General features: G+C 38.4%; 1 non-coding gene across 1 annotated transcript; it reads left to right on the top strand.

Annotated features, from left to right (window-relative positions):
- Positions 1-42,475: 42,475 nt before the first annotated feature.
- Positions 42,476-42,582, top strand: LOC130456624 (U6 spliceosomal RNA). The gene has a single exon (XR_008915693.1). It is a non-coding gene; the product is annotated as a U6 spliceosomal RNA (small nuclear RNA).
- Positions 42,583-72,089: the final 29,507 nt, after the last annotated feature.

The following is a 72,089-nucleotide window of genomic DNA, read 5'->3' as shown; positions in this document are numbered from 1 at the left end:
AAATGGGCCATATGGACAATACAAAGGAAAGAGTTTCCAAAGAGCCATTCCCTCTGGATCAAGGTTATCATTCTTTTTGTTTCCTAGGATACGTTCAAAAGTCTGACACTGAAGAGAATTTAGTAAGATAAATAACTATTTGCTTGATTTCTCACTCCCAAACGTCAGTCATAATTTGGCCTGGACCTTGGAAGTTTGGTAGCTATAGACCCTATGGGGATCCCAAGCTATTCTTGGGCAGTATATCATATTGAATATAGTTTTACTTCATATACTTATCAGCTGTGTGACCTTGGCCAAGTCTTGTCAACTCTATGAGCCTCATTTTTCTCCCATTTTTCTGATCTCCTAGTACTAGTGCCTTCTCTGCCACTCACATTACTATATCTACCTATCTATCTATCTCTCTCTCTCTCTCTCTCTCTATATATATATATATATATATATCTTGAATGTACTTATAAATGCCCTTGTCTTCCCTGATAGGGATAGCTAAGTGCCAGGTTTAAAGTCAAGAAAACTCATATTCCTGAGTTCAAACCTGGCCTCAAACATTTACTAATTGTAGGATCCTGAGCAGGTCACTTAACCCATTTTTGCTTCTGTTTCCTCATTTGTTAAATGAGCTGGAGAAGGCAATGGTAAGTCACTCCAGTATCCTTGCTAAGAAAATCTCAAATGGGGACATGAAGGGTTGGACATGACTGAAAAATGACTGAACAACAACTTCCCTGATAGAATGTACTTGACTTTGTTATTGAATCTGTAGTACCAAGCATATATGGAAGAGGGCTTTTATGAATGCGTGTTATTTGATTAATTGGAATAATAATAATAATAGCAATTTCCTCATTAGATTGTAGGATCATAGTAAGGTAATGGCTTTGAGGAATCTCAAATGTCATCTAGTCCAATCTTATTTTACAAATGAAGAAATTAAGGCACAGGGAAGTTAAATTACTTGCCAAAGGTTATATATGTAATAACTATTAAAGACAGGATTTGAACCTAGTTCCTTTGAATCCAGAGTCATTGTTCTCTCCACTGATGTGAAAATCAAATGAGATCATGTCTGTAGAACACCTTTCAAACTTTAAAGTACTATTCCAAGGGGTTTGTTACACTCTTCTTCCGTGAATCCTGTACTATATGCTTGGCAGTGTGATACAGCTTAGCTATCTTTTGCAAAGTGCTGACTAGGTTCAGAGTTCTCAGCTTCCCCATCATCCCTAATTAGATTGCTAACAGGTAGAAGGCAGATGTATTATGAAAGATTCTGGATATTAATGAGTTTTAATTCTTTTTCATTTTAATATTTTATTCAGCATCAGAAGCCTCACCAGTACAGATATAGAAAAGATTAACAAATTGATAGCCCTTTCCTGTTTGTGTCAGTGGTTCTTAATTGGTAGACTGATTTCTCTGACTAATTCCTATTTGCAAACTAATTTCTCTATCCAAACTCCCTATCCAGGTCAAAGGACCTCCATATGTTCCTTTCATCTCATTCTAAATTCTTGCCACTTATCACATTTCATGGTCCAAATCAAGGGAAAGAAGGAACACCATTTTTGTCTCCAGCCTGAACTCTTTCCTATTTCATTTTGCATTACTTAAATCTGGGTTCCATTCTTTTTCACAGTGGAAAAGGGAGAAAAAGTTACCTTTGGGGGAAGATGGAAAGTACAGAGGCAGAAGCATAGAATAGTGGAGACCACAGTGACTCAGGACATAGGAGACCCAATTCCTATTTGACCTTGGATAAGTAATTTTTCTGTGGGTCTCAATTTTCTCATTTATGAAATGAGGAGTTTGGACCAGATGACTTCCAATGCCCTTTCCAACTCTCAATCCAAGATCCTTCTGGTTCTAAAATTCTATGAAAGCTTTCCATAAGGGGAAGGGTGACTGTTAGCAGAAGAGGTCAAGGTATGAGGAAAAAGACATTCTACAAATTCCTAACCTGGAGGACTGCTGCTGCAGAATCCTTCACTCTGATATTTTGGCTGTTCTTGCTAAAGAATGCCAAAAATGTCAAATATTTTTGAATAAAAGCCAAACCACAGGTGCTGTCACAAAAGCAACTCGCAAAAAACAATACTTGGAAAGCTAATTAACAGTGGAAATATCTACCAAGTCTTTATAAAAGCTTTGCCTTGGCTACAGCATGTGGGTGTGAACAACAGCACCCTGCTCTTTTCCAAATATTCATCTTTTAGAAGTAAGGTGTAAGTCTGCATACAGGACTTTCTAACCATTCATCTCCACATGCAATGACCTACTCAGTCATTATGGAGCACGGGGAATCTCTTGGGATTGCTCCATAATTACATAAGTTACAATGCAGTGAGATGAGTACTAAGATGTGAAATTATGACCCTTTCAGAAACTGATGGGCTCAGTTCCTATGGTGCTGAGTCACTTCATGCCTCTTATGGTTGTGTCTGTATCTGTTACCCAGTGTGTGTTAGAGTGAGTAATCTTTGGAGGTAGGAGGAGGTACTCAAGAAATGATCACTGGCCAAATGAATTGCACTTCTTATTGCAGTTGCTCATTCTTTGGAATTTTCTAATTTATTTTAAAGCTGTGGGATATAATCTCTAGCTTTAAGACAAACTATATTTGGGTAAGAGGTCTTCAATATCTTATTCTCTGCCCCACATACAACCCAGGTCTTATCAAGCTTCCAAAGAGAGTTTGCTATAATTTTTAAAATTCTTACAGGGTGGCCCCAGTCCATTGGTGAAATTACCATCATTCTTCACTTTCCAGCCATAGTAGAATAATGAAAGGGAAGAAGGAAGTACGAGAGAATAGAAGACCCTCCCCTTAGGCATCACCTCATAAAGTTTCAGATATTCCTTATCTCTAAAATGAGTGACTTGGTCAAACTGTTATCTGAGGTTCATTTTAAATTTGAATCTCTGTGAAACAAAGGAGGGACTTCTGTTCAAGATGGTGGCTTAGATAAAGCTAAAGTTCAGATCTCCGGAAACCCTTCCCTACTGATCTCAAACTATATGCTCCTAGAGCACCGAAATTCAAAACGATCAACAACATAGACCCTGGGAATCCTCCTCCTGGACCTGGACCTGGATCAAAAGGTACGGCCCCCCTCAAAAGCCAGAACCCGAGATCACTCGGACCTAAGGGGTAGGCAGAAGGAAGGTCCTAGGACCCATCCCCCCCCCCCAACCCGGAGCGCCAAGTCCAAGGCTACAGAGGGAAACTTAGAGCTGAGATTGTAACCCCCTGGCCGGATCCTTCCATCCGAGTGCCAGTGAAAGTCACTGCCCTCGGAGCTCCGGGAAGCCGCGGCCCCTCCCCCCTCAGAGAGCAGGGTCCTCTGAAACAATAGTAACCCTCAGGGCCGGCAAGACAGCCTCACGGCCAGCTATTCTGAAGGCAACTACCGGAAAGCAACCCGACCCAGTCGAGGGGGCACCCAGACAGCAGGGAAACAGAGAGAGACGGGGGAGAGTGTAACCACCTGGCTGGATTCTTCCATTCCAGTTCCAGTGAAAGTCACTGCCTTAAGGCATACTCAGTTCAACCCAGGGAAAGCTCATAGAACGGACAATCTGACCAGGACTAAAACCTCTGAACACCAGACAGAGATAAGAAAAGCTAATCCTCCCCATTCAGAGATGGCAAACTCCACAGAAGCACAGAAGCCCCAAAATCCCAAGAAAAATAAGAAGAAAGGAGCGACTTTGGACACATTCTATGGAGCCAAAATACAAAATACAGAGGAGATAGAAGACGAAATACAAGAAAATGCTCTGAAACCTTCCAAAGGAAATGGAAACTCTCCACAAACCCATGAAGAATTTGAATCAGAAATGACCAAAAAGATGGAAGCCTTCTGGGAGGAAAAGTGGGAAATAATGCAAAAGAAATTCACGCATCTCCAAAACTGGTGTGACCAAACTGAAAAGGAAAACCAGGCTTTAAAGGTCAGAAACAGGCAACTGGAAGACAACAATCTTGTAAAAGAACAAGAATTAATAAAGCAAAGCCAAAATACCAAGAAATTAGAAGAGAACATAAAATATCTCACCGACAAGGTGACAGATCTGGAAAATAGAGGGAGAAGAGATAATTTAAGAATAATTGGACTTCCAGAAAAGCCAGAAATAAACACCAAACTCGACATCGTAATACAAGATATAATCAAAGAAAATTGCCCAGAGATTCTAGAACAAGGGGGTAATACAGCCACTGACAGAGCTCACAGAACACCCTCTACACTAAACCCCCAAAAAACAACTCCCAGGAATGTAATTGCCAAATTCCAAAGCTCTCAAACAAAAGAAAAAATCCTACAGGAAGCCAGAAAAAGACAATTTAGATATAAAGGAATGCCAATCAGGGTCACACAAGACCTTGCAAGTTCTACTCTAAATGATCGTAAGGCATGGAACACGATCTTCAGAAAGGCAAGAGAGCTGGGTCTTCAACCAAGAATCAGCTACCCAGCAAAACTGACTATATACTTCCAAGGGAAAGTATGGGCATTCAACAAAATAGAAGATTTCCAACTTTTTGCAAAGAAAAGACCAGAGCTCTGTGGAAAGTTTGATACCATAAAACAAAGAGCAAGGAATACCTGAAAAGGTAAATATTAAGGAAAGGGGAAAGGAGAAAAATGTTATCTTCTTCTTTTATTCAAACTCTCTTCTATAAGGACTACATTTATATCAATCTATGTATACTAACATGTGGGGGAAATGTAATGTATAAATATGGGGTAAAGAAAGACCAAATAGAAAAATCTTTCTCACACAAAGATTCACATGGGAAGGGGAGGGGAAGAAAACTCCTATAAGAAGGAGAGGAAGAGAGGGTTTTTTACTTAAACCTTAATCTCAGGGAAATCAACTCTGAGAGGGAAAAACATCCAGATCCATTGGGATCTTGAATTCTATCTACCCTACAAGGGTAGGGAGAAGGGAAAACCAAGGGGGTGATGGGGAGAGGGAAAACAAAAAGGGAGGGAAAGAGAGGGGGGAGGGGGAGGGAACAAAAAGGGAGGGACTAAAAAGGGAAACATCAAGGGAGGGGACAAGGGGGACTGATTCAAAGTAAATCACTGGACTAAAAGGTAGAGCCTAAGAAGAAAAGGTTAGAATTAGGGAAGGATATCAAAATGCCAGGGAGTCCACAAATGACAATCATAACTTTGAACGTGAATGGGATTAACTCACCCATAAAACGTAGACAAATAGCAGAATGGATTAGAATCCAAAACCCTACCATATGTTGTCTTCAAGAAACACACATGAGGCGGGTTGACACCCACAAGGTCAGAATTAAAGGATGGAGTAAGACCTTCTGGGCCTCGAATGACAGAAAGAAGGTGGGAGTGGTAATCATGATATCTGATAAAGCCAAAGCAAAAATAGACCTGATCAAAAGGGATAGGGAAGGTTATTATATTTTGTTAAAAGAGACTTTAGATAATGAGGAAATATCACTAATCAACATGTATGCACCAAATAATATAGCACCCAAATTTCTAATGGAGAAACTAGGAGAATTGAAGGAAGAAATAGACAATAAAACCATACTAATGGGAGACTTAAACCAACCATTATCAAATTTAGATAAATCAAATCAAAAAATAAATAAGAAAGAGGTAAAAGAAGTGAACGAAATCTTAGAAAAATTAGAATTAATAGACATATGGAGAAAAATAAATAGGGATTAAAAAGGAATACACTTTCTTCTCAGCACCACATGGCACATTCACAAAGACTGACCATACATTTGGTCACAGAAACATGGCACACAAATGCAGAAAAGCAGAAATAATAAATGCAGCCTTTTCAGATCACAAGGCAATAAAAATAATGATCAGTAATGGTACATGGAAAACCAAATCAAAAACTAATTGGAAATTAAACAATATGATACTCCAAAATCGTTTAGTTAGAGAAGAAATCATAGAAACAATTAATAATTTCATTGAGGAAAATGACAATGGCGAGACATCCTTTCAAACCTTTTGGGATGCAGCCAAAGCGGTAATCAGAGGTAAATTCATATCCCTGAGTGCATATATTAACAAACTAGGGAGAGCAGAGATCAATTAATTGGAAATGCAAATAAAAAAACTTGAAAGTGATCAAATTAAAAAAACCCAGCAGAAAACCAAACTAGAAATCCTAAAAATTAAGGGAGAAATTAATAAAATCAAAAGTGATAGAACTATTGATTTAATAAATAAGACAAGAAGCTGGTACTTTGAAAAAACAAACAGAATAGACAAAGTCCTGGTCAATCTAATTAAAAAAAGGAAGGAAGAAAAGCAAATTAACAGCATTAAAGATGAAAAGGGGGACATCACCTCCAATGAAGAGGAAATTAAGGCAATCATTAAAAACTACTTTGCCCAATTATATGGCAATAAATACAGCAATTTAGGTGATATGGATGAATATATACAGAAATACAAACTGCCTAGACTAACAGAAGAAGAAATAGAATTCTTAAATAATCCCATATCAGAAAATGAAATCCAACAAGCCATCAAAGAACTTCCTAAGAAAAAATCCCCAGGGCCTGATGGATTCACCAGTGAATTCTATCAAACATTCAGAGAACAGTTAATCCCAATACTATACAAACTATTTGACATAATAAGCATAGAAGGAGTTCTACCAAACTCCTTTTATGACACAAACATGGTACTGATTCCAAAACAAGGCAGGTCAAAAACAGAGAAAGAAAACTATAGACCAATCTTCCTAATGAATATAGATGCAAAAATCTTAAATAGGATACTAGCAAAAAGACTCCAGCAAGTGATCAGAAGGGTCATCCACCATGATCAAGTAGGATTTATACCAGGGATGCAGGGCTGGTTCAATATTAGGAAAACCATTCACATAATTGACCACATCAACAAGCAAACCAATAAGAACCACATGATTATCTCAAAAGATGCAGAAAAAGCCTTTGATAAAATACAACACCCATTCCTATTAAAAACACTAGAAAGCATAGGAATAGAAGGGTCTTTCCTAAAAATATTAAACAGTATATATCTAAAACCATCAGCTAATATCATCTGCAATGGGGACAAACTAGATGCATTCCCAATAAGATCAGGAGTGAAACAAGGATGCCCATTATCACCTCTATTTGACATTGTACTAGAAACACTAGCATTAGCAATTAGAGAAGAAAAAGAAATTGAAGGCATCAAAATAGGCAAGGAGGAGACCAAGTTATCACTCTTTGCAGATGACATGATGGTCTACTTAAAGAATCCTAGAGATTCAACCAAAAAGCTAATCGAAATAATCAACAACTTTAGCAAAGTTGCAGGATACAAAATAAACCCACATAAGTCATCAGCATTTCTATATATCTCCAACACAGCTCAGCAGCAAAAACTAGAAAGAGAAATCCCATTCAAAATCACCTTAGACAAAATAAAATACCTAGGAATCTACCTCCCAAGACAAACACAGGAACTATATGAACACAACTACAAAACACCCGCCACACAACTAAAACTAGACTTGAGCAATTGGAAAAACATTAACTGCTCATGGATAGGACGAGCCAATATAATAAAAATGACCATCCTACCCAAACTTATTTATCTATTTAGTGCCATACCCATTGAACTACCAAAATACTTCTTCACTAATTTAGAAAAAAACATAACAAAATTCATTTGGAACAACAAAAGATCAAGGATATCCAGGGAAATAATGAAAAAAAAAAACACATATGATGGGGGCCTTGCAGTCCCTGACCTTAAACTATATTATAAAGTAGCAGTCATCAAAACAATTTGGTACTGGCTAAGAGACAGAAAGGAAGATCAGTGGGATAGACTGGGGGAAAGCGACCTCAGCAAGACAGTATACGATAAACCCAAAGATCCCAGCTTTTGGGACAAAAATCCACTATTCGATAAAAACTGCTGGGAAAACTGGAAGACAGTGTGGGAGAGATTAGGAATAGATAAACACCTCACACCCTACACCAAGATAAATTCAAAATGGGTGAGTGACTTAAACATAAAGAAGGAAACCATAAGTAAATTGGGTAAACACAGAATAGTATACATGTCAGACCTTTGGGAGGGGAAGGACTTTAAAACCAAGCAAAACATAGAAAGAATCACAAAATGTAAAATAAATAATTTTGAATACATCAAATTAAAAAGCATTTGTACAAACAAAACCAATGTAACTAAAATCAGAAGGGAAACAACAAATTGGGGAAAAATCTTCATAGAAACCTCTGACAAAGGTTTAATTACTCAAATTTATAAAGAGCTAAATCAATTGTACAAAAAATCAAGCCATTCTCCAATTGATAAATGGGCAAGGGACATGGATAGGCAGTTCTCAGATAAAGAAATCAAAACTATTAATAAGCACATGAAGAAGTGTTCTAAATCTCTTATAATCAGAGAGATGCAAATCAAAACAACTCTGAGGTAGCACCTCACACCAAGCAGACTGGCTAACATGATAGCAAAGGAAAGTAATGAATGCTGGAGGGGATGTGGCAAAGTAGGGACATTAATTCATTGCTGGTGGAGTTGTGAACTGACCCAACCATTCTGGAGAGCATTGGAACTATGCCCAAAGGGCGACAAAAGAATGTCTACCCTTTGATCCAGCCCTAGCACTGCTGGGTCTGTACCCCAAAGAGATAATGGAGAAAAAGACTTGTACAAGAATATTCATAGCTGCGCTCTTTGTGGTGGCCAAAAATTGGAAAATGAGGGGATGCTCATCAATTGGGGAATGGCTGAACAAATTGTGGTATATGTTGGTGATGGAATACTATTGTGCTAAAAGGAATAACAAAGTGGAGGAATTCCATGGAGACTGGAACAACCTCTAGGAAGTGATGCAGAGTGAGAGGAGCAGAACCAGGAGAACATTGTACACAGAGACTAATACACTGTGGTATAATCGAACGCAATGGACTTCTCCATTAGTGGCGGTGTAATGTCCCTGAACAATCTGCAGGGATCTAGGAGAAAAAACACCATTCATAAGCAGAGGATAAACTGTGGGAGTAGAAACACTGAGGAAAAGCAACTGCCTGACTACAGCGGTTGAGGGGACATGACAGAGGAGAGACTCTAAATGAACACTCTAATGCAAATATTAACAACATGGCAATGGGTTCGAGTCAAGAACACATGTGATACCCAGTGGAATCATGCATCGGCTATGGGGGGGGGGTTTATGGGGAGGAAAAGAAAATGATCTTTGTCTTTAATGAATAATGCTTGGAAATGATCAAATAAAATATTATAAAATTAAAAAAATTACAGAGCTTTCTCATATGTTATCTTGCTTAGATATAATGTTATGTCCCTTTCTTAAGTGGACACTTACTGTATAAGACAAAAAAAATGTAGATATCCTTGTAAGATACACAGAGAAAAGCAGCTTGAGGAGAGACATAGTTATGAGGAGATTTGACTGAAAACATCTTGCCACCCTGCAGGCAAAATTACTTACTGAGGGTAAAGAATGGTTGCAAAGCATCATTTTCTAATACCTAATTTGCACATTAATTTTTAGGATCTGGAAGTTTATTGCTGGGGAACTATAAATCAGAGAATCATTTAGGGACTGTGAGACAATTTTATGTTCACTGTGTCATACACTTGGAAAGTGGATTTGGGATTCCTTACACCAAGACAGAAATGAGTCATTCAGTACAAATGAGGAGACCCTGCTTTGAGGCAGGAGAAACATGAGAAGCCAGGAAATTAAAAGGTAGAAACAGACAAGAGAAGATTTTCACAGGCATCAGAATCCAAAGGATGGCACACAAAACAAAGAAGTCAATGGAGCTAAGAACCTGACAGCAGCATAGACTAGCCAGATCAGCTAACTAGAGAGAGTCTCTGCCCTTAATGTGGGGAGTTCATCTGATTGGAAGAAAAAGTTCTATTGCCAATTATTTATGGAGAAAGCAAAATCCTTTACTGTTTGACAAACTAGCTAAGGAAAGGTTGTCTTGCTCTTTAGAGTCGTCTACAACTTAAAGTGAGGGGAAGCCCTCTGCCTACATCATTTCCCTCTTTGGCTCAAGATGAGGAAAGTCCTGAAATCCCATAGAACCAAGTTAATCATGCATTAGAATTATCTATCCAAGACATATCTGTTCCTACTCAATATGAGGGATAGAGGAAGTCTCCTGCAGACCTCTCCCCCTTTAATATTTTACCAGACAAGATTGTTGTTGCTGCCTTTCCTTTTTTGAAGAGGACCAATATCACAGGGGGATGTCTTGATTTGTGGTTGAATTGGATTTAAGTAAAGTAGAGCTGCACAAAGTCATCAACTTTACTATCCTAGAGTCAGCAAAGTCAAGGGGCAAGATGAAAGTCAAGATGACTGGTGATGGGATGTAGTGGATTGACCTCAGCATCTCTGATGTTTAACCAAGCTCCAAACACTCCACAATATCTTCTTCGACTGTCCCCATGACTATCTTCCCATTCCATCAGGAAAGGTCTCTACATGTTTGAGGTAGACATCCCCCTAACCTGCCGACTAAGATAAATAAGTCAGTCAATCAATAAGCATTTATTAATCACCTACTATGTGCCAGGCAGAAGGCAAAGATGAAACAGTCCCCACACTCAAAACATGTACATTTTATCAAGGGGAATATAGAAATAGATATGCATATGTACAAAGTGATTTCGAGTTAGTAGGATTAGAGAGAGATTAGAAAAGGCCCTAAGTAGGAGCTGGTGCTTGAGTTGAGATCTGAAGAAACCTAGGCATTCTAAGAGGCAGTGATGAGGAGAGAGTGAGCAGCATGTGATATGTATATGTATGCATCTGTGTGTGTAAAAAGTTTTATATATACATATTTACTTAAATATGTAAATATGTGTGAATAGACATATATGTAAATGTGTATCTAGGAATAGAAGTTCTTGCCATTTGATTACATTCAATGACAAAGAATGGAATTCTTTGGTTGGTTATCACCCACAATTTAAAGAGTGATTGAGCTGAAGAGAAATAGCCTTATTTCCCTTGCCAGAAGCTTTGAGTCCTTCTCCCTGGGCAGCTAGTGCCTCTCTCTCTCCAAATTACTTTCCATTTATCTTCTATATACTTATGTATATATTATCTCCCTTAATAGAATTCAAACAACTTGGGGGCGTTTCATTCTTGAGTTTTACTTTTGTTTTTTTGCCCCCAGGGTGCACGGTTGGCACTTAATGAAGGTTTGATTGATTAAGATTGCTGAGTATGAGAAATACAAAGAAATGGGGGAGGGGGGAACCCTTTAGGGAAAGATGCAAAGTGAAAAAAAAGTAGAATGGGAAGAATAAAGTACATACTATGGATAGTCATATCAGGAAAGTGAATGGACAGAGAAACCTGGCTTAAAGAGAAAAACTAAAATAGTTTTGTGATATCTTATATGTTGAAATTAATTAATTACTTTAAATGCAAATACTTACAAGCAAGTATGTTTGTCCTGATGTCCAATGTAGAATTTCTAGTAAAAAATAAAAACAGAAAAGCGATGACAAGGTTAATGATAGAATCAATGGGTACAGGCAAGATAATATTGGTGTTACTTTCAGAGAGAAACAGGAGCAACAGAAGGATTGAGAAATAAGGAGGAAGAGAAGCAATGCTTTGTTTTGCTTGATCAAAATGATTAAAGAATGAATAAGGATGAATAAGGAAGGGTTTCTATTTAGAGGTGGGATTGAGGTTAATGGGAGAAGGAAGGAAGGAAGGAAGGAAGGAAGGAAGGAAGGAAGGAAGGAAGGAAGGAAGGAAGGAAGGAAGGAAGGAAGGAAGGAAGGAAGGAAGGAAGGAAGGAAGGAAGGAAGGAAGGAAGGAAGGAAGGAAGGAAAGAAAGAAAGAAAGAAAGAAAGAAAGAAAGAAAGAAAGAAAGAAAGAAAGAAAGAACAGAGGGAAGGAAGAGGAGGGAAGGAAGGAGGAAGGAAAGGAAGAAAAGAAAAATGAAGCAGGAAACGAGTACATCAAGAAAAGGTTTGTTTTTTTTTTAAGGCACAGAAGAAAACAAAAGAAAAAGAGAGGCATACTACTTCGTAAGGTGTTTTATAGATATATTTCCTTAAAAATGGCAAATTTGTAACAAATTCAGTTTCTTATAGATCTTTCTTCCCCCTCTCCCCTTTTTAGCACATTGAAGGTATGTGATTATTGATGGAGAAATTCAAAACCATAATAAAAAATGCCAACAACAGAAAGGGGCACAGTGATGCAGGTAAAATGGAGGAATGGGGATTTTGGAGCTTGCAGGACAGAAGAGTAGTTTCCAACATATCAGCAGACCAAGACTGGCCAGACTTTTGCAGATTGAAGAGTTAAAAGAGGAAGGCAGCTGCTGCTTATGGAAAGAGAAACCATCACACAAAGAGGTTAGTCAGTCTACAGTGTGCCTCTGGCCCAGAACCAGCAGCATTTCAGGAAACAAAGTGAGGCTTCTTTAGCAGGGCACTTTCTATCAGGACACATGGGGATGGGTAGGAGCTGAGCTCTGTAAAAAGATTCAAGTCGGGAGCAGAGTAAGGCAGCAAATGGGAGGTTAATAAAGTACTGTAATGGGCTTAAGTGATTCCGCACCCCCCCCCCCTTTCCTCTCTTTTCCTTTTCTTCTTGTTCCCATCCTACTCATCTCCTTTAAAATAGTTTATTTGAAACCTTTCAGTCCACCTCCCTTGGCAGCAGCACTCAGACAAAAAGCCTCAGTTTGGTCATTGCCAGAGCTGGTGCACCTGCCTGCTGCCTTGCGGGGTTCGCTTTCCATGAAATAGCCCCCAAAGGGAAGCCAGAGGCTCAGAATGCCACTTCTTATCTGGCAAGGAGTGCTTGCAGGAGACTGGAAGCCACAGGAAGGCTTTTTCAATAAGCAAACAAGCTAGTGATTCAGAATTCATGTTTTATGCTGACTTCATCACTGTGATGGACTGACCAGAGAAAGCTTGGGGGGTGGGGTGGGGGGAGTAACCCTTGCTTCTCCCTAACAAGGTCTCCATAGCAGAGAACTAGCAGTAACACAAAGCAGAGGAGCTATGGAATGGGCTAGGGGGGAGATCTCCCACTCTTTGGATCCTAAGAGACCGTGAGATACCCTTTGATCTGCTCCCCTTACTTCCAGGCCAGAAGGCACTCAACCACTTTAAAGACGGCTCTCTGTAAAGTTTCTCTTTCCTGTTCCCAGTTATACTGACTCTTTTCTCCTAAGATCTTTCATAGAGTTATACAAGGGTAGTGCAATCAGAACTTTGGTTCAGGGCATCAAATATGGAAGGTGCTCACAAAACTTACGCTACTTTTGTAGCATAGTAACAACTGAACAAGACTAATTTGCTAAAATTGGAAACTAACAGATGGTTTCTTCCTCCCTCCCCCAGTGGCTGTTCCCCCAAGAAAGGTTCTCCCTAGTCTGGCACTATTCTATCCTGTCTCTCAGAAGCACCCCCCCCCCCGCATTTAATTTATCTTTAAAAAAGCATAAATTTATCTTTAAAAGCAATTTAAAATGCTCATGCTGCTCAATGTGAGCATTTGGGGGGTTTGCCCAACTTGTTAAAAGTGCTATGGCTCTCATCTATCCTCTGCCAGGCTCTTGCTTTCAACTAGCTGTGAAGCAGCCTTCCCCCATAAGCTGAAGAAAGCTCTGGTAAGGCTCACTGCTTCCCAAGAGTATTTGCATTTTGATGGAGAATCTTAGAGACCCCCAAGAATTGAAGCCTCAACAGTGATGAAGCCATAAGTCAGCAAACATTTATTACGTAGTAAACATTCATTACTTTCCACACAGGCATCATGATAGAGGTGATGGATACAAATGTTAATAAAGAAATAGGGCTGAGAATGCATTAACAATTGGGAAAATCAGGACAGGCTTCTCCAAAAAGGAGGTTTGACTTGAGTTTTGAAGTACGATAAGGGACAGAGGAGAAAGTGAATTCCAGGCTTGAAGAAGAGCTTGTACAGATGCATGAAGGCAGGAGATGGAAAGATGGAGAAAATAGGAGCCACAGAATCTCAAAAGCGAGAGGGATCTCAGGAGTCATTTATTCAGATCCATATTAGAATAGGACTTTTAGACAACTTCAGTTGTTAAGAATTTTTTCTTTATATCTACGTGAAAATGTTTACAAGTAGCTATTTTGAGATTAAGAAAATCTCTTCAGGGACACCTCTCCCCCAGATTTTACTATATAAGCAACTGCTAACTCATTAGTTCCCATGGATTCAATTATTATCTCTATACAGATGGCTCTACTAACCTTTCTCTTGACCTTCTATCTTGTAACTCCAACTGCCTTTTAAACATTTTGAACTGGACATCCTATTTACATCTTCAACTTAACATGTCCAAAACTGAACTTATTATTTCCCCCCTAAATCTTCCCCTCTTCCTAACTTTCCTATTCCCATTTTTTCAATTACTGCTACCATCTTCCCAGTGTAATCCTTGATTTCTCAGCCTAACAGCTCCTCCTCTGTCCCCACATTATCCAATCAAAAGGGATAAAGAAGGGAGTAAGGTCTCCAAAGAGACAGGAGGACAAAGCCAAGAATACTGCCCCACCCACCCACCCAAAGACTCCATTTAAAATGGGCTTCCAGGCCAGCCATCTATTCACTCTTTTAGACTAGATTCCATCATGCTCCTGTCTTCCCTTCCTTCATCCTCACTTTTCAGCTTCCTTCTATATGTTGTCTTCTCTTATTAGATTGTAAGTTATTTGAAGACAGGAATTATTTTTCTTTTTCATATTTATGTTCCAATGACTTAGGACAGTGACTGGCAATTTTGTTGTTGTTTAGTTGTTTCAGTCTGGTCCAACTTTTCATGAACCCATTTGGGTTTTTTTCTTGACAAAGAATGATTTACCATTTCCCTTCTCTGGTTCATTTTATAGATGAGAAACTGAGGTAAACAGAGTTAAGTGACATGCCCAGGGTTACATAGCTAGTAAGTGTCTGTGGCCAGATTTGAATTTAGGAAGAAGAGTCTTACTGACTCTGGTGACCTGGTGCTCTATCTACTGTGCCATCTACCTGGAACAGACTAGGCACTTAATAAATGCTTATTGACTGGCTGCCTGGTTGAGATTGGAAGAAATGGAATCAAGAGCACTTAGAGGAAGAGGAGTTACCTTTAGCAAGAAGGATAACAATCATTGAGATTAGAGAAAGGGAATCAAGGATGGTTAGAGAGAGTTTCACATGTGGAGGAGGGGAGGAAGCTCATGACAGATGTTCTTAATCTTCTCAGGAAAGTAGGAGGAATGGGGAGAGATAAAGGGGCTTGAACAGAGAGATTCATAACATCTGCTTTGAGGAGTGTAATAGGGAGTCTATCAGATTTGAAGGAAAGGTTTCAGTCCAGCTGAGAGGGTCAAGTTGAGTTTAGATGGCACAGATTTGTAGTGGATTCTATCAATTTAATTCAGTTTCTTCCTCCAGCAGCATTTGGCATTTCAGGATTAAGAGAAGAGAAGATAGATGATGAAGGCATAACCTTAGCCTTCTACCTAGTCATTTTGCTATACTTCTTTGGTCTTTTTCCCCCCCAAAGACAATCCCTCATGACCCCAGCCAGCAGGTTTGCAGATGGCTATCATTGGTCCTAAAGGTAAATGGGTGAAAGGCTGTAAACAGACCAGACAAATCCATTACCACTACTAGAAGAAACAATTCCAAGTGAATGCCCTACTGAAATGGTAGACTAGTTATTAGCTGTTCATTACCCACTGTCTGGACTATTGTTAATAGCGTCTTTATTGGTCTCCTTGAAATAAAACTATCTCCTCTCACATATGGAGAAAAATAAATAGGGATAAAAAGGAATACACCTTCTTCTCAGCACCACATGGCACATTCACAAAAATTGACCATACATCAGGTCACAGAAACATAGCACACAAATGCAAAAAATCAGAAATAATGAATGCAGCCTTCTCAGATCACAAGGCAATAAAAATAATGATTAGTAATGGTACATGGAAAACCAAATCTAAAACCAATTGGAAATTAAACAATATGATACTCCAAAACCGTTTAGTTAAGGAAGAAATCATAGAAACAATTAATAATTTCATCGAGGAAAATGACAATGGCGAAACATCCTTTCAAACCTTTTGGGATACAGCCAAAGCGGTAATCAGAGGCAAATTCATATCCCTGAATGCTTATATTAACAAACAAGGGAGAGCAGAGATCAATCAATTGGAAATGCAAATGAAAAAACTCGAAAGCGATCAAATTAAAAACCCCCAGCAGAAAACCAAATTAGAAATCCTAAAAATTAAGGGAGAAATTAATAAAATCAAAAGTGATAGAACTATTGATTTAATAAATAAGACAAGAAGCTGGTACTTTGAAAAAAACAAACAAAATAGACAAAGTACTGGTCAATCTAATTAAAAAAAGGAAGGAAGAAAAGCAAATTCACAGCATTAAAGATGAAAAGGGGGACATCACCTCCAATGAAGATGAAATTAAGGCAATCATTAGAAATTACTTTGCCCAATTATATGGCAATAAATACACCAATTTAGGAGAAATGGATGAATATATACAAAAATACAAACTGCCTAGACTAACAGAAGAGGAAATAGAATCCTTAAATAATCCCATATCAGAAATTGAAATCCAACAAGCCATCAACGAACTTCCTAAGAAAAAATCCCCAGGGCCTGATGGATTCACCTGTGAATTCTATCAAACATTCAGAGAAAAGTTAATCCCAATACTATACAAAATATTTGACATAATAAGCAAAGAGGGAGTTCTACCAAACTCCTTTTACGACACAAACATGGTACTGATTCCAAAACCAGGCAGGTCAAAAACAGAGAAAGAAAACTATAGGCCAATCTCCCTAATGAATATAGATTCAAAAATCTTAAATAGGATACTAGCAAAAAGACTCCAGCAAGTGATCAGAAGGATCATTCACCATGATCAAGTAGGATTCATACCAGGGATGCAGGGCTGGTTCAACATTAGGAAAACCATCCACATAATTGACCACATCAACAAGCAAACTAGCAAGAACCACATGATTATCTCAATAGATGCAGAAAAAGCCTTTGATAAAATACAACACCCATTCCTATTAAAAACACTAGAAAGCATAGGAATAGAAGGGTCATTCCTAAAAATAATAAACAGTATATATCTAAAACCAACAGCTAATATCATCTGCAATGGGGATAAACTAGATGCATTCCCAATAAGATCAGGAGTGAAACAAGGATGCCCACTATCACCTCTACTATTTGACATTGTACTAGAAACACTAGCAGTAGCAATTAGAGAAGATAAAGGAATTGAAGGCATCAAAATAGGCAAGGAGGAGACCAAGTTATCACTCTTTGCGGATGACATGATGGTCTACTTAAAGAATCCTAGAGATTCAACCAAAAAGCTAATTGAAATAATCAACAACTTTAGCAAAGTTGCAGGATACAAAATAAAGCCACATAAATCATCAGCTTTTCTATATATCTCCAACACAACTCAGCAGCAAGAACTAGAAAGAGAAATCCCATTCAAAATCACCTTAGACAAAATAAAATACCTAGGAATCTACCTCCCAAGACAAACACAGGAACTATATGAACACAACTACAAAACACTTGCCACACAACTAAAACTAGACTTGAGCAAATGGAAAAACATTAACTGCTCATGGATAGGACGAGCCAATATAATAAAAATGACCATCCTACCCAAACTTATTTATGTATTTAGTGCCATACCCATTGAACTACCAAAATATTTCTTCACTGATTTAGAAAAAACCATAACAAAGTTCATTTGGAAGAACAAAAGATCAAGGATATCCAGGGAAATAATGAAAAAAAACACATATGATGGGGGCCTTGCAGTCCCTTACCTAAAACTATATTACAAAGCAGCAGTCATCAAAACAATTTGGTACTGGCTAAGAAACAGAAAGGAAGATCAGTGGAATAGACTGGGGGAAAGCGACCTCAGCAAGACAGTATACGATAAACCCAAAGATCCCAGCTTTTGGGACAAAAATCCACTATTTGATAAAAACTGCTGGGAAAATTGGAAGACAGTGTGGGAGAGACTAGGAATAGATCAACACCTCACACCCTACACCAAGATAAATTCAAAATGGGTGAGTGACTTAAACATAAAGAAGGAAACCATAAGTAAATTGGGTAAACACAGAATAGTATACATGTCAGACCTTTGGGAGAGGAAAGGCTTTAAAACCAAGCAAGATATAGAAAGAATCACAAAATGTAAAATAAATAATTTTGACTACATCAAACTAAAAAGCTTTTGTACAAACAAAACCAATGTAACTAAAATCAGAAGGGAAACAACAAATTGGGAAAAAATCTTCATAGAAACCTCTGACAAAGGTTTAATTACTCATATTTATAATGAGCTAAATCAATTGTACAAAAAATCAAGCCATTCTCCAATTGATAAATGGGCAAGGGAAATGGATAGGCAGTTCTCAGATAAAGAAATCAAAACTATTAACAAGCACATGAAGAAGTGTTCTAAATCTCTTATAATCAGAGAGATGCAGATCAAAACAACTCTGAGGTATCACCTCACACCTAGCAGATTGGCTAACATAACAGCAAAGGAAAGTAATGAATGCTGGAGGGGATGTGGCAAAGTAGGGACATTAATTCATTGCTGGTGGAGTTGTGAACTGATCCAGCCATTCTGGAGGGCAATTTGGAACTATGCCCAAAGGGCGACAAAAGAATATCTACCCTTTGACCCAGCCATAGCACTGCTGGGTCTGTACCCCAAAGAGATAATGGACACAAAGACTTGTACAAAAATATTCATAGCTGCGCTCTTTGTGGTGGCCCAAAACTGGAAAACGAGGGGATGCCCATCAATTGGGGAATGGCTGAACAAACTGTGGTATATGTTGGTGATGGAATACTATTGTGCTAAAAGGAATAATAAAGTGGAGGAGTTCCATGGAGACTGGAACAACCTCCAGGAAGTGATGCAGAGCGAGAGGAGCAGAACCAGGAGAACATTGTACACAGAGACTAATACACTGTGGTATAATCGAACGTAATGGACTTCTCCATTAGTGGTGGTGTAATGTCCCTGAACAACTTGCAGGGATCCAGGAGAAAAAAACACCATTCATAAGCAAAGGATAAACTATGGGAGTGGAAACACCGAGAAAAAGCAACTGCCTGACTACAGCGGTTGAGGGGACATGACAGAGGAGAGACTCTAAATGAACACTCTAATGCAAATACTATCAACAAAGCAATGGGTTCAAATCAAGAAAACATCTAATGCCCAGTGGACTTACACGTCGGCTATGGGGGGTGGGGGGGAGGAAAAGAAAATGATTTATGTCTTTAACGAATAATGCTTGGAAATGATCAAATAAAATATATTAAAAAAAACTATCTCCTCTCTAATCCATTCACCATAAAGATACCAAATAATATTCATAAAGTGCGGATCTTGTAGATTGCTCTCTTCCTTAAAAAGCTCTGGTGACTTCCTAATGACTCTAGGATAAAATACAAACTCTTCTTTTTGATCTTTAAAGTCATTCCCAATCTGATACCAGACTACCTCGTCAGCCTTTCTGGCTTATTACATGTTACTCCCCTTTACAACTACAGTTTAGCCAAACCTGTCTACTTACCATTCCAGCTCTAGACTCTTTGCACCTTTGCAGGCCCTGTTCCTGTTATGTGCTCCTTCCTCATCACCACCTCAAATACTCTTGAACTTCCTTCAAAGCTCAGTTCGGGTACCACCTCCTCTTTATAGAGCTTTTCCTGATCTAACATTTCTCTGAAAACACTTGTTCACCTCCAAAGAACAACAGTGCTTACTAGTACAGTGGGAGGAATTTTTCTTCTTGAATTAAAAAAGGAGAGAGAGAGAGAGGGAGAGGGAGAGAGAGGGAGGGGGGGAGGCTCTATGGTTGCTAAACAGAGGTTTTTCTTTCCTAGTTTCTCCCTCATCTGCTGCTTTGATTCTCAACAGCTGTATTGTTGGTTCCCCTGACCTTTCATCCCTTTTGTCTTTTCGTTTTTCTTTCATATAAAACTCATTGGGAGGTAAGGCAATGAGTCAGAAATCAATGTAACCTCTGGCAGAGAACAGAGCACAAGATCACAGAGACTGTGAGAAAAATGAAAAATGTCAAGTAGGTAATCTGACCATACATAATCCAAGTGTCCCAGGGAACAGAAGTGAACCTGGTAAAGTAGATGTTTTCTTCAACCTTTCTTCTTGAGAACCATTGGTCCTGTTCAGTGATTAGGGAAGCTACAACTCAGAAAAACTCAAAAAAGCATTTACTCAGCTTCTGGAACCTTACTCTGACATCTGCTTTTCATCTCAGTGATATCTCAGAATACTTATGTTCTACAGAATTCACAAGAGTTTCTCCCAACCACAAGTCAAAGAATGTATATAATGTCTTAATTCTGTGATGGCTATTAAGTGATGATGCTTTTTGGGTTGGCAAAATATATATTATATCTCCATAATCTATGTTTGAAAAGGAGCTCAGTGTTGAGTTGTGGGACCACCTTCATGTTTTCATGCTGTCTGAGAACACCTTTGGGAAAAGCCAAAACTGGTAGCATATTTTTTTCACTTGGGAGTATGGTGAAAATTTATTAGCAGAGACACCAAAAAGTAAAACAAAGTCTCCAAGCCCAAAAGAAATAGGTTTATTGAGAGAGAGAGCTGGTCTCACAATAAAACTGGACTCTGGTTGGTAACCAAAGACCCCAAGTCTTGTAAGCGGCCTCCTTATATACTCCTAAACTTGCACTATAATATAATAATTTTTAAAAGATATGATTATAGTTTCTCAAGAATCAGTTATATTCATAGTTCCCCAAGGATCAGCTACGGAGTTCCCCAAAGGGTCAGATATCTCTATGGTTCCTTAGGCATCAAGTAAAATCAGATGACATGGGTGTCATCTATGCTTGCTGTGTGCTTTTAGAAATAGATTCTTTCACAACTATGCTTACACAAAATGCTTACACGATTAAGAAACAGATAGAATTGTATCTTGATTATTTTTAGAAAAGTTTAAGATCTATGATCACAAAGTAACTGAATTAAGAAAAACTGCTGATACTGATGTAATCACGAAGGAGTAGGATAGAGGATTTCACATTCACAGGAGTAGGAAAGAATTGGAGTTATGAAAATGCTCATGGAGAAGGTTCATAGTTCTCCTTTGTTCCTGGGCCATAATATATAACAATGAATATTTTCTCTTTCCCAGTTGTTTCCTTGTGAAGCCTCAGAAGCCTATTTTAGATATGTCTATGGAGTAGGCTGAGTTTAGTTCTTATCAGTAACTATTTGGCGCTGATAATGGACATCTCAGAACCAATCTCTGAATTTCTCCAGCCTTAGATAGATGTACACAAACAACCTGACACAAAAAGCCTAAATGTATCTTTCTAGAACCAGAGCCCAAGATATCATTCCAGAAAGAAACCCAAAAACTCACAACACAAAAGAAATGGAGTCCAATCACCAGATGCTACCTTGATGGAGCTCCATGTTAGAATGGTTCCAGACACTAATTTCTCCAGACCTTTACTTCTAGAGGCACAATGATATGTCTAAAAGGCTAGAGAAGAACCTAGTTCTTGGTGAGAGAAAGGAACAAACATTTGCTAAGCACCTACTGTGTGCCAGGCACTGTGCTAAACTCTTTACAAATATTAACTCATTTGACTCCTACAGCAATCCTATATGGTAGGTTCTATTACCATCTTCATTTTATAGTTAAGGACCCTAAGGCAGACAAAGATTAAATGACTTGCCCTCGGTCATAGCCAGTAAGTTTCTGAAGTTAGATTTGAATTCGATTCCTGACTCAGAGAATTAGCACTTTATTCACTATATGAACTAGCTGCCCCTAAGAAGCACAGAAGAGCATCTTGTACTACATCCTAAAGATACTACCACACATCCCATTTTTAGACAGGAGAGGCCACTTTATTGTAGGAAAATTGAACACAAGAAATATGGCATAAAACTGGTTTCAAACTCAGAAAAAAAAATGGGCCACTAAATGTCCATAAGAATCTCTGTAGGTCACATATTGACTTGGAAAATCATAGTAACATTATCTTTGTTCTATTAGATTTTTATTTATTTGTGAACTATATCCCAATTATATTTTAATCTGGTTTGGCACTCTGGGCTGTTGTAGATGGCCCCTAGGCTCTATTTGACACCTTTGGGTTAAAGTATAGGCAATTATTTCCAAGCTGAGGTACATGCATCTCTTCTGCGGCTACATACAGACTAACCATCATGAAAACAGACAGACAGAAACAAAGAGATAGAAAGAGAAACAAAGACAAGATAGGCAGATAGAGTGAGTCTAAGACAGGGATAGAGAGAGAAACAGGAGCAGAGACAAAGACAGAGAAAAAGAGACAGAGACAGAGGCAGAGAGAGAGCTAGATTCCCTGTCCATTGTAGGTGACAGCTAAGAGAAGCCATTAGATTCATTATACTTTGAGGCAGTTCCCATGGAAACCCAGGTTCCTTCAGTTCCCAGTTAGGACCAACTATAACATTTCACATCTAGTTGTTTCCAATAACTCCCTCCCTTACTGGTCTCCCTGTCTTTGGTTTCCCTCTCTGCACCTTCTTGCCAAACTAATTAATCCTTTTAGATTCTATTTAATGCATGACACTTCCCTATCCAAGAACCTTTGATGGCTCCTGAGCCTACTCTCCTTACCCTTGTTTTCAAGCTCTACCCCTCTCTTGTGAGCCTATCTTCCCTAACATTGCCCTTGCTTCAGTTCAACAGGTCTCCTTCCCCTTCAGATACATTCCTCACTAATTCATTCTAGTTTATGCCCTTTTGCTAATGTCACTTCCCTTATTTGAAATGTTCTTCCCCACCCCCCAAAAAATATGTCTAGATCTCACTTCCCCTTCAAGACCTCTCTCAACTAGGGGACCTATATATAGCCTTATGAAAAAGCCCTGGCTTTAGTGTTAGAAAAATTATATGCAGAACCTAACTCTGCTACTTCTCAGCTGTGTGATCTTGGGCAAATCATTTATCCTCTCTGATCCTTAGTTTACTCATCTGTAAAATGAAGGTGCTGGATTAAATCATCCATAAAGCATTTTCCAATCTGAAATCCTATGATATTATAAATCTTATTTCATTCACAAACCTTCTTGGCTGTTATTTATTATCTAATATATCTATATCTATATCTACATATATCTATCTATCTATCCATCTATCTATATATCTATATCTATATATGTCTATATCTATATCTATACTCTCTAAGGGAGTCTGGCCAAGTCACAACTCAGTATCTCAGGAAAATATAAAATTATATGCTGAAGAAGAGTTGGCAATAATCTTCGTCTTAGAGATTTTCCTTGTTAAGAGTTCCTTAAGGGGCAGTTAGGTGGCTCAGTGGATAGAGAGCCAGGCCTAGAGATGGGAAGTCCTGGGTTCAAATTTGACCTCAGACATGCCTTAGCTATATGACTGGGCAAATCACTTAATCCCCAACTGCCTAGCCCTTACCACTATTCAATTTTGGAACTAATACTTAGTATCAATTCTAAGACAGAAGTGAAGGGTTAAAAAAAGAGAACCCCAAACCAATTAAAGGTTAGTAACAATAACAATAATAGCAACAAAATGCCACTCTATTACAGACTGTTTTGTATCATTCTCTTAACAATTTAATGAGCCTGTAGCTTGTCTCCCCAACCAGATTGAAAGCTCCTTGAAGGCAGACACTATTTTTTATTTTTTAATCCTTACAATGTATACTTGTGGAATTTAGTGAAATGTCCTTTTTCTATTAGTAAAAGTGACACTTAAAAATTACCTCAGTGTGTCAAGTATCTGAGCAGATAGTCTTACCAGTGCAGCCAAGTCCAAAGGGGATATGCATGGCCATTGACTATGCTAACTATCAATATACGGTGTGATTAGGGAATATCCACCACCTTGATATAAGTTCGTAGCTTTGCAAAGATGGGTTAAGATATGCTAGCTACCAAGTGGTATATCAGATATACCAGTGGGTTAGCTCCCTGAGCTTCCTTGAACCTTAGATCCTAGTATATTATAACTAAGTTTCAACTAGTCTAAATAATGAATCCTTGGAAATGGTCACAAGAATTCAGACTTACATTACTCCAAGTTATAATTATGTAAAATATGGCAGTTGATTTCAGCCCATTGCAAATATGTAGGAAATTTTTGAATAATGTGTAATGTGTTGAATAAAGAGATATTTCTTGGGGCCTATGGAAATGAGAATGAAACTCTGAAGATGTGGTGATGCTAAAAGTCATTTTGTTTTTCTGCAAGAAGTAACCTTTAGGCTCAGGTCATGGTATGAGTAATTTGATCATGGAATTGGTAGATGGAACTTCCCTGGGTGGGAAGGGTACTTATTATGGGTCCTGGACCAATTCAGGGTCCACTACTTTTAGGAATTCCTAATGGTGTGGGATAAGGTAACCATTCCTGATCAGGTATCCTGAAATTCTTGATTGATTAATGGGAAATAACTTTGAGATATGTGTTTGTATTTATGTGAGAGAGAGAGAGAGAGAGAGAGAGAAAGAAAGAGAGAGAGAGAGAGAGAGAGAGAGAGAGAGAGAGACACAGATAGTCAGAGACTGAGAGCTGGACCAAGAAAACAACAGAAATGCAGAGATACAGATTGATGAACCCTAAATTAGGAAGAGAAAGAGCAAATAGCTACCTGATATCTCAAAACCAGAACAACTATATAAGACTACCCTTTCTCGAACAAATAAAAAGTAAAAAGAGAAACCTTTTCTCTACCCAAGTTGTATATAATTCTTTCATGCTTCAGAAGACATGATTCTCACTGGTAGCCCCCTCTTTTCCAACAGTAAAGATGCATTAGAAGTGTTCTTTGTTCCATGTATCTTTCTGTCTTATCCAGACCTTGTAAATGTTTGTTTCTTTTCTATATAAACAAGTCATGTAGCTGTGTGAATGATCTCTACTGAATAGTGAAGTATCTTCTTCAAGGACCAGAAGAACTCCCATGGAAGAGAGAAAAGGACACTTTGTGGGACTATCCCACAGCCTGAATTCTACCAGATTTGCTTTTAGGAATCAGTCTGACCTTGCATTATGTTTTTTCTTCTTTTTTTGATACTAGGTTTGGGTTCTGACACTTTCAAATGATGTAAGAGGTTTTCATGCTTTGTTGTTGTTTAGTCATTTCAGTTATGTCTGACTGTCCAGGACTGCATTTGAGGTATTCTTGGCAAAGATATTGGAGTGGTTTTGCCATTTCCTTCTCTAGCTTTATTTTATAGATTGAGAAACTAAGGCAAACAGGGTTAAGTGATTTGCCTAGGGTCACACAGCTAATAAGTGTCTGAGGCCATATTTGAACTCAGAAGATGAATCTTCCTGACTCCAAGCCCAGCACTCTAATCACCTAGCTTGTGCCACCTAACTACTTTGGTCAATCAGGCAAGGGCCCCTCCTTTCAAGGGAGAAAAACTATGAGATTTTCAGAGACGTCCTACTGCCATCTTTGTAAGACCATTTTTCCAACTCTCACCATTGCTCCTAGATGTCCACCTGAAACTGATGCAGTAGTGAGGTATGCCCTTCAAAACCATTATTGTTGCTTCATAATGTCTTCCATGAGCATTTAGTCAGCATTTCCCTAATGTTGTCAGTATGTCTATCACTATGGAAAAGTGAGGGAGAAACTTTCTCTTCCTTTCTTTCTATCCTTGAGCATTTAGTCAGCATTTCCCCAATGTTGTCAGTATGTCTATCACTATGGAAAAGTGAGGGAGAAACTTTCTCTTCCTTTCTTTCTATCCTTGGGATGGCTACTTCTCAACCCACACTGCACAGTCTATCTGTTTCTAAGTTTTGAGGTCAAACTGCCAAGTCCTTGGGTTTTAGAGATACCATCTAGTGTGGTCATGGGTTACTCTCTAAACTTCAGAGGTTGATTCTGGTTAGGAGAGAGCAAATACAAATACTTCAGAAATCCTGTGCTATCCTCATGGGAGTCCAACAACTGACCACTTTCCACTTTGATCTGGACCTACAATCTGGGAGACCAAGCTCTTGTTAGCCAAGGGAGAGAAAATTGCAAGATAGTTAACCTGAATATAACCCATTTTTTTCTTTCTCAATACTAAATAAAGGGGATCATCAACAGGCAAATAAAGCATCTTCCAGACATTGTATGAGATCCAAGGATTATCCAAGGATGTGGTTTGTAAGATTAGACATTAATATCCAAATACTCCAAGTATTATATTTTATAAAGTTTATTAATAAATACTTGAAGCATAAGGAAAACAATAACCTCAGTAAAAGAAAGAAAGCTTTCCAGGATCCCACACTGGGCTGTGAGAAAGCAGAGCACCATCAAGAGAGAGATAAAGGGTGGAGTCACACACAACTTATTTATCAAATGTGAGGATGCAAGGTGGACAAAGGAAAAAGGATTCTGGGAGATGAAGTTCAAGGGTTCAAGATTTCTAATTACACAAGTTCCAGTATTGCCAAATGATTGCCTAAAACAGATGTATTTCACAGTCTCCTGCCAGATCTCATTTCTCACAGATATGATCAGGACTTTCCAATGAACATCAGTGGTAGAAGTTATGTTTATAGACTAAAAAAAAAAAAGATTGAATTTGGTTCCTTGGCAAGTTGCTTCAATCTCTCTGGACCTTAGTTTAATCTGAAGTAGAGTGGAGAATGACTATAATGTAAAGGCCAAAAATAGAATATAATTTAACCAAAAAAAGAACTTTTAGGGGAATAACTAGGTGACTTAGTGAATTGAGAGCCAGGTCTACAAGCAGGAGGTCCTGGGTTCAAATATGGCCTCAGACTTCCTAGTTGTTTGATGCTGGGCAAATCACTTAACCACCATTGCTGAGTTCTTACTGCTCTTCTGCCTTTGAAGCAAAACACAGTATTAATTCTAAGATGGAAGGTAAGGTTTAAAAAAAAAAAGAATTCATAGATTGGGATGTCATAGATTCCTAGAATCAGTGAGATACCTATTAGAAGGTCTTGGCCCAAGGAGAGCACAACAGAGACAGCATATACTCCAGAGTTGAAAGAGGTTTTCCTCTACTATAACATGACCTCCAGTTGTAGAGTCACCTTCTGTGAGAAGGGACAGTATCCATATTTATGCCTTTACTAATATAGTTGAATTTTGAGGGACCAGAGCAGATCTGGCCCATGACTCATATGCTTATATGACAGGGCAGGAGACTAAGGAGAAACAGGTCCTACTCTCATCAAAAAATTAACTTACCAATGGTCTCTAAAACCTGCCTTAATATTAGGTACCATTCAACCTGGCTGAACTTTCTTGTCTTGCCTCCAACATATTGCTCAATTCAGTTCTTCAAGGAAACCAAGGTTATTGACACAACACAGCCTTTTGGTTTACACTTTCTTGGATCCTGATTTCATCTAATGTTCTTCCTCCACTCTCTACTCTTGTACCAAACCTAGTTTACATCACCCCAAATCGATAAGCATCTCCAAGGACTACCCTAAAACTAGGACTCATCTCTTATAAAAGTTACAATACCAAAGGGAGGAAAATGGTGGTTGGGAACTGTGGGGAGGGAAGATGGAAAATGATTAAGCAAGGATGAACCAGAAGCATCCCTGGCATCCAGAAACTGAGACCTATATTTATTTTAAGCACACTGAGCAAAAAATGATTACTATACAAGATTTCTCCATGCTGTAAAGCATCTCTTTATCTTATTGAATAGTCTGTCATACATCATTTCATATTATGTGGAACATATCAATAACACCCTGCAAGAGATAATATTTAACCAAGAAGCCAGTTCTTCAAAGATGACTACAAGATCGTTTATAAAGCCAGAGAGGAAGCATACAGGAAGTCAAGAAGGATTAAAGACAGGTAAGGCTACACTTCTGGAGCTTGTTGTGTGGCCTGCTAACACTGAACTTGGTATTCACAAGGTCAGCTTTCACCTCAAAGACAATGGAATGTGACAAAGAGTCATCCTAGTACTGTAGTTTCTGAGAAAACAGTACTTGGATGACTCTTTGTAACTTCATTTTATGTATGAGAGAGCTGAAATGCACAAAGGACACATAACTTCAGGTCACCAAATAGATTCAGGACCAAGATGAAAAAAGAACTCAGGATTACTAAAACTTAAAAACAGTTCTCCATCCCTTACTGATGGCTTATATGCATTTCTTTTTCTCATTCCACTAAACAAAACATTCTTCACAGGAGAACTAAACAGTAACAATTGGTCCTGAGAAAACCCTTTGAAATATTAAAAATGTATCTTTTGCATCAAACTTGAATCTGTCTGCCTTGACATCATTTTAAAAGATACTCTGTATAATACAGGCATCATACTCCCTTAATGCAGAGAGATGGGGAACTTCTAGGAAGGAATTAAATGTTTTTACTTATTGTTTTTCTTTGTCACAAAGAAAGTTTAATTTGAGGCAAAGTGGGGAATGACAGTGATGCAGGAAGAAGATGTGTATATCTTATCCATCTTATCTTTCCTGAAGTTCTTGGATCATGCCTAAGAACTAGACCAGGTGGGGAGGTGAGGAATCTAGAGGACAGCTGGAGAGAGTTGAAAAATAGGATTGAAAATGCTAAATGCTAGAGAAACATTGGAGAGAGGAACTTTGAAGAGTTGGGACAGAGAGAAAAGATCCTGGAGTTCTCCAGAAGATAAGCAATTAAACCAAAGAGTAAGAACAGAATCTGAATTCCACACCCTTTCCCCCAAGTGTTTATTCTATACCACCTAGAGAGGAAATAGAAGGAACCAGTGCTTTGCCCATGGAGATACCTTCATTCTATGAGTTTCCCAGTACATCTAGTTCTGAGAATGACAAGTGATGTCTCCTGGTATTTTCAGGAAAAATACATAATATGGCACCTAAAACAAAAGCTGTCAAACAGAGGAAGGAAGGAAATGAGGCACCCTGAGGATGGAGAGGGATGAGAGGTTGAACTTATGGGGCTAGTATCCTGTATATAATAGGCTCATGTTGAGAGCTTATGGGGATGTTTCCTTTCCCCAGCATGTGGACAGCCCCTATTGACATTGGCGAGAGATCATATGCCCAGCCTTATGGAAACATTTCATTTAGAGTATTTTCTTTTTCATCTTTTCCTCACAGTACATGGATAACTCAGGAGATATTTCTAAATAGACTATTGATGAGCCATGGGGTTTCTACAGATGATTCCTGATTGGGTAGAATGGTTGCTACCCCACTGAGGCGCTAAGGACAGACAGCAAACCCACACATGGTCAGCACATGGAAGGTGGGCGGGAGGATGTCTGGGTTGTTCAGAGATGGGGGAAAGAAAGCAGCTCTGAAACTGTAATTTGGGAATAATAAACTGATGTCACTGTGACATTGTGTGCCTCCAACCCCACTATGCTGCTACAGCCACATGGGAGTAAAGGAGTTATGCTGTTTCTGGATTTCTTTCTCCTTTTTAGGGTCTGAATTTCTTCTGCAGGAGCATGAAAAGACAGTTCTTGTTTCTGACAGAGAAAGAGAAAAGGCATAATATCAGACAGGAAGGAAAAAAAGAGCCCAGATATTAATAAGAAGTCATCTGTAGATAATGCATTGCAGATACAAAGCACTTCCTGGTTATCTCCTTTTATGAGGTGAGCAGCACAAATACTGGGGTCATTTAATAGATGAAGAAACAGCCTTAATAAGAGGAGATAACTTCCCCCAAACAAGAACTAGAATCCAAGTCTACTGAGTCCAAGACCAGAGTTCTTCCCTCAAGCCCTTGCTTCCTCTCATCATAGAGAACTTGTTATTAACACTTTTTAATTATCTTCAAACTACAGGATTATGACAGGAAGGCACATAGAACCCGTTGGAGATGGTGCATCATCATATCTTTAAGTACTTAGGTGTACCTTGCCCGCTTGTAGTAATGGCAAGATAACCTCTCTGAGTTCTATCCACTCAGAACACAGAGGGAGGAACACAGATCAATAGTAGAATTCATTCACTTCTATTGAGAAACGGATCTCTTTGTTTATCACTTCTTTGTTTCTTGTTTTCCTAACCCTTGGCAGACAGCTTTGTCATTTACCTTTGTAGATGCTGTCTTTAAAAGAAGCCTGACCTAGCACTTTTGGGTGAAAATTTTGTGTATTATCCATGAATTATTCCACCTGAGTGCATCATGAACCTAGAGCTCCGAAGAGGGAGGGTGGATCTGTAGGAGCCTGGCTGGGGCTCTCTAGAAAATAAACATTGCCTGTGGTTCCTATACAGAAGGCAGAGAGTAGCATTATTCCATGGCTGGGACAGGAAAAATCTGGCTTCCCTCCTGTTTCCTTAGATGGCACCAGCTCTTTGCAGCTTAACAACTTAGTTACTGGTTGGAATCACAATCTTGTAGAATATGTGTGACAGATATTCATTTTTTTCTGTAGAAGGTCAAAAATGACCTTAACACCCTAATGGGGGAATTTTCCTGATAGCTTTTGAGGGAACTTGGGCTTTGTTTTTCTGGAGATGGATAAGAGGCAATAGTAAGAGAGTAGATGCTTTAGCAGTGTTCTAATTCTAGGCATCAAGGTGATGCAATGGCTAGAGTGCTAGGCTATGGAGTCCCATCTGGTTGGGGGAATGGAGGGAAGAAATGGTAAGGGGGGAGCCCAATGCCAGTAGAATTGTCTGGAGAGTCCCATTCGGGTGGGAGAATGAAAGAGAGAAGTGGCAAGGGGGAACATCTTCAGTCACAGAAACAAGATTCTCTCTTCCTATCACCATCATTCTCAGGTTGCTACTTTGGTCCAGGCAACCAGCTGATTCCGGTAGGCTAAGAAGCTCTGAGGTTCAGGTGAACCAAAGGGACTTGGGTGCTTCAACCTAGATTAGCCAACTCAAGATATCTTTGAATGGTTTAATCTAGAGAAAAATAGATGAGTTAAAATTCAGGAGTTGGTAGAATTCTTTGGAATCAGGAATAATTCTTATGGATACATCATTCTAGTTAACTGTGACTCCATATCCTCTATGTAAAGGGCCCAGATTGCAGTGGCCTCTATCATCTATAAACATGAAAAACTATTTTTCTCTCCCTATGGAGTTTATCAGACCTGTGTTTCTCATGGCAAGTCTCTGTGGCTAAGGGAGGGGGGGGGTCAGGGGGGCTGGGAGGAGAAAGGAGAGAGGGCTGAGAACTGCAGTAGTACCTAAAAATCTCCATAGCCCTTTCTGAATCCTCCCATCCATGGAGGAAATAATTGCCCTAAGGCTCTGCAGATGTCCACAGTGAGCCATGGTGAGAACATGACTATTATTCAATAATTTCTATATGTCCAGAGTTGGACAAGGTCCTCATTTGTAATCTAAATGAGGATGTGACATCCAGAGCAGAAAGAAGGCTGGGAATGTGCTCCAGGGCCATGGAGGACCCAGTCAAAGAGAGTAACCATCAACATGAGTCAAGAGAATGTGTTGATCCAGGGTTCCTAACTATTAAATCAGGATCTGGTTAGTCTGGTTTAATTTGGTTATGTGACTACTTTCTTCCATTCTTATCATGTAATACTCTCTGTATTTGCCAGGATACTTGCTGACAAGGCCTATGATGATGTCCTTTCTTTAAAAAAGATTTTATTGACAATATCTCCTCCTTTACCTTTGTATACACCCAGGTAATCTCAAGTCTCCAGAAAAATGAAGAATATCCCTTGCTCACCAAAATACTAGGTATGCCAGTGTATTCAAAGAAAGAGCACTGACTGATTTGGATACACAAGGTAAGCCTGTAAACTGCCACCACCCTAATTAAAAGTGTTTACATTATGTGAATGTAGAGGGTATGCCAATTTGGATTCTGACTTGAAATTTCTGGGCTCCATTTCCCTATCCACATACCCACAGTCCAGCTTTAGAGGGCAATTCCCTAGCTCGAGCAAGATCCATCCATGGATTCTGCAGCCTTTATCTATGAACTCTGAGCAGAAGGACTGACTGAAGGGGTTGATAATCAAGATGTCAGAAGGAAGAGTGTCAGGTGAGTCAAAAAGAGAAAAGGGAACCAAGGTGAAGGAGAATGAGTGACAGAAATATAGCACAATTCCTAATCACTGTGCCCACTCCAGCTTTGACTGGCAGACACTGGATGGTCCTTTTCCTCCTTCCTGTCCTACAGGCTGATAGTAATGGTGAAAACAATAGGAGGGAGACAGAAGTTACAGAGATCCCTGTCAGCTACTTCATCAAAGATGATTAAATAGTGATAAAGAATCCCAGAGAGTATCTGGTCCATCTATTGTATCCCAGGTCACCAGCCTTCTCAAAAAGTGCCATGGGTGAAAAATCTCCTTCCCATTATTTGAAGTGAGGAGACATACACTTGCTAATTTCCATCTGGAGAACAGAAGCAGCAAGGAAATAGGTTAGAGATTGGACTCATAATCCCCTGCCCTTGATGTTTTGAAGGAGACAAGGTAGCTTGCTTGGGCCTCCATCCAAACAGTGGGAGTGCTGGTGTATTTCCTTCATGTCAAAATACTAGCTAATAATTAACACTAGTTTAAGTAAATGGCTCTTGTTCTTTACTGCTGATATGAAATCTCAGCAATTTGTTAACACAGGTGGGTCTAAGAAATGAGGAGCTTCTTCTGGTGAGGTAGGGGCAAAGCAAGCCAATGAGAATATCAGGGAAATCCTCAATGGGAACTGCATATCCCTGTTACATACAGATGAAATACATAAGGGAGGGGGAGGAATTTGCAGAATTAACTTCTTGTTGAAATGGAGTATGGCTGGGAAAAGTTAACACTTCCTAAAGAGATTAATTTAGGAATGTAAAAATAGCCCAACACAAGGCTGCTTGGGACTTTGAAGGAGAAGAACACTGAAATTGCCAGAGGTTTATCAATTCAGCATACTTCTGCAGTGATAAGAGCTGCTTTTGCTACTAATGCAAACAAATGCTACCTTTGGGAACTACAATAGAATAAGGAAGCCAACAAAACTCAGGCTTGGATCCAAGTGAGACCTGAACCCAGGATCAAAAGTGAAATGTTAGTCTGCTTCTCACATTAATGCTTCTTTTTCCTGGGTATGCTGTAGGCATGGCACCTAAACATTTTGGAGTGAAGTGTTCTTAAATCAAGTTATGGGAGAAGGGCCAGATGGTAGAACTCTCTCCCAAGTGTGCCAGACATCTGAGTTTAGAATAGGGCCCTTCTGTCTCTCCTGAAATCTTGGGTGCTCTGTCAAATTAGCAGTCTAAAAAATAATCATGATGGGAATCTATAAAATGAAAGGGTTGAACTACATGATCTCTAAGGTTCCTTCCTACTCCAACATTCTGTGATCTGTCAATAATCTCTTCAGTCATCAAGCATTTATTATTTAATCATTTATTATCTGCCAGGCATTTGGCTAAAACCTGATGGCCTTTCCTGAAGGAGCTCTCTTTCTAATGAAGGAGACAACATGCAAAAAACTACATATACATAAGAGGTGGTATAAATGGAAAGTAATCTCAGGAAAAGAGAATAAACATTTATATAGCATTTCCTTTTTGCCAGGCACTATACTGAGTACTTTTTTTGGACAGATATTATCTCCTTTGATGCTCTCAACAATCCTTTGAGATAGAGACCATTATTATTCTGTATTATAGTTGAGGAAACTGAAACAAGCAGTGATTTGCTTAGGGTCATGTAGCTAGCAAATGGATACAGTGCCTGACCTGAAGTCAGGAAGACTCATCTTCCTAAGTTCAAATCTGGCCTCAGACACTTATTAGTGTGTGACTCTGGGCATATCACTTAACCCCATTTGCCTCAGTTTCCTCATCTGTAAAAATGAGTTGGAGAAGGAAATGGCAAATTATTCTAGTATCTCTACTAAGAAAACCCCAAATGGGGCCACCGCTAAAATGATTGAACAACAACTTCCTTACTCCAAGCCCAGCAGCTTCCTGAAGCTTGGAGGAAAGTTACTGGCAGCTGGTATGTGTGGCCCCTTGAAGAAGGTAGGATTCTAGACAGTGTTCTAGGACTCCATTTCTTGTTCTCCCACCAATTCTTCATATTTTGTACCTCCCAAGCTTTCCTACTTTCCTGGAGATGGATTGGAAAGACAAGAGGACTTGGGAACGGCTTTTCAAATTCCAACACCCTTTTGAAGTAGATCTAACTGAAGCCTTTCCAGATGGGAGTGGAGTGCATTTTCAGCACATTCCAACAAGCAGAGGAATGTGAATAAGTTCAGAGTTTGACCCTCCCTTCAAGTTGTGACAATGAAGCCTTAGTCCATCAAGGCCAAAGTTTGGGGAAATGGGCATGTACAGAAGATGGTCCAGAAGATGATCCTTTTTATTTGAGAAACAGAAAGCAAGAAGCAGCTACCCAAAAGCCTCAGAAAATATGGGGAATAAATAATAGTAGAAAAGGAGGCAAAATCTGGTTTGTCTTGGGAAGCATTTAATTCAATTCAACATTGTTTATTAAATGTTATTAAAGGTGTGCACAGTGCTGGGCCCTCTGGTAAGTGTGGGGAGATATCAAAGACAAAAGTCAAGCCAGCTCTGTCTTCAAGGGGCTTACATTTTAGGGGAGTGAAGACACAATATATTCACAGATACATGCTAGATACTTCTAGGAAAGTGGATAAGGAAGAGTTTCCCAGAGGAGGAGATGAAGCCTGGACTGAGACCTGAAAGTAGTTAAGGACTGACAGAGGGAGAAGTGAGAAGAAAGAATTGATGTTTACCATGGGCAAAGGTATGGCAATGGAAGATGGGACATCAAATTTGATATGTGATCAGTAGATTATTATGGAGAGTATAGGAAAAGCAGTGATATGAAAAGTAAGTTGTGGGTGACTTCAAATACTACATCCAAAATCCTATGACTGGCTATTGAGACCCCACACAACCTGGCACCATCTTATTTCCACTTTACCCTCATTCATATGCTCTCTCCCTGTCAAAGTAGACTGGTTCCAGACCATTCCCTTAGCTTTCCCATTGCCATGACTAGTGGACAAGGACTCTGAAGAACACTAGATTTGGAGTCAAATGCCTTGGGTTCAAATTCTGACACTGTTTCATATTCCCTGTGGGACCTTGGAAAAAATCTTCATTTTTCCAAACCAAATATTTGGGAAGGGATAGGACTTGGGTGGTAATAAATTCTTCCTCTTTGGAGCATCTTTAGGCAAAGGCTGAATAACCATTCATTGGGTATGTCATGTGACATCTCTTACAACTGACCTCACTTAGCTGAGGTAGGCTTTCATCTCTTTTCTCAAGTATTCTTCTTTTTATTATTATTATTTTTTTATTTTTTTTATTATTATTTTTTTAATATATTTTATTTGATCATTTCCAAGCATTATTCGTTAAAGACATAGATCATTTTCTTTTCCTCCCCCCACCCCCCATAGCCGACGCGTAAGTCCACTGGGCATTAGATGTTTTCTTGATTTGAACCCATTGCTTTGTTAATAGTATTTGCATTAGAGTGTTCATTTAGAGTCTCTCCTCTGTCATGTCCCCTCAACCGCTGTGTTCAGGCAGTTGCTTTTCCTCGGTGTTTCTACTCCCATAGTTTATCCTTTGCTTATGAATGGTGTTTTTTTCTCCTGGGTCCCTGCAAGTTGTTCAGGGACATTACACCGCCACTAATGGAGAAGTCCATTACGTTCGATTATACCACAGTGTATTACTCTCTGTGTACAATGTTCTCCTGGTTCTGCTCCTCTCGTTCTGCATCACTTCCTGGAGGTTGTTCCAGTCTCCATGGAACTTCTCCACTTTATTATTCCTTTTAGCACAATAGTACTCCATCACCAACATATACCACAGTTTGTTCAGCCATTCCCCAATTGATGGGCATCCCCTCGTTTTCCAGTTTTGGGCCACCACAAAGAGCGCAGCTATGAATATTTTTGTACAAGTCTTTGTGTCCATTATCTCTTTGGGGTACAGACCCAGCAGTGCTATGGCTGGGTCAAAGGGTAGATATTCTTTTGTTGCCCTTTGGGCATAGTTCCAAATTGCCCTCCAGAATGGTTGGATCAGTTCACAACTCCACCAGCAATGAATTAATGTCCCTACTTTGCCACATCCCCTCCAGCATTCATTACTTTCCTTTGCTGTAATGTTAGCCAATCTGCTAGGTGTGAGGTGATACCTCAGAGTTGTTTTGATTTGCATCTCTCTGATTATAAGAGATGTAGAGCACTTCTTCATGTGCTTGTTAATAGTTTTGATTTCTTTATCTGAGAACTGCCTATCCATTTCCCTTGCCCATTTATCAATTGGAGAATGGCTTGATTTTTTGTACAATTGATTTAGCTCATTATAAATATGAGTAATTAAACCTTTGTCAGAGGTTTCTATGAAGATTTTTTCCCAATTTGTTGTTTCCCTTCTGATTTTAGTTATATTGGTTTTGTTTGTACAAAAGCTTTTTAGTTTGATGTAGTCAAAATTATTTATTTTACATTTTGTGATTCTTTCTATATCTTGCTTGGTTTTAAAGCCTTTCCCCTCCCAAAGGTCTGACATGTATACTATTCTGTGTTTACCCAATTTACTTATGGTTTCCTTCTTTATGTTTAAGTCACTCACCCATTTTGAATTTATCTTGGTGTAGGGTGTGAGGTGTTGATCTATTCCTAGTCTCTCCCACACTGTCTTCCAATTTTCCCAGCAGTTTTTATCGAATAGTGGATTTTTGTCCCAAAAGCTGGGATCTTTGGGTTTATCGTATACTGTCTTGCTGAGGTCGCTTTCTCCCAGTCTATTCCACTGATCTTCCTTTCTGTCTCTTATCCAGTACCAAATTGTTTTGATGACTGCTGCTTTGTAATATAGTTTTAGGTCAGGGACTGCAAGGCCCCCATCGTATGTGTTTTTTTTCATTATTTCCCTGGATATCCTTGATCTTTTGTTCTTCCAAATGAACTTTGTTATGGTTTTTTCTAAATCAGTGAAGAAGTATTTTGGTAGTTCAATGGGTATGGCACTAAATAGATAAATAAGTTTGGGTAGGATGGTCATTTTTATTATATTGGCTCGTCCTATCCATGAGCAGTTAATGTTTTTCCATTTGTTCAGGTCTAGTTTTAGTTGTGTGGCGAGTGTTTTGTAGTTGTGTTCATATAGTTCCTGTGTTTGTCTTGGGAGATAGATTCCTAGGTATTTTATTTTGTCTAAGGTGATTTTGAATGGGATTTCTCTTTCTAGTTCTTGCTGCTGAGCTGTGTTGGAGATATATAGAAAAGCTGATGATTTATGTGGGTTTATTTTGTATCCTGCAACTTTGCTAAAGTTGTTGATTATTTCAATTAGCTTTTTGGTTGAATCTCTAGGATTCTTTAGGTAGACCATCATGTCATCCGCAAAGAGTGATAACTTGGTCTCCTCCTTGCCTATTTTGATGCCTTCAATTCCTTTATCTTCTCTAATTGCTACTGCTAGTGTTTCTAGTACAATGTCAAATAGTAGAGGTGATAATGGGCATCCTTGTTTCACTCCTGATCTTATTGGGAATGCATCTAGTTTATCCCCATTGCAGATGATATTAGCTGTTGCTTTTAGATATATACTGTTTATTATTTTTAGGAATGACCCTTCTATTCCTATGCTTTCTAGTGTTTTTAATAGGAATGGGTGTTGTATTTTATCAAAGGCTTTTTCTGCATCTATTGAGATAATCATGTGGTTCTTGCTAGTTTGCTTGTTGATGTGGTCAATTATGTGGATGGTTTTCCTAATGTTGAACCAGCCCTGCATCCCTGGTATGAATCCTACTTGATCATGGTGAATGATCCTTCTGATCACTTGCTGGAGTCTTTTTGCTAGTATCCTATTTAAGATTTTTGCATCTATATTCATTAGGGAGATTGGCCTATAGTTTTCTTTCTCTGTTTTTGACCTGCCTGGTTTTGGAATCAGTACCATGTTTGTGTCGTAAAAGGAGTTTCTCAAGTATTCTTCTATAGCCTGCTGTTTGGTCTCCCTTACTTGAGCCTTTTCCCACTCAGGACCATCCTCCACTCAGCTGCCAAATTGATCTTCTTGATGTGCAACTCTAGCAATGTCATCCCTTTATTCAATGAACTCCAGTGGCTTATATTGTTTCCCCCAAGTAGAATGGGCAGATGAAAACAATTCATCCCAATGGCCAAAAAGGCAGTGGATGTGGGCACTATGGTGTACTTAGAGCTTTGTCAGAGATCTGGGATGCCAAGGTCAGCCACTGCACTACACCATTCATCCAGAATTTTGTCACTACCACTGGATTTCCATGACTCTGGAAGAGACAGTGAGACTGACAACTTTGTGCAACTCTTCCTCACTTAAATCCAATTCATGGGCAAGTTAAGACATCATGCCATTATGTCATTCATCTTTGAAAAAGGAAAGACCAACTCCACCACCACCAATTGCTTTTGAGATAAAATATAAAATTATCTATAGCATTTTTAAAGACTTAACTATGACTTAATGGTGACTATGATATGACCATGACTATGATAAATATTATAACTTAAAGACTTGTTGACCAATTGACTGGTGTTATAGAGAGGATTTTTATTCAGGTGAACCAAATGATCTCTGAGGTTCCTCTCAACTTTAAGATTCTGTGATTTTGTGAAGAGATGATACTCAGAATTCCTTTCCATCCTAAATCTTGAGTCTGTGTTTGAATTTTATATATCTCACAGGGCCTCATATAGTGTTTTGTACACAGTGTGTACTTAGTGTTTCTTGAATCTTAATAACATTTGCTGAAAGCTAAGATTTGTATAATATCCTGTTAGGTACTCTATAGAGTTAAGCAAAAATAATATGGCCTTTGCCCCACAGAGCCTGGTAAATAGGATAAATTTAGATCATCCCAAACACAAAAGAACATGTAATTAGGATCTGTAAAGACCATGTAATACCTGCTTCTGTAGAGCTCCATCAGAGTACTTGTGGCTCTTTGGGAGACAAGTGCTATATAATGGAGGGTAATATTAATATTCTCATCATTATAATTAGAAGCTGCAAGTAGGATCTTGAATGACATTAATAGCATGTCCTTACTTGTTTAGTTCAACTTCCCAGAAACAGAAAACAAAATAGATCTAGGCGTTAATAATCCAAGTAAGAAATAGATGGGTGCCATGTGTCACGGCTGTTGCTCTGGGAATAGGCCCCAACTCCCTTATTTTGAATGTGACATTTGGGTTTTGGCTATATGGACTAGTTAGAGAGAGCTTAAATAGCACCCACGTGGAAGATTTTGCATGTGTTTTTCTGGCATTGAAGAGATTTCTAGGAAGGGCCAAAGTTTTCCATTCTTTGAGTTCTAATCCAAGAAAGGCTAATCCAGGAGAAACATTTCTTAATCAGTGTTTACTAGTGCCTAAAGAGTAGTACTAATAATATCCCCATCTCACAAATGAGGAAACTGAGGCAAACAGAATAATTGACTTGTCTTGAGCCACAAGCTAGAAAATTTCTGAGTCTGGATTTGAACTCAACTCTTCTTCACTCTAATCCAAGGACCCTATTGCCAGTGGTGCCTTCCCTCTGTGATTATTTCCAATTTTTCTGGTTTACAGTTTGTTTGTGCATAGCTATTTGCATTTTGTCTCCCCACTTTGATGTTTTGAATTCCTAGAGGACAGGGACTGTATCCTTACCACTTAACACAGTACCTGGCATACAGTAGGTGCTTTATAAATATCTATTGACTGAGTGAGTTTATCAATAATGTTTATAAATGGTGGTGTCTAGGACTGACTACAGTATTCTAAATGTGGTCTGACTGAGGCAGCTTTGAAGGAAAGGATATTGAAATCAGTGTTGAAAATGCTTTAAAAATTTTTTTTTATTTAAATGATGCACCCTTTTCCCATTTTCTATGGGTTTGAATCATAGATTACAATCTGTAGAGTTTGACAACCCAGCACTTGATGTAGTTCTAATAACTTAGTCAGTATAAAAGAAATAATCAAACTAGGGGTTCATGCAGTACTTTTGAGGTATAATGGTGCACTGGAAAGAATGCTGGATTTGGAGACCTTGTTTCTACTTGTGGTTCTGCCTCATACGACTTCTGGAGTTGGGACAGGTCACTGGATCTCTTTGGCTTCTAATTTCTACCACTGCAAAATTAGGAGGTTGGGCTAGAGGTCTTCAAGTGCTTCTTCTCACTCTAAAGTGGGAAGTGATCCTATGATCTGGCTTGTCACACAATTGATGGCAAGGATAAGCCAAAATGCCTGATTAATAGGGCAAGGGTGACATCATTAACCTCAGGGTTAACTTTGGCAAAACTGTGAAATTGGCACCATTTGTCTTTTCACCTGTCCTACCACTCCCCTTTGTTGCTTCCTACTTCTCATTTCCTGCCCCTGATTCCACCCTCCCACCCACCCTCAGCTTCTCAGAGAATCATCAAAATCAGAGAATTTTAAATGTGGAAGAGATCTCACTGACCATATAGTCCCATTCATATCTGAAGAGGAATTCTAATTTTTTCTCAAAGACCTTCAAGAAGAGATAGCCTACTGCCTCACTAGATAGCCCATTAACAATAATAATAATATTTATATAGTAATTACTCTATTAATAATATAATAGCAATATGTATATATTAGTTATTAGATGCCAGGCACTGTGCTAAACCCTTTACAATTATTATATCATTTGAGCTTTACAACAGCCCTAGGAAGTAGGTGGTTTTTTTATCCCTATTTTACAAACAAGGAAACAGAGGCAAAATAAGGTTGACTTGCCCAGGGTTACACAGCTAGTAAGTATGTGAGGCCAGATTTGAATTCAAATCTTCCTGATCCCAAATTTGGCACTCTATGCTGAGCCTCCAACCCATACGGATAGCTATAATTAATAGGTGGCAAAGTGGATAGAGAACTGAGCCAGGAGGTTGGAAGACCTGAGTTCAAATGTGACCTCAAATATTTACTATCCCTGTGCCCTGGGGCAAGTCACTTTATCCTGCTTGCCTCAGTTTCCTCACCTGTAAAATAAGCTTTAGAAGGAAATGGTAAACACCTCCAGTATCTTTGCCAAGAAAACTCCAAATGGGGTCACCATAATTGACACAACTGAACAACAACAAAATTAATAGGAAGTTTTTCAAATTGGCCTCTTTATAACTTCCACCCATTGCTTTTGGTTTTGCCCTCTGGGACCAAGTATAACACATCTAATAACTCTTCCACATGACAACCCTTAAAATACTTGAAAATAGCCATCATGTTCCCATGAATTTTCTCTTCCACACTAAACATGTCCAGTTCCAATTAGTCAATTCTCATGTGACATGGATTCCAGGCCATTCGCTACCCTAATTATTCTCCTCTGAATACTCCACAGCTTATCAACATCTCTCTTAAAATGCAATGGCCATAATGGAACTCATAGTTTTCCTAATGTGGTCTGGCCAAGGAGGAGTCCAGAGGGATGATTGCCTCCCTATTCCTGGAAGCTATTCCCCTCTTAATGCAGTTGCATTAAGACCACATTCGATTTTTTTTTTTTATGGCCACAGCATCCTGTTGATGCATATTGAATTTTTCAATCCATTAAAATCCCCAGATCTTTTTCAGACAAAGTAAAATCTAACCATGCTTCCCTGATCTCATATTTATACGTTTTATTTTTTCAACCCAAATATAAGATGTTATATTTTATTTTTGGGAAATTCAGCCCAATGCTCCATCCTATCCAGATAGTTTTAGATTCTGACTCTGTCATCTAGTTTATTAGTAGTACTTCCCAGTTTGGGGTCCATTTCAACTTTGATAAGAATGTGCATCGATTCTTTTATCCATGTCATTAATAAAAATGCTAAAACAACCCAGAGCCAAGCACAGATCCCTGGGACAGTCCATTAGAGACCTTCTGCTACACTGACACTGAACCATTAATATCTACTCTTAGACTCTGCTTATTCACCTAACTTCCAATTTGTCATCTAGCACACTCCCCAAGTTTTCCACAAGAATTGTTTAAGTCACTTTGTAAAATATATAACTAAAATCTAAGTAAACTACCTGTATCACATTCCTCTAATCTACCAGATTAATTTGTTGCTATTGTTGTTGTTGAGCCATGTTCCACTCTTTGTGATCCCATTTGGGGTTTTCTTGGTGAAGATACTGGAATGATTTGTCATTTTCTTCTCCAGCTCATTTTGCAGGGAAGGAAACTGAGGTAAACAGGGGGTAAGTAACTTACCCAAGGTTACTAAGCTAGTACGTGTCTGAGGTCCAGATTTGTGCTCAGGAAACCCAGTGTGCTATCCATTTCACAACCACCCAGATTAATTACCTTGTTTAAAAAAAAAGGAAATCATGCTTACTTCAGCAGCACATATACTAAAATTGGAAGGATATCGAGAAGACTAACATGGCCCATGAGCAAGGATGACATGCACATTTTTGAAGTATTCTTGTTTTTCTGTGGGGAATGTTCAAAGTTTTAACATATCAATAAACATTTTAACTCCCCCTCCCCCCAAAAAAGGAAACAAGGTTAGTCTGGCATGACCTGTTCTTGATGAAGCTCTGATGACTCATTGTAATCACCATTTCCTTTCCTACACACTCACCAGCCAACTCTTTAATAATCAGTTGTAGAATTTTCCTATGAAAATCCAAACTCAGTGATTTAGTATTTACACTGTGTGCATATTATTTCTCTTCTCTTTTTTACTCTCTTTCCATCTCTCCCCTCTCCAAGGCATGACAGATTTAGAGATAGAAAGGACTTTAAAGTTCTTCCTCATTTTATAGAGGAGGAAACTAAGGTTCAGGGTTAAAAGATTACTGAGTGTCCAAGGCAGGATTCAAACACAAGTCTTCCTAATTCCATTTCCAACACTCTAATGCTGGCCCTCGAAGTATATCAGCTCTTTTAAGTTTGCAAAGAGCTTTATATACATTATCTCATTTGACCTTTACAAAGCCCTGTAAGATAGATGCTATAATTATCTCTTTTTTTCAGATGAGGAAACTGAGGTTGAGGGAGTTTCCAGAGTCACACAGCTGGTAAATATCTCAAGCAAGATTCAAACTCAGATTTTCTTGATTCAGCAGTTCAATGTTTTGTCTACCATGCCACCTAAAGCACAAGTCTGATCAGGTAAGACATATTAAAAAAAAATCCAAACCTTTAGTGGTTCCCTATGGCCTTGAAACATAAGCTCCGTAGCCTGGCATTAAATACATATGCAATTAAATGTCCACAAACCCACCTTTCCAAATTTTTGTTGTTTTTCTTAACACATTCTACAGTTTAGCTGAAGCTAATAGCTTTCCATGTCTTTCCATATTGTATATCTCCATGCTAGAGATGTACTCACTACTCACTTCTGTCTATTAAAATCTCTAGGTTCCTCCAAAGCTCAATCCAGGTAATATACTCCCTCCTCTTTGACGATTCTCAAAATTGTCTCTAATTAATATTCTCTTCCTCTTCAAATCATCTTTATTTACTTCTCTGTGTCCATGCTGAATGTTCCCTAGTGGAGTAAAGGGAACTTTATCTTTGGCTTTGTATTGTAACAAGCAAAAGATAAAATGACAAAGCTAGCAAGTGTTTAATATTCTGAGCATTTTGATTTATTAAACGATGTATACCAATTACCTAATAAATCGGGTCCAAGCCCTTTCTTCAGTTTTGACTGGATATAGGAGACCGACTTTTATTAATTGAAAACAATTATATCAAATAAGACCAAATAATTAAAGAATTAAAAGAATTAAAGAAACAACGCAACATTAAATAACCTGATTTCTAATTGGATGAAAGATTAGGGACTTTCCAAGTTTGGGAGAGGATAGTGAACAGGTGTAATTGACTGGATTCAGAAAAAGTATAATCAAAGGAATATGGAAACAATAACTGATTGGTTAGCATGGGTCCATTTTTCACATAAGACATATAGGTTGCTTGAGATGTACAATTATGAGAAAACTCCTTCCATCCATCTTAGGATCTGACTGCATTTCTGGTCAACATAATTTGGTCCTTGATTAAGGGTCTCTAAACAGTACATATGGGTGGTCCAATTTCCCAGCCAGGCAGGCCTAGGTTTAAACAATGCAAAAAATGATTCTGCCAATTCCCACAACTGAATAAACTTTTCTCACATGACAGACCCATGATTAAATAGGAAGGGAATTGAGTTAGCTCCAGAATTGAGTCCCAAGATGGTTTTGGTGTGGTTCACTCATTTTCTATAATTTACCACTTGCTATCCTAATCCCCTCAATATTTTTCAGTTTCCTTACAGTATCCCCAGGACCTAGCTCATGGTAGATATTTTTTAAATGTTGTTTGAGTTGATTTACCCAGGTACTCAGGGGTTTCAAACTATCCCTGTCCTCTGTACCTAGGACTTTTATCTACTACTCTTTCCCTTGGTAGTACTCCATAGTCCAGGCTTATTCTGGTTGCCTACATCCTCATCAAAACCTATCTTTCCTGTGTCTCATTTTTGAAATCCTTTCTACTGATGTAATACTAGATACTGATGGGCTAACATTATTGTTCCTCCCATGTAATAATAATAGTAATTCACATATATAAAATTTTATAGGGACTTTCTGGAACCAGTGTCTCAATCCAAAGAAATGACTCTTGTAGTAGATGTTGAACCCTGGGACAAGCCAGTGAAAAGAATAAGCAGGCTTTTTAGCAATACAACATAAACTATATCTACCCAGAAGACCGGATGTGAACACAGCAACAAATGAATTTTAATAAAGTAACATTTTTTCAATATTATGATAAATCTCTTGAGTAATAGGGTTAGGATCCAAGCATACTAAAGCTGAAGAGACTTTGGAGTGTCTCTGAATAGAAAACTCTAAATTAAAAGATTTATAGATGTGGAAACCAAATGAAGAGTGTGAGATCAGATAGACAATTTCTGGCAAAACTGAAATTAAAATTCAGGTCATCTAAATTCCACTCCAAAATGTTTTCCATATCGGCTTGATGAGAGACTCTCATCCTCTAGCTTTGCATCCCAAGCCTGGACATATGCTGTGCCCCTGAAATGCGTATGGTTTTTTTTATTCTTCCTAATTCCTATTTTGGTTGTTTTTGTTATTATTGTTGTCATTTTTCCAGTGTATCTGATTCTTTGTGTCCCATTTGGGATTTTCTTGGCAAAGATACTAGAGTAGTTTTCCATTTCCATCTCCAGCTCATTTGACAGATGAGAAAACTGAGGCAAAGAGGGTTAAGTAACTGACAGGTAGTAAGTGTCTGATGTTGGATTTGATTTAGGTCCTCCTTACTCCAGGCCCAGTTCTCTATCCACTGTTCCTAATTCCTGATCTAAAAGGACTGAGAGCTAATCCTCAGATTCTTTAACCAAAAATCCTCTTTTAAAAGGCACTTGTCATCCCTTTTACTATGACCACATAGTTTTTCTCAGTATGAGTTTAGAGTATTTCAGCATAATTAAATTAAACCCAATATTTACAAAGCAAATACCTATGAACCACAAAGTCCCCATTTGTCACTGGGTGAGATAAGAAATTTAACTTCATCTCAATTCTTGTCACTTGTGGCACTTGGATGGTTGATAATTGTGTACAATTAGCACATCAACTTCACATAGTTATTAGAAGTAGACTCACAACCCTTGATTTTGTTTCTGAACCAGATATAGCCACAGAACTTATTGGCAAAATGCCTCTTTATTCATGCTTGAATGACAATTGTGTCACCCCCAGGAATGAAGAATGCAGGTATGATGGTGCTTATTACTCACTCCTAATTAATTATATCTACATTTAACCTTCAGTAGCAATCTCTCCTCTAATAAATACAAATACAAATTCCTCTGCTTGGCTCTCCACAGTTGGGTTCTAACCTACCAGTCAGCTTTATTTCCCATTAAATTTTTTAACTTTCTGTCTTAGAAACAATACCAAGTATTGGTTCCAAGACAGAAGTGTGATAAAGGCTAGGAAATTAGGGTTAAGTGACTTGCCCAGAGTTCACACAGCTGGGAAGCATCTGAGGCCAAATTTGAACCCAGGACCTCCTGTCTCTAGTCCTGGCTCTCTCGCTACTGAGCCACCTAACTGTCCCTCCCACTATTCTTTCATATACTTTCCCTACTTCTTTCTTGTCTTCTCCTACCTCCATACATTTGAATATGTCATCCCAGTGCCTAGAATGCCTAGAATGGACTATCCTTACCCTCCACAATCCCCATCGCTTCTGGTTGAAACTACTTTCTTCTTTCAAACCTTACTTCTTTCATGAAATTTTCCTAGGGCTCCCCATCCAGGAAAAATCCCTCTCTCTTTAGATCTTTCATATCATTCTGTTCTCTCCTCTGCCCTTAAATATATCTTAAATTGCATTAAAATTGTGTCCATTTATCATCTACACGTTTCTAGATAATAAACTCCTTGAAAGTTGGTATTATGCCATGTTTCATCTTTATATCCTCCCACCCCCAGAACTTAGCACAATATTTTACACTGTTAACATTCAATACATACAATAGACTGGGTCGCATAATATCATAGTTCAAAGGAAATTCAGAACCATTTAGTTCAAATTCTAGTTGAAAACTAGTGGGATTTTTTTTTTTTGCAAAACATCCTCATTTTACAGATGAGGAAACTGACTCCAACAGAGGTTAAATGACTTGACCAAGTCATACAGAGAGCAGAAGAGTTTTCTGTGAGCATAAGAGTAAGTTGAATTGTTATATTTGAAAACACCCTTTGCCAGCAAAAAAAAAAAAAAAATCCCACTAGATTTCAACTAGAATATGTAGTCAAACAGGTGATCATGCAAATTCAGGTAAATTAATCTACCTGAATAAAGCTCATTATATGTCCTCATCCTGACTGACTTTTAAAAAAGTCTTTCTGAACCTTTTGAAAGCATAATAAAATTCTCAGATCCCATGATACACTAATCAAATTACATGAAATTCAAATACTTAAGCCTTAATTATTTTAATTAAGCCATTTAATTCTATCTTCACTCTTGATTTACAACTTTAGATGCAACCATGTAACATAAGAGAAAGAAAACCCCACAATATTTCTTTCTACCGCTAAGGTAATGTCAATCAAATACCTATGCCAAGAAATAGAAAAATGCCTCTCTAGAAAAACATAAAAAATCCATTGTCTTCTGTAGAAATTAAAGGCAAAATTAATACAAAAATATTGTCGAATATATGAAACCATTTTCAGACCAATCCCACCACTTAATCCAATTCATAATTAAATTACTTCAAATGAGAAGAAATAATCTTCTACCATCATTAATTAGTATCTCATTAATGCAGTGCTGGGTTTTGTAGCAATCCAATGAAGAGGCACGATCATTGTCCCCTAAAGAATTTAACCTCATGGCAAAGGACATGATATCTACTAACAAATTAATTTGTAGACCTACCTGGGCATATATTAAAAATAATAATAGCTAATGTTTTTATAGCACTTTAAGGTTTACAAAGAGCTTTACATATATTATCTCATCCTTGTATTTCCAGAGCTTGGCATCATGCCTTGCACAAAGTAAGCCCTTAATTAATGTTGTAGAATATCCAAATCAGAAGTTATTTAATCCAAGGCCCTCGTTTACTAAGGAGGAAACTGAGTCCAAGAGATGTCACACAGGGAAGTATCAGTACTGTATTATTATTAATACTGTCTTTTAAAAAGCAATAATAGAGAAACCATAATTTTCTATGCTATGAGGCCTCATCATGGCATGAAATTCATTCTAGATTTTTGAAAGCTATACCAGTAGGGATTTCTAGCCTAGAGAATAATTAAGGGGAAGTGTGATTACTTTCATAGTTACATATTATTTTAAATAAATTTCTTTATTTTAAAAATTTCCATGGTTACATGACTCATGTTTTCTCCCTCTCCTTACCCCTCCCCTCTCTTGGGTTTTATATATAAAATCACTTGAACCCATTTCCATATTATTCATTTTTGTAAAAGAGTTATCCTTTTAAAACCAAAACCCCAAATTATATATCTATATAAACAAGTGATAAATCACATGTTTTCTTCTGGATTTCTACTCCCATAGTTCTTTCTCTAGCTGTGGATAGTGTTCTTTCTCATAAATCCCACAGAATTGTCCTGGATCATTACATTGCTATTAGTAACAAAGTCTATTACATTTGATTGCCCCACAATGTTACCATTTTTGTGTATGATATTCCCCTGGTTCTGCTTATTTACCTGCATCTCAGTTCATGTAGGTCCCTCCAGTTCTTACAGAAATCCATCAGTTCATCATTCCTTATAGCACATAGTATTCCATCACCATCACATGCCACATTCCCCAATCAAGGGACAACCCTTTATTTTCCAATTTTTTGCTACCACAAAAAAGTGCTGCTATAAATATTTTTGTATAAACAGATCCTTGCCCAGCTTTTTTTTTTTATCTCTTTGTGATTATAAATTGAGCAGTGTTATTGCTGGATCAAAGAGCACACATTCTTTTAAAGCCCTTTGGGCATGATTCCAAATTGTTCTCCAGAATGATAAGATCAGTTCACAAGAGTTACATCTTTTCAAAGAACTATGAAAAGATGTAACTCTATGAAAGTATTTGAAAGACTGTCATGCTGTCGTTCATTCTTCATTTTTTAAAATCAATGACATCATGAGTCTTGACTTACCCAAAAAAGTATTTAAGTGAGTCAAAGTTGCACATAGTAATCAGCTTCACTCTCTTCCAAAGTCATTAAAATCCAGTGGCAAGATAAACATTAAGAAGACTGGTAATGGCTAAGGATGCAATGGATGATCTTGGTGTCTTCACTCAATAGCATTTGCTTAGATTGTCTTCATGGCCACTGGAACAAATTGTTCTCATCCATCCAGTCTTCACATGCTCAGGGTAGATATCATCCTTAACTAACTAACAGGTTTGAGGCATGTCAGAAACCCTCAACCCGGTGTTTTGTTTTTGTTTGTTTGTTTGTTTGTTTGTTTGTTTTGCCAAGACTGGGCTATGGCTGTTGTGACAGAAAAAAAGACTATCACAGAGAGAGGATGAACATGCTCTGCTTTGCCTCAAAGACAGAACTAGAGGCAAAAGTTAAAGATGTCTTTGAAGGATAATAAGTTCCCTTTTACAGAAGGAATTCAAGCAGAAACTAAATAAGATTGTAAGCTCCGTGAGTACAGGATCTATTTTTTTTTTTGCCATTTATTGAATTCCCAGCATTTAGCACAATGGCTGGCACACAGTAGGTGCTTAACAAATGTTGACTGTTTGATGAGCATTTCTCAGGAATGGGGCTAAGGAATTCCTGCTTCAGATAAGAGTTGGACTTGATGACCCCCTGAAGGACCTTCTGGTTATGAAAGTTTCTGTTTCTGTTATCTTCTCAAGGCTTCAAGTTTGACTTTGGCAATGAGTGACGGCAGATGTCTATGATCAACCTAGATAAATCAGAAAAAGGCTCCTGACCAGAAGTTGGTGATAAACTTGTTCGAACATAGCATCTCACCATTGAGATCCTGTGCTCTTTGGTGTTGGAGGGAGACAGCAGATGATGAAATAGTGAATCTGTTACTCTATTAGACCTAGACATTAGTATAAATGTTTTGATAGGGTTGGGTAGGTTGGGTAGAAATATGTGAGGTGGACATTCACAAAATCTAAAACTGGGGTGAATTGCCTTCAAATGATGGTAAATTCCCACCTGTCTGAATGTTCCCAGAACTTACTCTGAGCAGTGTCTGCCACGGAAAGTAGTAGATGTTTAATGAATCCTTATTAACTTGCCTTGCCTTGAGCATAGTAGACAACTGGTAAACATTTGCTTAAGTGAATTAAGGTCTTCTCTCTGATTTTTTTTTTTTTACTTCACCTGCATGCTTTACAGATTACACAATTTCCACTCCTCCCTGCATAGAGTTAGAGGCCCAAGTACATCCTGCAAGGGCTACAACCCACTCCCCATCCTTTCACTTCACTAAAAAAGACAACAGGGCTGCAGCCTGGGGAGTTACCATAGCAACCCCAAATGTCACCTTTTCACTATCCCAGGTGCAGCTCCTAAATCTGTTGCATCAACTCAGCAGGGACTGAAAGGATTTGGAATTCAGTTTGAAGCTGTTATTATTAACAATAACAGTAATAAATATATTTCTGGAGGTGTTTGGCTAGCCTAGATCACCCCTTCTGTGAAGTGTTCCTGCCCTTTTTGGAGAACTAGAGCTCTTAAACTGCCTACAGCAGTTGGGGTACAGGAGGCGGTAGGTTCTAACATAGTCTAACTCTGAATTTCTGAGCCAGAACCCTAAGATCTCAGTACATTTCACAGGACCCCATAATCTAGGGATTGTCAGGCACCCCAGCAAGCCATCTCACTCAACCCACATTGAGAAAAGAATCTTCTCTACAAAGTACTTGACAAGTAAGTGGTCACTGAGGCTTGACTTGAAGACCTCTAGTGAGGTTTCCTAAAGCATCCTGTTTTCATTTAAGGTAGGTCTAATTTTTTTAGTGGATCTCTTTAAATAATACATCCAGCCCAAGTATTCCTTTGTCATATTTTATCCATTCAATCCTAGTTCTGACTTCTGGCACCATTAAGAGCAAATCTAACCTTTCTTCCATAGGAAAGTGTTCAAATTTTTCTAAATATGGCGATCATGTCCTTTCTTCTCCATGCTAAATATTTCCCTCTTTTTTCAATCTATTTTTTTAAACCCTTACCTTCCATCTTGGAATCAATACTGTGTATTGGCTCCAAGGCAGAAGAGTGGTAAGGGCTAGGCAATGTGGGTCAAGTGACTTGCCCAGGTCACACAAGTAGGACATGTCTGTGGCTAGATTTGAACCCAGGACCTCCCATCTCTAGGCCTGACTCTCAATCCACTGAGCTACCCAGCTGCCCCCTCAATCTATTTCTTTTATGACATGAACTCAGGGTTGATAAGATATCCTTCCTAGAATAAGCTAGATACCATTATCTAAATAAGATCTTACCAGGGTGGAGGACCATTTGTTTCCTTCATTTGTATTGTACACATCTCCTGAGGTTACATTAGTTGGGGTTTGCATGTGGAATTAAGGAGAAGCTGAGTAGTTCAGAATATAGAGCACAGGACCTGAAGCTGCATGACCTTGGGTAAGTCACTTAATCCTCATTGCCTAGCTTTTACCACTGATCTACCACTTGGAACCAATACTTAGTATTGATTCTAAGACAAAGGTAAGAGTTAAAAAAAAAAAAGATTACAATTGTTAGGGCAACTCGGTGGTTTAGTGAATAAAGAGCCACATCTAGAGATTGGACGTCTTGGGTTCAAATGTGGCCTCAGATACGTCCTACTTGTGTGACCTGGGCAAGTCACTTAACCGCCATTGCCTATCCTTACCGTGCTTCTGCCCTGGAACCAATACTTCATATTGATTCTAAGATAAAAGGTAAGGATTAAAAAAAAGATTACATTAGTCTTTTGGGCTTCCATATCAAACTGAGGATTCAAACTGAGCTTTCAATCCACTAAAATCTGCCTCTTTTTTTCAGGCAACTGGCTTGCCTCCTCTGTCATAAAGTTATGAAACTGGATTTTTTGGAACCCAAGTTATCTCTTTTAAAGTTTATCTTATTAGATTTGGGCAATGTTTCTAATTGTGTAGATTTAGCCATCTATCTCATCCATCTGGACAACTGTAGACTATAGTCCCATGTACATACTTTCTTCAGCTGGGATAAACTAACTTCTCAAGATCTTCTGCTCTGAACTCAATCATCTCATCATCTTTAATCCAGGCAAATACTGAATTGAAGAGATAATGAATTCTTCTTCCTTCCCATCATGGATTTTAGGTCTTGGTGAACCCAGTGCAAAAAACAACACAGTTTTACCTAAGACAACTGGATCAAGTTATGACCTATTACTGATTCCTCTCTCTCCACACCTCTTATAGTCATTGCCATAGAGCATGGAAATGCTGCTGTCCTAACTGGAAACAAAACAGATGTCCACAAATGGAAGGGCAGTCAAACAAATGGAAAGATTTACATAAACTGATGCACAATGGAGTTAAACAAAGCCAAGCAAATAATATATGCAATGACAGCAACAACATAAATGGACAAAATAACAACCGCATAGGATTCAAAACTGAATTTTGAGGCGAGGGAAAGAACATGAGTCATGTAACCATGAAAAATAGTCTAAATTAAATTAATTAATAATTTAAAAATATTTAAAACAAAAGAAGCTCAATTAATGGGCCATCTCCTTTAAGAAACTTTTCTTAATACTCCCCATGCAGTACTGTTCTCTTCTTCATAAAATTATTCTCTAACAAAAATATTATATACTCCCTGAAAAATGTTATATCCTTGAGAGCAGGGCTTATATTCTTGTATGTTCAGTGCCTATTATAGTGCTTTGTGCATTTCTGGTACTTAATAAATACTTATCTAATTTGAATAAAAAAATTAAAGAAACCCTTGAATTTTGCAAAACTACAAAGAACAAGCTTGACCCTAAAAAAAAAAGATATGAGAAGATATCTTCTCTATTATTTTATAGAATTAGGGGATCCATGTGTATACAACATGACATAGATTGTCACGTTGTATATGTTGATCAATTTGCTGAATTTTTCTTTTCCTTTAAAAATATTTATTATATATTATTTATAATTATATAACTGTTATGTTATTTACATGTTTATTAGATATTCGATATTTATTTTGATGACAAATATTATGTCCTCTTTGAGAAAAGGAGGGAAGAGAGGAAAATTTAGTTAACATAAAAACAAACTACCTATTAAAATTATTTTTAAAAAGAAAATGTGTATTGCAAAATTACAAAGAACAGGCTTGGCTCAAAAGAAGAGTTATCAGAAGATACTTCCCCCTGCCTATCCCTTCTGCTGCTTTGCATAGGTGAGAATCAACAAGTATGTAGCATTGTATCAGAATTTTTTTTTTATATTTGAAAGGTTTTGCTAAATTTTCTTTAAGTTATTATTAGTTGTATTAGATGACCCTTGGGGGAGAGGTATAGAGAGGGAAATGTAAGCAATATATAAACAAAATCTTTCAATAAAATTTATTTTAAAACCACAAAAGGTATCAATAAAATCTATTGTTATGCAAATTTGCTGTTCTCACTCCAAATCATATCCAGTTTCCTTGTCAGTGGTACTATAAAGCTTAGTTGATCTTCATGATGGTTGCCTTGGAACAGGACAATGATATCAATCCCCATTTTACAGAAGTGGGAAATGTGAAAGAAAGAGAAAAGGACTAGACCTTCAGATTTCTGTCCCCTCTAGCTTGTTAAATGTCAGAATTACTACAATGGAGGGTGAAAGAAAGGAGTGCAATGATAGAAATTGATCAAAAACAGCTAAGAGGTGAAGTGGAGCTTTTGCTAACTCTATTTATGGTCTAGCAAATACTCTTTATGTTTAACTTTATAAAAGAGCTCATCTTCAGGAAGTGACCTTTGCCTTTTCCAATGAGTTCATTATTTTGAAGACTGTTTTCCTCAGTCATCCTCAGTCAAGGAGACTGCATCTTGGGGTAGCATCAGAAAGGAAAGTGACACAGGAGCTACCTACCAATGGACAAGATCACCCATTAGAATTCTGAAGTCTCACATAGGGCAGAAAGGAGCCATAGAATGGGGTTTTAAATTATTTTTTCTAGATTACATGTTTATAAAATTTTTAATAATTGTTTTCTGACATTTTGCGATCTATGTTCTTTCTCTCCCTTATACTCTTCCCCCTTCCCCAAGAGGGCAGATAGCACAACATAGGTTGTACATATATTAGCCTATAGTACATATTTCCATGTCCATCACATTGTGAAACAAGTCACTTATTGATTATACTAGAGAAAAATTCATGGAGGAAATAAAGTAAAGAATGGTATGTTTCAATCTGCACTCCAACTGGGTGGTGGATAACCTTTTTCCTCATGAGTCTCTTGGAGTTGTCCTGGATCCTTGTCTTGTTGATAATAGCTAAGTCCTTCACAGTTGATCATCATAAATTATTGTTGTGACTGTGTATAAAGTTCTCCTGGTTCTGCCCACTTCACTTTGAATCATGTCATATAAAATTTTCCAGGATTTTTTGGTGATCATCTTGTTTGTCATGTCTTATGGCAGGATAGTATTCCATTACAAACATCTACCACAACTTATTCAGTTGACAGACATCTCTTCAGTTTCTAGTTCTTTGCCACCATGAAAAAGAATCACCATAAATATTCTTGTACAAGTAGGTCCTTTTCTCCTATCTTTGTTCATTTTGGGGTATAGACTTAGGAGCAGGATTGCTGGGGGTCAAAGAGTATGTAGAGTTTCATGGAACTTTGGGCATGGTTCCAGATTATTCTCCAAAAGAGTTGTATCAGTTCACAGCTCTAACATTTATCATTTTTTTTTTTGTCATATTAATCAGATAAGTATGACATGGAACGGCCGTAGTAGCAAAAGGCGGCCAGTGATTTAAAACCAGCACAGGTCTGGACATATCACTACTCTTCTCAATTAGCCATGATGGCTTCTCATTAGCTGCCAAATAAAATAGAAACTCCTTCTCATAGGGTCCAAGAACCCTGTGTACCACCACCCCCATTCCAGTTTGACTTCAATTTATCCTTCCAGCCTTGTATCATCTTTCACACTATTTCTGCCAAAACAGACTACTACAATCTCATCTTGTCCTAGGCATGCCTTTGTGCATCCACAACTAAAACAGACACCTCATCCCCACACCACACCCCCATCTCTATCTATTGAAATATTTTTCTTACTTCAGTTCAGTTGTCACCTCTATGAAACTCTCTGTGAACTCTTAGTCTAAGCTGGAAGTTCTTCACACTCTTGAATCTCTAAATCTACTGTTAGATTTCTCCTATTCATTTAGTCATTTCCTAATTTCTGTTGTCAAACTATGAAAAACCCATCCCTTAAATCTAAGGGAATCCTAGTTGAGTTAAAAAATTATTTGTTAAAAAATAAAATTTTTAAAAAGGAAAGTGATAGACATTCATGCCAGAGGACATCCAAGAGGGAAGACCCCACAACCTGAAAGGGGTTGAGACCATTTGTACTTGCACAACACACCACAAGGAGTGGTTTGAGGAGGAGTTGGAGGTGGAGAATAGGCAGTCTCTTCCAGGGACAGATGGCACAAAGAAACAGGATGTTTTGGGATGTTTGGTAGCAACAGCTGACCACAAGGCTGGTTTAAACTGGCATAAGCTGCTTCAGATAGCTCTTGTGATGGACAGCTCAGCAAGGTCAGCCATCAAACACTGTGGAGGCATCTGGGAGTGAGTAAGACTGTAGCAAAGATGTATGGGTAATGAACATGACTCCTGGCTCACTGAAGGCTGCTGATTGGCTTTTTACTACAAAATCTGTAGAGTATTAGTTAATGGAAAATAGACAAATTAGTTTCAGGAGCATTTTAATAATAGTTATTTGTATCCATGTCTCATCTCCCCCCTCCATTATGAGGAACATTTTAAGTTCCTCAAGAACAAAGATTATATTGGTTTTCATATTTATATCCTTGATGCCTAGTGTAGTATATCTAACACATTTTATGCTTATTAAATGTTTGTTGAATTGAATAGCTGGCCACCATTCTTCCAAGGCCAGCTACATGACTGTGCAGTCTAGGTTCAAGAGATTGTGGAGCAGTCTTTGATTCAAGAATTCAAATGGTCATACTGATATTAAGAAGTCCTTGTTCCTACCTTCTTATATGAATGTTTTGTGGTTCTCTGGATCAACTTAATCCAATAAATATTTATTAAGAACTCTTCTGAGGAAAACATGAATTAGGTTTGCAGAACACAGTGGCATGAGACTAGCAGAAGAGAGAATTCTAGAATCTTGACAAGGGAGGTTAAGCTGGAAGAAACCTCAGTGACTGTTACACTGTCTGTCTGTCTCTGGATTCGGTCCTGGAGGGTGTGGCTGCCAAGTCCTGGGAGTTTGTCCCAGCCCTATGTTACTGCTGTGTTACTGGTTGTGTGCTGTGCCCTGAAGAAGATCTGAGGAAGCTGCCTCTGTCCTGTGTCATCTGAAGCTGGTTGTAAGCTGAGGTCCAAATCCATCTGGACTCAGGATTTTCCCCTGGATTCCTGCCTGATCTGGTATTTGTCAGTTTCTCCCTTAACACCAAGAGGGTTAGGGCAGAATAGGTGTACAGGGACTGGGTTTAGAGCTTAGCCTATCAGGGAGATAGTGTAGGAACTTAACTTTAAGAAGATCCTTCATGCAAAGGCATTTGATTTTGGGTTACTTTAGTTAGTAATCTTAGTGTCAGGATTTCCCTTTACCCTCTCAACCTTTCCCTTATTTAATAAATACACTCCCAGTTACTGTGGTTTGTTGTCTGTGTGTATTGGTCTTAGTGGGTTTCTATTGGCTTTCCTAAACCATAGTTATCACTCTGATATTGTCCCAAATCTATCAAATCAGATCCCATCCCCAATACCACCCTATTACAGGACCTATTATGTTCTGCTAGTAGACACATTTGGCTAGTAAACAAAGGGAAACCAAAATGAAAATCAAAATAAACTTTGCCCTAAAGGAGTTTATATTCCATTGAGGAGATGCAGCAAGTATACAGATAAATAGATGGAAATCTGACCGGGGGCTGAGGGAACTAATACTAGCAGCTGAGGGTTTCAGAAAAGACCTCATAAAAGAAAAAGCATCTGAACTGAGTCTTACATGAAGACAAGATAGCTGTGAAAGATGGAGGGTAGGAAGACATGAAATTAGCCTTTGCAGATTTATAGAAACAAAAGATAGAATCGAGTACAAAGGAAAATCTGTCCAATTTGACTAGAACAAAGAACATATGGAAGAAATTAGTGTGAAATAAGTCTAGAAAGACAGCATGGAAACAGATTAAGGAGGACCTTAAACACAGGCTAGAAATTTGTATTTTATCCTAGGAGAAATAGGGAGCCACTAAAAAGTTTTAAACAAGGTAGTGATATAGTCAGATCTATGTTTTATGCATATAAATTTGGCAGCTGCATGAAAGGTGGGATAGCTAAAGAACAGAATGGAAGAAAAGAGGCATTTTAGGATGTAATTGCAGTACTCCAGATGAGAAATGAAAAGAACTTGAATTAGGCTGTGTATGTATATAGAAGGGAGTGGATGCAAGAGACAGATATAGAAGGGAGTTAATGCAGACAGAATCAACAAGACTTAGTAACTGATCAGATGTTGGGGATGGGGCAATAAAGAATAAAGGAGTCAAGAATGATGCTAAGTGGCTAGAGCACCAGAACTGGAGTCAGGAGGATCTGGGTTCAAATTACTCCTTAGACATTTACTAGTTGTGTTAACCTGGGCAAGTCACTTAACCCCGATTGCCCAGCCCTTGCCACTCTTTTTTTTTTAAACCCTTACCTTCCATATTGGAGTCAATACTGTGTATTGGCTCCAAGGCAGAAGAGTGGTAAGGGCAAGGCAATGGGGGTTAAGTGACTTGCCCAGGGTCACACAGCTAGGAAGTGTCTGAGGTCAGATTTGAACCTAGAACCTCCCGTCTCTAGGCCTGGTTCTCAATCCACTGAGCTACCCAGCTGCCCCCTTTGCCACTCTTCTGTCTTAAAACTGATACTAAGACAGAAGGTAAGGGTTAAAAAAAAGAATGCTGCTAATGTTACTAACTTTTTTTTACCTGGGTGACTAGGACAATGATGGTTATCTCAAGAGAAACAGGAGAACCTTTGAGAAATAAAAAACCTTGGTTGTTTTATTAATTATTATTACAATAATAATATTGTTATTGGTATTATAATAATTGTTTTATATTGTTCATCATTGTTATATTGTTTTATTCATTAATTTATTTGTTATAGTAAAGTACCCAATTAATTCCCTCCCTTTCTGATATCCCTCCCTCATTGAAGGCATCATTTGACAAAAAGATACATGTATATATAAAACTAGGTCTTAATTATTTCCATTTATCAGTTCTTTAACTGGAGATGGACATCTACAAGTCATTATTCAAATAATATTTCTGTTGCTATTTATTGTGTTCTCTTATTTCTTCTCTTATTATTCTTCATATTTCATGTAGGTCTTTCCATTTCCCCCCCAAAATTAACCTATTTGTCATTTTTTATAGCATACTAGTATTCCATCACAATCATAAGCCACAATTTATTTAGCCATTCTCCAATTAATGGGCATCCCTTCAATTTCCAGTTCTTTACCACCACAAAGTGAGTTGCCGTCAATATTGGAAAACATATAAGGAGTTGAGAAGTGAATGGGTGGTGGTGCAGAAGTGGAGACTTTGTGTTCTAGGTTTACAAGGTTAATTCCAAGATATGAAGAGGGGACCAGGCTCTCCTTCACATTCTAACATTTAGCAGTTAAGATGGTAAATGTTGCTCCATCAACCTCTAAAAGGTGAAAACAATATTCAATAGAATTCATGTATATTCCAGTTAGACTTATTAAAGAATATATTGTTCAACAAAGATGAATTACAGCCAGATGGATCTCAAATAGACATCAAGTGTGTACAAGGCAAATGCTACTCATAGCTACCCTTGAGTATTTCCAGATGAAGTATTCAGCTCCTTAAGAACTTATTCTTTGCTTAGATCTCAAGTATGCTCCCAAGTATTGTTGTTTTAACTTTACAGGTCTTGGGGTCTGTACGGTTCTTCCAGTCCTCTACCAGCCTTCTCCATACCCAGATGAATACCCAAATCCATGGGAGGGTAGCAGGATGTTTTTGGCAGAAACCCAAATGAGACCTGATTGCTCCTACTTATTGCTGGGGGGGGGGGTGGCATGGAAATCCACGTCTGACATCAATTCTTAGCATGAGGTACCTCATGTCTCAAGTACCCTTAAAGATTTATGAATACTAGCTAGACAGGTGGCATAAGCTAAAACTTGTGGACAATATTTTTCTGAGTGTTAATTGGCCCAAGCCCAAGAGCCTAGTCCACACACAATCTTTTCCATACTCACAATTCATCTTACATTTAGGAGCTACCTTGAGCCTGTTATCTAGAGGGGAAACCTATAATAGACTGGTCCCCATAATTAACCTAAGGATGATAGATGGTCGGTGATATTGGGACGTGGTGCTGATCCCAGGAGTGTACTCAACTCAAATAGTGATCAATATCCTAAAGATGACCTTGAAATAAACCACTATAAATCTTGGACAGGGAAATGGAAAACTTGCAAAGTTAGAATAAAAGGGAAAAAATTACATTCCTGACAAGCAAACTCACAAGGCTACGAGCAGTGGTACTTCAAAGAAAAATATTAAATTGACTTTCAAGCTAAAAGATAATGGCAATCAACCATACTTAATTTAAAATAAATAATATTAATTAATAATGAAATTCTAAAAAGTCTGCTCATCTCCAAAATGGGATTTAAGCTTGTAGTTTCAGTTAGCAATCAGTAATCATAACAAAAGCAAAAATAATCAGAATATACTTGTTTGATCCATCATGTACTTTCATTTCTAAAAACAGAGATTCATACTTTCCTTAGTTGTACCTTAATGCATGAGGTGAGTCATAGCAGTCAAAATAAGGCACCAGCTGATGAAAACAGGCCACCCTAGACATAGTGAGTATAGACAGGAGCTTGACTGTTAAAGGCAATAGCTCTAAAGGGAATGGTAGGATGAAAGAGGGGTTTTTTTGTGTTTTTTAAGGATATGGGAGATTCTTTTAAGATGAGGTCTCCCTGGGAATATGTACAGGCCATGAGAAAGGAGCCAGTAAATATATGTGGAAAAACTGAAAATGAGATAGAGAAGAAATGAGAATTAAGGGAATCAGTAAAATGAAGAAAAAGGAAAAGGCATTTAATTGTGTCTATGTTCCAGGCATTATATCAAACATTTTATAATAATTATCTCATATGATCCTCCCAATAACCCTGCAAAATAGATGCTATTATTTTCTCCATTTTATTGTTGAAGAAACTGAGGCAGGCAGAGTTTAACTGACTTGTCCTCAGTCACACAACTAAGAAATATCTGAGGCTGGATTTGAACTAAGGTCTTCCTGAACTCCAGATCCAACATCTGTCCAATGTATCGCTTAACTAGATACTTCTCAATAAAATATTTTACAGTATCAAAGAGAAGGGTCTCCTTTCTCTCAGAGACTAGTGCAAAGATGCATCGAGCTCTTGAGGTGTGGAATAGGAAAAGAAAGAGAGCTCCTAATGAGATGCTGTTGCTCTTCCCCAGAAAAGTCAGAAGAGAGATCATAGGCCACAAAAGAGAGGTTAAGGGTGACTTGCTCAGACACTAGGTGTTGCATATCATGTTTATTCCCTAAAGGGGGGACCCTAGGAGTTTCATGAGTCGTTTTCTGTATGGGCTTAAGAATAAATTGGAGCAGTTAGGCTATGGAATCTCTGGGCAATAAGCCAGTGATAAATGGGTGTCACTCAGCCTCTGCTATGTGCCATGGACCAGATGCAGTGGTCTGGGGTGTTCCTATTTCCTAAGGAAAGTATATGTAGCAGACTCTGGCATTCTCTCTCCTAATACCTTCTTAGTCCACATAGATGCCTCTTAGTCACTTTGATACATTCTAGGATTGACAAAAAGAGAAGAGAATATTTTCTAGGTATCTCTTCTTCTCTCTTAACTCATGTCTACATAACATCCTTAGCCTTGGGTAGCAATTGGCTGAGGCTTTCTATGATCTTACAGACTCTATTTCTAGGTTTTGGTTCATGAAATGTGACAGATAATAGTGTTTACTGAAGATTCAGTTCTTCTTATCCTATTATCCTGTGATGCAGAAAAGTGAAGGATGAAGAAGAGAAGAGAAGCAGAAAACAACAGATTTGTATAGTTTGGTTAGGACAAGTTGAACAAAGCAAGTAAGAAACAAGCAATAATTAAGAATTGACTGTGTACCAGTCACTGTATTAAGCACTGGGGAAAATAAAAACAAAAAGAAAGCCAGGTTCTGCCCTTGAAGAGCTTACATTCCAAAAGAGGAAGATAATACACAAATGGGGAGCTGAAAAGGGGATTTGATGGGATGCATTGTGTGAAGGTACCAGTTTGTTGGATGCTGAAGAAAGAGCAAACAAGAGGAGCTTGCAAAGACTGCAAAAGCTCCTGAGGTATAGAGTAGGAAATGCAAGGAAACTTCCAGTGGGATGGATGAAAGTCAGAAGGTTTGCTCACTTGGGCCCCTCCCCAAAGTAGAAGCCCCACGAGAAAGTTTCTAGTGGAAGAGGAGAGAAAGGAAAAGGAGGCTGACATCATGGAGGGAAACTGAAGGGTTAGGAGACTGCAGAGAAAGGTGGATGTTCCAGAGTGAGGAAGCCTCAGACATTGAGAGGTTTCTATCAAAAGCAGAAGACCACTAGGCAACTATGTTTCCCCTAGTCATGGATCTCCCTAAGCATAAAGGAAGAAACATTTGTTGATTTGAATCAAATAGTACAGCATAGGGCAGTAGATGGAAATGACCAGTTTGTGAATGAAACTTGAAGAAAATCCAAGTGAGAAGTCAGGATTCAGGGGCAGCTTTGGGTCTCTATGGATTGAGAGCCAGGCTTAGAGATGGGAGGTCTTGGTTCAAATTTAGACTCAAACTAGCTGTGTGAATTTGGACTTGATGCAGTGATACTGAGGGGTCCCTGTTTCCTAAGAAAAGTATCCATAAATTCCATGTGAACTGGAACAACCTCCAGAAATTGATGGAGAGTGAAAGGAGCAGAACAGGAGAACCTTATACACAGAGACAGATATACGGTGGCACAATCAAATGTAATGAACTTCTCTACTAGCAGCAATGCAATAATCCAGGATAATTCTGAGGGACTTATGAGAAAGAACACTATCCACATCCAGAGGAAGAACTGTGGGAGCAGAAACACAGAAGAAAAACATTTGCTTGATCACATGGGTCAATGGGGATATGATTGGGGATGTAGACTCTAAGTCTACATCTAAGTAACATCACCCTAGTGCAAATATCAATAATATGGAAATAGGTCTTGATCAGTGACACATGTAAAGCCCAGTGGAATTGCTGGGGTGGGATGAGGGGAGGGAAAGAACATGAATCCTGTAACCATGGAAAAATATTATAAATTAATTAATTAAAAACATTTTTTCAAATCACTTTTAAAAAAGTAGCCATAGCAGTTTCTAACATCCTCTCTCCTAACAGTGTACCTATTGGGACCATGAGGAGATGCCCCTTACCTGACTCAGTCCCAAAAGGTTTCTTCTTAGTCCAGATGCTTCTTGCCTACCTCTTACTACTCTTCTGCTTTGGAACCAATACACCATAATAATTCTAAGACAAAAAATGAGGATTTTAAAAAAAGGAGACAAAAAACAATTTCTGACCTCCAGGAGCTCATTGTTGGTCCTTTATTTTAGAAAAGGATAAATGACATCATGGGATGATAACTTGTACATGAATTAGATTTAAGTGGGGCAGATGTGTACAGTTGCCAGTTTCACACTTTCTCCCAGAGTCATCCAAATCCAATGGCAGGACAGAAGTCGAGATGGCTAATGATGGACTAATGATGTAGGGGATGACTGACTTCCTCAATATCTAACCAAGCTGGAAGCCTTCCATTGCAGCTGTTTCGACCACCTTCATGGCTGTTGGAACAAATTTTCATATGCCTCTTCTTCAGGGGGAATTTTTCACATGCTGGGGTAGACATTGTTTCTCACTGACAGGTTGGATGCCTATCAGTTACTCCCAGTTTGGTTTAGCCTTTCTCCTGTGATGGTTTTCCAGGGCATATATGGCTGCTGTATCTGCTACAGCTTCTTGGAGCCATCAGGGATAGCTGAGGGACAGATGAATACTACAGGAAAATAAGTAGCCCTAAGAAGCATTTGGAAGGCCTCACACCAGAAATACTAGTTTTCCACTAACACCCCATACAATACAATAGAAGATAGTAAGAGAAAATGCATAGATTTAGAACTAAATGGGACCTATTAGGCAGCAACGTCTCATTTTATACAAGAAGAAATTGAGGTACAGGAAAATTAAGTGATTTGTCTAGGTTCACACAGTATAGTAAGTGTCTGAGGGAAGATTCAAACCCAGGTCTTGCTGACTCCCTTATCCATTCTACCATGACCTCTCCACAAGAAACCATAAGGTCCTAGAAACTGTCTCAGTCAGCAAATACTAACAAATAGTAGGATCAGGAAATGATTCTTATCATTTGGCACCTGAAGAGAGCCTTAAAGAAAGTTAATAATGCTAGGATGGATGAACATATGGGACAGCCTTTGCAAAAGCAGAGGCAAAAGATGAGATTCTGAACTCAAGAGGAAGAAATAGCCTCAGTGAGGTTAAATGACTTGTCTAGTGCCACCCAAGTAGTTAATTCCCAGATTCAATTTTTTCCATTCAACAAATGTTGATTAAGTGACTACTGTTCCAGGAGCAGGCAGCTAGATGATAGAGCATCAGACATGGAGTCAGGAAGACTTGAGTTCAAATCTAACCTCAGACCCTTACTAGCTGTGTGACCCTGAGCAAGTCATTTAACCCTGCTTGCCTCAGTTTCCTCATCTGTCAAATGAGCTGAAGAAGGAAATGGCAAGCCACTCAAGAACCTTTGCCAAGAAAACCCCAAATGAAGTCACGAAGGGTTAGACACAACTAAAAAATAAGAAGGCAGCTTCTTGTAGTTAGGCAGCTAGAGTTCAATCTGACCTCAGACAATCACTAATTGTGTGACCCTGAGCAAATCTTTTAATCTTGTTTGCCTCCATTTCCTAATCTGTAAAGTAAGTTAGAGAAGGAAATGGCAAACTATTCTAATATCTTTGCCAAGAAAACCCCAAATGGGGTCAATGAAGAATCTGACACAACTGAAAAGACTGAACAACATATGTCAGGAGCTGTGCTTGGCTTGAACATACAAAGAAAATTATTTCTAACCTCTAAGAGTTTACATTCTAACAACATCCACAGATCAGTAAAGACAAAATATACAAAGTACATTTTCTGGGGGGGAGAATCCTAACAACTGAAGAAGTCAAAAAGGTTCCTTATGGGGGTAACACCTGAGCTGATCCTTTGAGAAGGGGAAGGAGGTTAAAGAAGCAAATGGAGGGGGTGGGGGAGAGTGTACTTTGGCCATAAGAGACAAAATGTGACTTGAGGGGAATAACAAATAGAGCACTTGCTCCTTAACCTTGAGTACCTGAAGAAGGAGGTATTATAAAAATCAGCTGATCAAGACCGGTTGGAACCAGAATTTGAAGGACCTTAAATGCCAAACCAAAGAATTTGTATTTCATCCTAGAGGCAAGAAAGAACCATTGGTACTACTTCAGGAGGGAGTGAAGTGGTCAGATCTATTATCGGGATAATTTTGGGTACAAGCCTGGAAGAAACATTTAAATAATATTAAATAATTTAAATAAATAAAAAAATTTAAGACGGTAGCAATGGGCTGATCTACAGAGGACATTAGGAAAGGAAGTCAGCCAGTGCCTTAGAGTCCCCTTATTAGGGCCCCTTATTGGAGCCCTTAGTGTTAGGACTGTGGGCACTTCCTCATTTATCCCCATTCCATTTCTAGATTTGAGTATAGTAGAGCCACATTCAGGAATAAAACTGCAGAATTTGGTGAGACAGAAGAAAAGGCAGGTAGGAATAAAAATTATCTAGATATTAAACTGGAGAATTAAAATGCATGAGAAATGAAAATGCATGAGGAAAAAATCATCTCTGTTTTCACAGGAGAAGCGAGAATGCCTGATTCAAAGTCTCCCTGGGGATGAGGGGAGGGACTTTTGCCTATGTTTGTATGAGCAAAAGGTTACCTCGTGACAGGAGTTTTCTTGTTAGAACGTGGGTTGACAAGCCACTTCCTTAAGTCTCTCAGCACAAGGACAGGCAGGTGATGTCTGCTGCAGGCACCAAATGTTAAAACTATATTTATCCTTATGTGTAGGAAGTGGCTTACCCATTACTCCTTATCAATGATTGTCGAGAATAGACCCTTCCCGAATTGTTGGTGGAAATTGTCTGGATTATTGTTGCATGCTTAAAATATGTGGTTTTTAATTATAAACCCATAAAAAGAGTATTTTAGAAAACTAGAAATGGAAGTTATTTAGGTATGATGGGAGGTAGGGGTAAAGGAAAGATGAAGAGAAGGTGAATGAGTTATCAGATGAGAAGAGTGTAGGGTTGGTTACCTGAAATCTTTTCATTCACTAGACTAGGACTGTCCAGCATCTGTCATTTCTACAAATGAATTTTGAGCAGGAAAAGTCCCTCAATTTAGGAATAAGAACATAATATAATTTATAGATTCTATACCAAAAATAAAAATACTGTCAGCTTCTGTCATATACAGTTTTTTTTAATGTACATAACAAGCCTGGATTTTATCCTAGAGGCTAGAAGGAACCATTGGTTCCTTCAGGAGGCAGTGAAGTGGTCAGATCTAATATCAGGATAATTTTGGGTACAGGCCTAGAAGAAACAGTGAATTTAAGATGGTAACATAGCAATATGCAGTTAGTTAGGGTATACTTCTAGAGAGTGCTGGACCCACATCCTGGCCATTTCTGGGGAAATAGCTCAATGCTGTCGGGCACTTTGGGATGATGACAAAATCATTTCCTTACTGGCTGCTGAGTGAGAATGCCACAGACTCAGTGGATTTGTAAAAAGGAAGTGATGCTTGATTTCTATAAGAACTGGAAAGACCTCCATGAACTGATGCGGAGTGAAATGAGCAGAACCAGGAGAACATTGTACACAGCAAGTAAAAGATTGTTGGACAATCAAATGTATCAACTTTGCTACTAATAGTAATGCAATTATCCAAGACAATCCTGAGGGACTTATGAAAAAGATGCTATCCTCATCAAAAGAAAGAACTGTGGGAGCAGAAATCTAGAAGAAAAACATATGATTTATCACTTGTTTATATGGGTATAGGATTTGGGGTTTGGGGTCTAAAAGACTACTCTATTACAAAATTAATAATATGGAAATAGGTTATGAGGGATAATACAGTACATGTATAACCCAGTGGAATTGCTTGTCAGCCCAAGGAGGGGGGAGGGAAGAGGGAAGGGAGAGAACATGAATCAGGTAACCATGGAAAAATATAAAAACATAAAATTGTGCTTAAAAAAATAAAAAGGAAGTGACCATTAGGAGTAGAGGGAAGAATGTGGCAGCCAGAGAATTTGCTCATCTCTGCAAGCTGAAACTGAGTCTCTGAGTGCCTGTCTGACTTTCCTGCTTGGTAGAGGCAACCAAAGGTGATACTGAGATGGATTCATTGGAGGCAAACCTGTCACTGGGAGAAGTTCAAAGATCCTGGATCAATTGATTGGGGCTGATAGGCAAAAGGGAAGTTTCTGTATCAGATAGGTTGATTACCAAGGAGGAGAAGACCTCAACCCTGGTCTGGATTTCCAGAAGACATCAATGCAGAATGAAGTTGGTTTGTCTTTCTTCAAAGTACATCTATGAAATGCTTACTATGAGCCAGGCTAAGACAAAAACACTGTCCCTGCCCTCAAATAGCAATAGTGTCCAACTTATTTTCTCCTTGAATTGAATATATAGTATAGGTATCTCTTCCATATAGCAAGGGTGTTTAGGAGCCTGGCACCCCCCACAATCTGAAAAATCCATGTAAAAGTTTTTGGTCCTTCCCTCATACCAGAGAAGAAGTCTGAGTTTTTTCTTTTTCTTTTATGGAGTGTTTACAATACTTCACATACATTTATGAGTTACTAGAATTTTAGAGATATTTCTACATTTCTAGCCTTTGTGTGTTCTCTACTGATTCTCCCATTCTTTTCACAAACTTTAGCTTTTTACTTATTTTAATTCTAAAAAATGTATATATTTATAGCATTAAAAATAAAATATATTGATACTATCCAATACTGTACATATATTTTATGCATTTCTGAGTTTCCAAATTTTTTTGTGTTGTCTGTTGGCCTTCATGTGTCATCTGTGGCTTCCACAAAACTCCCCCAAAATTCCTATTTAATTTCTTATGTCAACCCACAATATAGTGAAATAGCAATAGGGAAAGTCGCGATGTGGAAAGGATATCTGTATTTCAGTGGATCATAGTCATTTAACTTGCCTGTCTCAGTTTCCTCAACTGTAGAATGGGGTTAATAATATCACCTATCTTGCAGGATTGTTATGGGAATCAAATGAAATAATATTTATAAAGTTCTTAGCATAGTGCCTGGAATAAAATAGGCACTTTAAAAAAAGGGTCGTTCCCTTCCCCCTGTTCTCTAATAATTTTCCTGAGTTACTATTTCAGGGTATTCTTGACTTTAAGACCCAGAACACTACTCACTAAACCATAATAACTCTGTAACTTCCTCATTTTATTTTATTTTCAAGCTATTTTAAATAAAATATTTCACAAAATTCTTTTTAGAGATTACAATTCAAGGGCAACAGAGATTACCATTCTACCCCCCTTTCCACCAAGGGACTGCTGCTATACTGTAAACTCCTTGGGGGCAGGGTTATTGGGGGGTTGTTTTTTGCCTCTTTATGCATCCTCAGCACTTAGCTCAGTGCCTGGCACATAACAGATGCTTAATAAATTTTGATTGAAGGAGTGGTGGTAGAGTGGATAGAGTGCTGGACCACAATCAGGATGTTGTTCAGTCACACAATTACTTCTGACTCATCATGACCCCGTGGCCCATACTACCATGGGTTTTCTTGGAAAAGATACTATAGTGACTTACCATTTCTCTCTCTGGTAGATTAAGACCTGAGTTCAAATGTAGCCTCAAGCACTTACTTGTGACTATGGGGCAAGACACTGAATTCTTGTCTGCCTCAGTTTCCTCCTCTACAAAATGAAGATAATGATAGTATCTACCTCCCAGAGTTATAAAGAACATAAAATGAGATATTTGTAAAATGCTAACAAACCTCATAAAGTGATACCTTGTACTTTATAAATGATACCTATTACTCTTTTTAGATTACATTTCTCTCTTCTCCCAAGGTTATTTAGGGGATTGGGAGGTTCTCTCTTCTTGGTCAAAGACTCAAACCTCAAGCAATTGTGCTCCCCCAATTTTAGAACCAATTGTGCTCCCCCAAGGCTTACCAATACTATTTAACTAATTAGCTTTTTAAAAAATTAAATCCCTTACCTTCCATTTTAGAATCAATACTGTATATTGGTTCAAAGGCAGAAAAGAAATAAGGGCTAGGCAATGAGGGTTAAGTGACTTACCCAGGGTCACATAGTCAGGAAATGTCTGAGTCTAGCTTTGAACCCAGGACCTTCTGTCTCTGGGCTGGGCTCTCAATTCACTAGGTACCTGGCTGCTCCCCCCAAACAATTAACTTTTACAAAGAAATATTTACTTCAAAGATATAGTAAGAACCAATATAAAAAACATTTTCCCCAATATCTTAGGGGTAAACTCTCTTCTGTACCTTTCTCTGAGAAGGAAGAGAGATTTGGCTGGAAACTTGATTTATTTCCTATATAGCATCAGTCTCACTATGCTCAAGTTCCAACCACCCAACCCTTGAGCTAGCTTCTAGCTCCCTGGCTTCTTGGGGCTTCTCTCCTGGACTGGCAGTAATATCTGACCTGCAATCTAGGTTCTGGCACCTCTAGGTTTCAAGTTCCTGAGTTGGGGATTCCCTGAACCTAGACATTAAAAAGACAAAAGAAAGACACTAAAGCCTCAAACTAGTTGTATGGCCAGGGGGAGGAGTTGCTCTCATTACTGCAGGGTTTTGCTTGCTGTGAATAAATGAGTGCATTCAATAGAGAAATGTTGAACTAAATGGAGAAACTGTCCCAGTCAAATAGAGTAGGTTCCAGCTACACAGACAATGGGAAGAGGCTGTTCCCAACCACATGATAGGCTGAAGCAGAATGCCCATGAATGCACCCAATTCTGTCTCCCAGAAACAGATTCCTCATTTTGGGTGGTCTAGGAATGCACCAAACACCATCATTCAAGAAAACACTATTATAATATGTATGCTTTAAGGATTGCCAGTTTCATGGACCAAATTTAATGAAGATAAAATAAGACTGCTGGATTATTTCTGGTGCTATCTTCCAGAGAAATTCCTCTTGGATCATGCAATGCCCTTATTTTAATCAGATAAAAAGAGCTTAGATGACCTGGACTTGCCCAAGGCCAAAGTAGCAAGAAACAGGACTAGTATATCTTTCCAAGTCTTCCAATTCCTAAATCCTTTTACATTTATGAGGAGAACTAGGTCAGATCTGACCTCGACTTCAATATTACTTACTTCTCCAATTCTAGTTCCCACTGTGTGTAGGCACTGAGGGTCACAGATACCACAAACACTACCCCCACCTACACACCACAATAAAAACCCAAGGGAGAGACCCAGGACTAAATGCCACAGTTGCCACAAACAGATTACGCCTTCATCTCTTTTCTTCATGCATTCTGCCACTCTTACCACTTTCACCATGCTTTGATTTTTGCCAAATGTTTGCTCACCAGTGTTTACCAGCCAGTCTCCACATACCACCAAACCACTGTACACTGGCTCTTTTCTTGAAATATCCCTAGAGGAATGCCACTACTATCAGTCACATCTCCCTTCACCTGTTTTCCCACAGTGATGGGAAAACTTCCCTGGGCTAGGGAGCATCCTTTTCTGCCTCCTTGGTCCATAAAACGCCTGTGCTATCAGACTCAAATAGTAAAGGGGGCCACTAAACTGTACATAAGGATCCCTTGAAGACAGGTTAACTCAGAAGAGCATATATTAATATTATCTAAATTTTATTGTATTTTGATTTATTTTGTTAAATATTTTCCAATTACCTTGGTTCAGGCTATACTCAGGAGTTTTGTGGATTTCATGTAACCTATAGGACATGGGTTTGACACCTCTGTCCTATGTTAACAGGAGAGAGAAAGGGATGACAGAGAGAGAAAGAGAGAGAAAGAATCTCCCTCCAAAAAAAACCTATAAACTCTATTAGGATTTATAGTATTTGGTTTAAATTTTCTTTGCTCCCCCTCCCAACACATTTAGCTCCTGGATGTTCTGCATATAGTAAGTGCTTAATAAATGTTTGTTGAATAGAATAAAATAACAGAGAAGAGAATGATGGAGTGGTTTCTTCAGCATCACCATCATCTTCTAGAATGGTTTGTTAATGTATCTATGACAAAGTCTCTGAGGGAAAGATGATTCAGGCAGAACTCAGATCTTTGAGGAACAAGCTATAACTATGCGTTTGCTTAAAGATATCCTTACTGGGGGCAGCTGGGTATCTCAGTGGATTGAGAGCCATTCCTATAGACACTTCCCAGCTGTGTGACCCTGGGCAAGTCACCTAGCCCTTCCCACTCTTCTGCCTTGGAACCAATACACAGTATTGATTCCAAGATGGAAGATAAGGGTTTAAAAAAAATAAAGATATCCTTACTGTACACTTTTGAAAAGTGGAATCATTTTTATTTAGTTTGAAGTTTTAGTTATTTCTATGAAAATGCATTCAAAAATTGTACAGAATTTATTTGAGAGAATGACTTCTTCCACCCTGTAGCCTTTTAGAAAGGAGGCAATAACTCAGTTACTCTTTTTCCAAATAAAAAAGACAGAGAAGTACTCAATTAGTTAAATCAGGTGAGTCCTACGTTGGGTAAGTTGAAAAGCATCCTTTTCTTCTCTCTCTTTTTTTTTAAGAGTGGCAATGTAGGATAGTGGAAGTAACTGAGCTGTGGGTTTAAATTCTAATGGTACTGGTTCTAGTCCGAGCTTCATTTGCTGGTACTTGTGTGCCAATCCACTGCTTCTTGTTTAGAAAAGAAAAGAGGCATTAATGGACTCTAAAATAAGCTGTTGGCACAATTACATTTAGTTGGTCCATGGCAGGGTGCCATGGGGAACGAATGGCAATGTTTAGCTAAAGAGCTGGCATCTATAATTCTGTAAGAAAACAGGAGGCAGAGTCCCCAGATTGGACCAAGAAAGAGCTTATTGGGAATATTTGCTAAGCTGCTTGGAGCCTTGTTTCAAACCAGAGAAATGATAGGAGCTAATATATATGTTACAGTGCCTAGTAGATGCCTGGGACAGGGCTATGCCCAACTCATATTTGTTGATTGATGGTAGATTGATTGACAGTTATATGGTATCAGTTTAGGGGGAAAGACCACATAAGGGGTCCCTTTAGAGCTTAGAAATCCAAGTGTCTAAATTGCTACACCCCTAGAGAGTAAAGGATTCTATTACACAGAATGGAGTAAGGGGATTGGAGAATTGGCCCTTGGCATCTGGTCCTGATCTTTTCTATTGCCAAAGGAGGTACAGGTCTCTAAGCTTCAGTTTCTTGTGCAGTGAGGAAGTTATTCCAACAGAAATAAGCCCACAAAGGGTAGTTACTCCTCTTGAGAGGGCTCCAGGGTCCTGTAACAAAATATTCCCAGTTGACAAAAAGTCTCGGCTCCTAGATGTTCCTGCTGATCAAATGGAGTCTTCTCCTAGGGTCCAATGAGATTGTTTTTTTTTTTCACTTCCCCAAATGAGGAAAATGTGATGAATAATGAAAAACATCAAACTTAAAAGGAATTTAACAGAATTCTGTTTTACTTGCAGAGGAAAGATACATTGCTGGTTAACTTAACCACATAGCAAGGGCTAGGATCAGGGGTTAGCAAAGTGGGCAGCTGCCTGGGGTACAATCAATCAATCAATCAGCTACTATGCTTAATTTTGCATTGTGCCAAGCACTGGGGAATCTAAAAAGCAGCAAAGACAGTCCCTGCCCTAAGGAGCTTACAATTTAATCAGAGAGCTACATTCAGAAGACTGCAGTGAGGAATTGTTTTTTAATATTATTTTTATAATTACTTCAAGAATACTTTTTATAATAACAT

This window comes from Monodelphis domestica, chromosome 1, assembly GCF_027887165.1.
Source record: "Monodelphis domestica isolate mMonDom1 chromosome 1, mMonDom1.pri, whole genome shotgun sequence".
Taxonomy (NCBI): Eukaryota; Metazoa; Chordata; class Mammalia; order Didelphimorphia; family Didelphidae; genus Monodelphis; species Monodelphis domestica.
Note: the sequence above shows the minus strand (reverse complement) of the source record. Positions and strands in the feature narration are given on the sequence as shown.